Source organism: Chenopodium quinoa, unplaced genomic scaffold, assembly GCF_001683475.1.
Source record: "Chenopodium quinoa cultivar QQ74 unplaced genomic scaffold, ASM168347v1, whole genome shotgun sequence".
In the NCBI taxonomy this organism is placed as follows: Eukaryota; Viridiplantae; Streptophyta; class Magnoliopsida; order Caryophyllales; family Amaranthaceae; genus Chenopodium; species Chenopodium quinoa.
Genome location: NW_018742418.1, coordinates 9,154,751 through 9,226,839, shown reverse-complemented (window position 1 = coordinate 9,226,839; position 72,089 = coordinate 9,154,751). Strand labels below are relative to the sequence as shown.

General features: G+C 35.2%; 6 protein-coding genes and 1 pseudogene across 11 annotated transcripts; 3 read left to right on the top strand and 4 right to left on the bottom strand.

The window, feature by feature from the left end:
* Positions 1–702: 702 nt before the first annotated feature.
* On the bottom strand, positions 703–5,402 carry LOC110713218 (protein ENHANCED DISEASE RESISTANCE 2-like). 5 transcript variants are annotated; one of them, XM_021891683.1, is made up of 10 exons: positions 4,965–5,402; positions 4,071–4,174; positions 3,003–3,393; positions 2,659–2,742; positions 2,381–2,549; positions 1,921–2,083; positions 1,714–1,842; positions 1,428–1,607; positions 1,106–1,228; positions 703–898 (listed from the first exon to the last, which is right to left on the bottom strand). In XM_021891683.1, the coding sequence occupies exons 3-10, from the start codon at positions 3,277–3,279 to the stop codon at positions 785–787; spliced, it is 1,239 nt and encodes a 412-aa protein (XP_021747375.1). In that variant the 5' UTR covers positions 3,280–3,393; positions 4,071–4,174; positions 4,965–5,402; the 3' UTR covers positions 703–784. The 5 variants fall into 5 exon arrangements, with proteins under 5 accessions (XP_021747375.1, XP_021747369.1, XP_021747394.1 ...); XM_021891677.1 differs by lacking the exon at positions 4,965–5,402 and having other exon boundaries at positions 4,071–4,448; XM_021891702.1 differs by lacking the exon at positions 4,965–5,402 and having other exon boundaries at positions 2,381–2,513; positions 4,071–4,444.
* Positions 5,403–18,752: 13,350 nt separating this feature from the next.
* On the top strand, positions 18,753–24,777 carry LOC110713197 (probable protein S-acyltransferase 22). Its single transcript, XM_021891664.1, has 9 exons — positions 18,753–19,282; positions 19,377–19,490; positions 21,004–21,411; positions 21,667–21,735; positions 21,834–21,905; positions 22,537–22,665; positions 22,840–22,920; positions 23,031–23,213; positions 23,454–24,777. Exons 1-9 carry the CDS (start codon positions 19,241–19,243, stop codon positions 24,210–24,212), a joined length of 1,857 nt encoding a protein of 618 aa, XP_021747356.1. The 5' UTR covers positions 18,753–19,240; the 3' UTR covers positions 24,213–24,777.
* A 742-nt stretch (positions 24,778–25,519) lies between these two features.
* Positions 25,520–32,162, bottom strand: LOC110713188. 2 transcript variants are annotated; one of them, XR_002509800.1, is made up of 3 exons: positions 30,972–32,162; positions 26,825–26,904; positions 25,520–25,898 (listed from the first exon to the last, which is right to left on the bottom strand). XR_002509800.1 is itself a non-coding variant. In XM_021891653.1 (2 exons), exon 1 carries the CDS (start codon positions 32,008–32,010, stop codon positions 30,991–30,993), a length of 1,020 nt encoding a protein of 339 aa, XP_021747345.1. In that variant the 5' UTR covers positions 32,011–32,160; the 3' UTR covers positions 25,520–25,898; positions 30,972–30,990. The 2 variants fall into 2 exon arrangements, 1 of the variants encoding a protein (XP_021747345.1); XM_021891653.1 differs by lacking the exon at positions 26,825–26,904 and having other exon boundaries at positions 30,972–32,160.
* A 1,085-nt stretch (positions 32,163–33,247) lies between these two features.
* LOC110713181 lies at positions 33,248–39,194 on the bottom strand. Its single transcript, XM_021891646.1, has 2 exons — positions 34,044–39,194; positions 33,248–33,816 (listed from the first exon to the last, which is right to left on the bottom strand). The coding sequence occupies exon 1, from the start codon at positions 38,633–38,635 to the stop codon at positions 37,556–37,558; it is 1,080 nt and encodes a 359-aa protein (XP_021747338.1). The 5' UTR covers positions 38,636–39,194; the 3' UTR covers positions 33,248–33,816; positions 34,044–37,555.
* Positions 39,195–48,681: 9,487 nt separating this feature from the next.
* Positions 48,682–50,516, top strand: LOC110714578. Its single transcript, XM_021893120.1, has 5 exons — positions 48,682–49,279; positions 49,395–49,555; positions 49,645–49,790; positions 49,881–49,993; positions 50,080–50,516. The coding sequence occupies exons 1-5, from the start codon at positions 48,682–48,684 to the stop codon at positions 50,514–50,516; spliced, it is 1,455 nt and encodes a 484-aa protein (XP_021748812.1).
* A 1,051-nt stretch (positions 50,517–51,567) lies between these two features.
* Positions 51,568–55,155, top strand: LOC110707459 (annotated as a pseudogene).
* Positions 55,156–59,203: 4,048 nt separating this feature from the next.
* Positions 59,204–63,519, bottom strand: LOC110713177 (protein argonaute 7-like). The gene is given in 4 exon segments (XM_021891644.1): positions 59,204–60,882; positions 60,988–62,215; positions 62,583–62,808; positions 62,810–63,519. Coding segments are annotated over 4 exon segments (3,126 nt in total). The 5' UTR covers positions 63,026–63,519; the 3' UTR covers positions 59,204–59,426.
* Positions 63,520–72,089: the final 8,570 nt, after the last annotated feature.

Below are 72,089 nucleotides of genomic sequence, written 5' to 3'. Positions count from 1 at the left end.
TCTGCTTATGAGAACTATTGTTAGCTTTAACATGGTTTTAGAAGGGTCTACACATTTTGTGGTCGGAATTGACAGTAAATAAATATGTTTGTTATGATTGGTTGATTTACACATATATGATATAGTTATTAAATATCAATTACATTAATATGGCTTTCCCATAAAATGAATGCACGATCCGCCAATATATATAGGTAAGGTCTGTTTTAATCGAATCATGTAATTTCGGGTTAGTCCAGTCTTTCAGATGATTAAGACTGCACCACAGTGTGTTCAGCAGTAACCATTTTGTACTTATGAGGCTCGGAGGCTTCGAGCCCATGAACAAAAAGGGCAACAGCCGCAACACCAGCCATTGTCATTCACTGTCCTGCCAATTGCCTAATACAAGGCCCTTCCAAAAGGTAGTCTAAAAAGGTTTTCTTTTGTGAATGATCAGTATGCAATGATACTAAAATTACGCTGCAATTACAGTGTGCTTCTGCTGTACAAGATAGCAACAACTCTCAGAAGAATGATGGTGTGCCTAGACTTCAAGAGAAGTTAAACAAAGATTAAATGACAGGGAGTGAGGAGAGATGACTTCATAAAGGAAGGACTTCTAGAAAAGAATTAGATTCTCCTACCATTTTATTATATTTTACCCTTCTCCTTAACTCACTAAAAAATTACTGTGAACTGTGAAAGTATACAGATACAAACTATACAAAGAATGTGTAAACTGTCTTCATATTGTGATTTCTGAAAGGCTTCCCAGCAAACTAAACTTGTTTTCAATTTTAATTTAATCATCATTGAGGGTCATAAGTGTGGGTATTTGGCCGCTATTTACAAAATCGAGTTTATTCAGTCTCATGCAGCACAGCACCTTTTCTGGTAATTCCTCTGGTTTTTGAGCCTGAAAGTCAATTGATTAATCGAAGAATGCTGTCAGTTGCTATTGGTACATCATATAAGATATTTGTGTTAAAAGAATACGGCATAAGAAAGCAAATCAAGAATAAGATCACGACATTAGAAACAGAAAGACTAAGAAGATTCTGACATGACTAGTCAAGACGTCAGATGTGTTTTTTTCTTTACAGAAAACATAGCATCTTTGTACCTGAATAGTCAAACCAAGATCAAGAATTCCTTCTTTCAATCGTTCTCGTAATGATTCTAATGCTTTCCTGGACACATAGCTGAATCGGTGCACATCTATGTCGATCTCAAAATAGTCAGGTCCCTATATGAAAAAAGCAGAAGAGCAGTATTAGACGCAGATTGCAGAATAATCACAACCATTAGAAAACTGAAAAATAACACATTTGTCAAAATAATCAAAAAGTGTGCTCCTCAACTATAACAGATTAACAACTACGAGTTCTAATTATTGAAACCCTGCAAATAATGATCTATCAATAAAGGAGAGGATGATGTCGAACCTTGAAAAATTCATGCTGAGGGCGTGACAGAACTGGTTTGTCCTTATAAGCATTCAGAAGTCTCTTTTCAGTAGAACTTAACTGAAGATCCTCCGGATTTACTACCCCTGACAAGATTTTAAGTCTTTCTCGGTAAGGAACCACTGATTTAAGCTTCTCAGTATCATTATCCACCAATCTCTGCATTGTAAGAACATGTCCTCTCTTTAGAACTAATTGTCTAGGTAATTATAGTAAATGCTACATGAGTTTCCCTGTTAGTACTTTAGAGAGGCCAAACAAGTACCTTGATGCTGTCTACGAAATCTAATGGAACGTCTTGGTCAAAATTGTCAGACAGCCTGAAATACAGCACAAGGCTTATACCTTCACCATCGATGTCACCTAGGAACATTGAAGGAGTGTAAGTAGGCATCTGTGAAGAAAAACAGAAACATTAATATTAGAAAATGACCATTCCCAAAAAAAATGCAGAAAGAGGAAAGTGCCAAACCTGTATATTAACAATCAATAGTGGCGGCAATTTGCTGTTCCCTTGAACAGAGGGAAGCTCAAGGTGCTGAGCAATGTGGCTTATCTTCTCTGAGCAAGCGAACAAATCTACACCAATGGGAGTATAAGGACAATAACCTGGTGCTACATTTTTCATTTTGTCTCTGCATGTCAAAGATGTCATTTTGTGTCATTAGATATTCACATCAACTTAAAAGGTGCATTTAAACTTCTAATGTAATCTGTGCAGTGTACGCAGCAGACTTAAGTCACCCCGTATTTCATAAATGTCACAACTGGTCAGATCACATAAATATCAACTTCACACAAAGGAAATTACTTTTATGTGACTGAGTCGTTTTAAGTGACATTTTGAAATTCGTGGTGATTGTACTTGTTTACAAGACCTGCTGCAGAAGAGGACATACAAATGAAGGTGCATGTAAAAGAGATCAACTCACTTAAAGTAATTTTCGCCTCTAAGCCTGAAAACTGAGGGTGAAATCGCAGACCAAGAGCCTCCTGATAATGCCTTTTGATCACCATTTGCACATGGAATTGAAAGTCCTGCTTGGGGACGCAACATGTGTGCACCTGACCACAGGTTTGACATGTTGAGAATATTTCCATCTACCACCCCCCGTAAACAATAATCATGCAATAATCAGTAAAATAGATGCCATGCTAAATATGAAACTGTTGTTCAAACTAGTATATTGACATGAATGGTCCTGCTAACCTCCGAAAACACTGATAAAATCATCGTCAGATTCAGAATCTAGTATGCTCACTGAGTCATACCATGCTTCTTCTTGACAGATTCCTACATAACACAGAATACCATCATAAAATTATAAACAATGCTTGATCTAGATTAGGCTTCGTTCTTTTCACCTTAAAAAAATCTTATCTAAATTTCTCAGAACTTATGATAACCTTTTATTTTTGTGAATTCATTTAATCTCGTGTAGCTCTTATGAAAACTACTCTATAAAAATTCTTGCTAAACTACTCTATTTTTGTGAACTTTTGTTTTTTTTAGACTTAATTTTTACCTCAGATGACAGGGAAGTGAAAAAATACCATTTTCATCGACGTGGTTCCAATGCACTTGGGTTAGATGGAATGATTTATTAGAGACCTCAGATCTCCTGCAAGTAGTGGTGCCTCCCTTATCAATGTCAATTTGTACAAACTCGCTCACAGAGATGCGGCTTCCTGTATCACTAAATGATTTCCTTTTGATAGGAGTCTCCCCCATGTTAGAGCTCAACTTTCCACGACATTTTCTCAATCTTCTAGTATACTTCTTCCTATGAGGAGCAACTTTAGAGTGTGTTGTTGAAACACACCCACCCATCTTTTATGCTAGAAAAACCCAACAACAATGATAGCTTTCCTATTCTGAGACGCCGAAATAAGAAAACTTCTACCAAACACGATGACACGTTCTAATCTTGAGGGAATTGAGTACCTATGATCACACACACACACAAGATATAATACCAGTTAGAAGAACATTCATACACAAGAATTAACAAAACAGAAAAACAGTCATAATTTCTGATGCAGATTTTTTATGACAGAACATATAACAGCAAAAGAGGCATCAAATCTAGCCTAGCACAAAATATTGAGACAAATATTTCTCAAATTTGTTACTGAAAAAGCTTACACACCCATACCTAACATAAATTTTTACCAATTTTTCGAAAAAAAAAAAATACCAAGCACAACACATTACAAATTTGGAAATTCTATTCTTCCCTCTTTTCCTTGCTACATATATCAATATATGTCATGATCATCTCACTTTCAGCTAAAAAAATGCTCCACTGAAACATCATATTCATATATAAACCATAGTTTGTCTGCCTTTATGATCTCTAATAAACATTGCCAGCAAAATAATTCTATTAAATAATACAATAAAAAAAAAATGATAGTCCTCCAAAAATTCTTTTATTTTTGGTGGTCCTTTCATTTTCATTCCAAACATCATCATCGTCACCACTACAAAGTAACTTTGTACATACATCAAAATTTACCAACATTCTAATCAATAAAACCATAATAAGTGCCGTATGACTTTTTATTAATGATAATCTTTCGTTTCGTTTATGAATCAATAAAACTGCCAAAAAAAATTACCTTAAGAAACATCAAGGGGACTTAATAATCAAAGAAAACTCTGGCTTTTGAAGGTAGCCTTGTAATCTTACTTCAAATAATTAGTATCCGCTTTTCGACAATCCCTATCAAAATAAAAATTACTTAGTAAGAAAAAATAAATAATCTGAATTTTTTTGTTGGTCCTAAAATTAAAGGATCATCCTCATAATTAGAGCTTTTTTTTTTTTTTTGCTCTATATATAAGGAGAAAGAAATCTGGGAATTTAAGGGTGCTAATGATTAATGCATAGCAACAAATATATTCTGCTAAAAAGAAAGGTAACAGAAAAATAAGCTTAAGTTTTCAAATGTCCACATCAAAATAAGTTAAGAAAAAGACAAGAAAATGTGAAAAATATTGACAAAAATTAAAGAAGCCATTTTTACTCACCCATAAAGTTTCTTCTTTTGGATGACCAACCAATAAATATTGAAATTATCTTATAATAAAGTGGGTACAAGTTAATTATTATAATTATTATTTTAAAAGGTCATAAATTGCGCATAAATTATTTTTGAAAAGTCCTTTACCCTTTTTTTATTTGGTACCAATTTAACGAATGTATACTTTGTGAATTATTGTGTTGAAATTCAGTAAGCCAACCTATGGAATCGTTTAGTGGTCATTTTTGATTTAGCGAATTAATTTGGAATGCAACCTCATTGATTCTTTATTAAATTATCAAGATTTTGTGACATGCAAAACCATGAAGTGAAATTATGTAAAATTGTAACCCATCTAAAACATAATGTATGAAACATACCTTTCTAATAACATACGATTCTATATGTACGACTTTTCTTGATTTTAATGATACGTTAAAAAAAACACAATACAAATATAAAAGTAAAGTAAGAGAGAATAATGCAAACCTAAGGAGAGAAAGAAGCGAAGAATTCCGGTGACTCGACCTCACCGTTGGAATTCAACACCTCCAACTCTTCCCTAATTTAGTTGATTATTTTGAGTAGCACCCCAAATCCCTCCTCCTCCTATCCCACTAGTCAAAACAGAAAAGATAAAAATAAAAAGATAATTTAGAGAGGAAGAGAAAGATAAAGGATGAAGAAGGTTAAATTATAAAGAGATATTAAAAAAAAAAATAATAATAATAAAAAAAAGGTAGGAAAATAATCAAACTGTCAAAACTTCCAATCCATTATATTCGGAACCCCTCATTTCTTGCCCGCCTCCATTTTTAAATTCTTCCCCCCTATTTTCTCTCTTCCTTAATTTTTTTTTAACTAATTATATATATTTTTTTTAACTACTTATATTTAGTTACCCATTTTCCAAAATTCCAAATATTATACTTTGATTCAATTTTACAATGCATTGTCTCCTGGAAATACTTCGTAATATATACATAGAGAGAGCATTGTAGTATTAGTCAATACTTTACCATTGTTAATATTATACATTGACATTGTTTTGTGGTTTGTATGAAAGATGTTTCGTATTCAACTTATCCAAACGATCGACTACATATCTAACAAAATGGTTGCATATGATATGCACTTCTTTAACATTAATTAGAAATAAATAACATCAATCGATGCATGTTTTGTCCAAAGTTTTTAAATTATTTTGAATTACTATTTTAGAATAAAAAAATTTATTTGATAACCATAATCAACTTTTGGACGGTGAATATCAATATAAAAAAAAAAAAAACCTTTGAAAAAATTCAGCTTGAAACCCTTTAAGAAATCATTTTCCTTGTTTATTTACTAGACATGGGATTATTTGTAACTATTGCAATTGAGATTAAATCTCGTTGATCCCTCCAAAATCTATAATACCTAAGATTTAAGACCGAGAAAGCAAATATTAATTGAAATCAATAGCTACACATGGGCTAAGCTAGCACGAGAATCAGACAAGCATGGTATGCATTAATTGAAAATGGTCCAACTCAATCCAAGCTCGTCACAAATCTGACATGACATGAGAGGCACGCCAGTGGACCATAAATTAAAATCTCAATGATATCTACTTGTATGAATTGTATATCCTAAATCTCATCAATACACTTATTCATTCTAATAACATACCCTATAATTCATTGATTTGTAACACGTACTCTGAGATATCATACATTGACGACATCGTATAATACTAGGACGTGATAAAACTAATACCACGATCACTAATAATTGTAATTGAATTGAGGCGGAGAATTTTCCAAGATAATCCTGTCTCTTGGTGTTGTCCCCATCCAACGGACATAAACAACTGGTGGCAATTATTGTTGTATCAATTATAAATACGCTGTATTTTGTTAGATAGATTTTGTAGAACATAATCTCATTTTATGAATCATTGAATTGGACTTCATTTTAATTAGAACATAATCTCATTTTATGAATCATTGAATTGAACTTCATGTTAATAGACCCGACCAAGTGCTCGTGGAGAAAAATATATACTCTCTTTTAGTCAATTTAGCTAACTAAATAATAAGCAAACTTAGTTAAACTAATTTGACAGCTTTTGGTAATTTGGCGTGTCCTTTTAACTTGATCATCTCGATCAACCTTTAAAATGGAACATTGTTAGAAACATATACCCACTTCTTAAAAAAATGATTTTATTAAAATATGTGTAAATATTAGAATAATTGATAAGAGTGATTTAATTACTTCCTTCGTTCGTTAATACATAATGCTTTTACTTATATAAGATTTTATAAAAGATATATCTTGCTATGCACATTTTATTGATCTCTTCATCCTAAGCTAATTTCTCTATTGATAATACCTTGATATACTTTAAAATGTGCATGGTTCATTTGAAACATTTCTATGAGTACGTGTATACTCTTTTGGCTTAAGTAAGAACCAAAAAGTACTTCAATTGCTATGATATTGGACATTAGTAAAGAAAAAATTACTGTTTTGAATTACTTCGTACAAAGGAGGAGAGAATGATAGAGTTATGAAAAAGCGAATGTTGGAAAGTTTAATTATATTAATGAATTTACACGATTATATATAGTACAAGATTAGAACATTGAACATACCGAACTATGACTAGATACAATATATGACTAGGTACGTTAGCTAATTATAAGGGATATACTTAGACTATCAACATTAAGGAGTAAATCAAGGGATTTACATATTCTAAACAATAACTAATAATGATAATGATGATATAATCATCTTTATCCTTTATACGCCCCCGCAAGATGGACGTCCGGAACGAGAGACCGATCTTGGATATAACATCTCAAATCTTGTTCAATGTAGGAACAGAAGTGGTGGTAAGAAAGGTTGCATTGCATTGTGATTCTCCAATAAAAGGTTTGGAGGGAGCGGAGCATTAGAAGGTTTTTTTTTTTTTTTTTTTTTTTTTTTTTTTTGTTTTTTTTTAAAAAAGGAGATAAAGAGAAAGAAAGAAATGGTTTTTTTATTTTTTTGGGGTGGAGGAATTGCGTGAAGAGTAAAAAGATAGTATATAGAGAGAGAATAAGAAGTTGTTTATGAATGGGTGTTTTTCACGGTTTTTAAACACATGAACCATTGATTGTAAAAATAAATAAAAAATAAAAAAAAAAACGTATGCTTGCAACAAATGGGAAAAAAAAACATATAGAGGTTCCTTCACCACCATTGAAGGCGAGATAGAAAAATTATAATGGTGGTGCTGGTGGTTTAGAACGGAATGTTATGTTTCTCCATAATGGTTTTGAAGAGAGAATTTCATATATGGTAACACATGGTAGGTAAACTACGGGATACCGAAAAAGGATTGTTTCTCCGTGTAAGGGGTTTGGAGAAAAAGAAAAATTATAAATGGCATCTCTTGGTATATGAAATACGGGGTGTCAGAAGAGTTGAACGAAAAGTGTGATTTTGGTTTGAAGCTTTCCGAGAAGGAAGTTTGATATGGTCACCATCATTTGTCGGCGTCGGCAAAGGGTTTTGATAGTGTAACCATGGTAGTAGCGGAAGCAAGAAAATATGGATCAAAAGCTCTTGATACCATGATAGAGTTATGAAAAAGCGAATGTTGGAAAGCTTAATTATATTGATGAATATACACGATTATATATAGTACAAGATTAGAACATTGAACATACCGAACTATGACTAGATACAATATATGACTAGGTATGTTAGCTAATTATAAGGGATATACTTAGACTATCAACATTAAGGAGTAAATCAAGGGATCTACATATTCTAAACAATAACTGTTGGAACAACAAGTGTGTAGTGTGTGAATTTTGTGAAAAAACTCAAAGTCCCACATTGGTGGGAAATGAGAGTTTTACTCTCTTTATAATATAGAGAGTGGGCTAAAGGGGTGTGGCCCTTGGGCTACCCACATTTTGTGGAGAGGGAGGACCTATATGGTAAACCATATATCACACACACGCGCGCCGAACCGAGCCGGGCTGGGTCGGGTCGGGTTTGGGTTATTAAACAAACTTAATTTTTGTTACCGGTTTGATTAATATTCAGTTACAAAACGTTTTACTGTTTTGGTTTAAATTTTTCCGTTACATTGCTTGATTCTCGTTGCTGTTTTACTGTTACGTATCTTTACCTATAAAAGGACGGTTCCAGCTTTGTTTTTAAACACACGAAAAAATACAAAAAACCACTTTGCAAAATATATTTTCTCTTCCTCTCAAAACAGTCGAGCAGTTTCTTTCTTATTTTCTGGTGTTCCGTTGTCCGGTGGTTCGGTGCAAAACCGCCGGTATTTTATACTTCTGAAAGACTGTTTTATCCTGGGGGCATCCGGTTTTGGTACGAGCTGCTTGCACAAGTTTGAGGCAGTGCCGCGAATGTTCTAAAGAGAGCGACATAGTCCGCGACTCAGTCTTATTCTCGGTAACATTGTTCTTACTATTTTATTTGTGCAATTCCGTTTCTAACAATAACTAATAATGATAATGATGATATAATCATCTTTATCCTTTATAGAGAATATCTAGAAAAACTACTTCAAATTAATTTATCATTGTAATAAAATAGTGTAAATTATATAACGATGAATACATTGGGGCAATACTATTCAAATGAAAGGTAAGTAGATAAGGAAAATTGGTTTGTACTTCGTATTAAGTATTCCCCGATGTTGTAATGATTTTTTTTCCCCTTCTTTTCTTATCTATTAAAAAAGATATTACTATGGTACGTAGCTTGATTGCTTGTTAGAGGGGGTTATCTCTTCTTCTATTGTGGGATAGGTTTTCCTTAATCTGATCCTATATTGATATGAATGATAACACCAATCAACACGTGATTTTAATTTGTCATTAACTCTTAGACTTGTAGGAAATGCTTTCAATGTTTATACTCAAAAGGGTGTGTGAAGAAGAAGAAGAAGAAGAAGAAGAAGAAGAAGAAGAAGAAGAAGAAGAAGAAGAAAAGGGGAAATGGTTATATACAAGATATGGGCTTAGTTTCAGAAATAGATGAGATTTGGTCATAAAAGATATTGGGAATGCTAAGACAATAAAGCAATCCCATGTTAAACAATTGATGTTTCCAACTATATTAATTAGGTCCTTAATTAGTCCCCATTCTTCTAGGTCTTGAGGTATGGAAGTAACCCAGATTGCCATAAATACTCATTAACACTTGTTAATTTGACCCATTTCAAGCAATAAAAATCCACTCCAATTAATTCAAAGATCTAGCCTCGTTTTAATTCCATGATTTCAGAGTGGACCAATTAATTAGTGATACCTTTTGAACGTTGAGATATATATTTTTTTTTTAATCCGAACAAATTAAACTTGGGGGTGCTAACATTGCTGTGTTACAGTAGTACAAATGTACAATTATGCAAAGTGTGCTTTTGGAATTGGTGATGTATTGGTGGACATTGGTGTATGTTGTGCTACAAGCTAGGAAAAAGTTAAAGGTTTGTGGTAAAATAAAGACAGTTATATATATATGTATAAAATTTTAATTTGTCCGGAGACATTTATAATCTATTGATTTATTATGATACATATACGTTTTTCACTTTCTAAGACAAGTTAGGAGTTTGAGCTATTTTTACAGTTGAAGAAATTAAAGAAAGTCTTCCTATGAAACGGTGTGGTAGGATTAGTTTCAATTCAATTCAAAACCAACAATCAGAGATTGATAAAACTCCAAATTAATACGAAGTACTTTGTAATACACTACTCAACCTTCATTACGGCTATACCTTTTCGTATTAATGTAACCACATACTCTGTATTATACTATACTCCGTACTAGATCAGATATTATTAAATAGGGTTAAAATCGGTCATTCAAGCCAAGTTTGTGTCAAGAGCTCAAGACTCACGACAAGTTTGATTACTCCTCTCAACATATTCAATTCTTCATGTAGGGTTCATGCATGTTAAATTATTGGCTCATCATCAAATTATTAGGCTGATCGAGTTGAAGATATATCAATGTTAGTAGATAGATAGTACAATGAAAACAAATGCGGCTATATACAAATTAAATAATTGTATACTTGCTTGTAGCATTAATCTTACTAATTGTAGAATTGAATATTATCAACCTTTTTGAAACAGGAAATGAAGCATGTTATTCTCCAGCTGCCAAATTTGAGTGAATCAAGTATTTCAGCGCCTCAATGAAACAAAGGATCTTTGAGTATAGCACTCTGTTTGTTGTATACTTGTATGCGGACAAAAATTCAAAATTCAAGAAGGTGCATGCATAGTACTTAATACGTATACCAACTTGATGGGGACCTAATTAATCAAGCATGATTAAATTCCTTTTTTCGGCTGATAAGGAGAAGGTCCCTTAAGATCGAGTAGTGGCAAAAGGGCAAGGATATTCTCACCCTATGTACTATGTTGTTAGTGGGAATGATCCACCGAACTCCATGTTGTGAATTGTGATACAACGATTCTTAATACTAAACCAAGTATCTGTTGGTTATAGTGTTGAAAGAATGAACACACTTAATTAGTAAGGTTCCATTACAATACTAGCAAGCTGAAATCATGCCGCAATGAATCCATCATATTTATTTTGATTTGGAATTCAATAATAACATAGTCATGAATCCAACATACGAAGTAATTTTTATCATGTGAGACAATTATACATGAATTAATATAAGTCATTATTTTCACAAAAGGATATAAAGATGTATTTGGCTTTTAAACATTGCACATTATTAACACATTAATAATATCAATCAAAATCTAATTTTGACAAGAATATTCTTTTTATTATTATTGTTGTTGTTGTTTAGAGTTAAATAAAATTTGCACCCCTATTTTGACATTTCTAGTTCCGCCACTAGATATAATATAGGAGTAAAATATATATGTAAACAATAAAAAAAAAAATTAAAAAAACAACAACAACAACAACAAAGAATTTTTTATTTTTATTTTTTTTTTCTCTCGAACAACAACAAAGATTGAAATTTATAGAGGGATATAAATTTAGGCTATTAGTCAGAACTCACCAAATAAACCTAACATTGGAATTTAATATATACATGATAATCATTAATACCTTACTTCTACACACACCGTAAATAATTGGATTATAGGTACATATGCATTGTATATAATCTCTCTACAAATCCCATTAGCAATGAATTAATAAAAATAGTAGCATATTGTTTCTGTTGTTATCAAAGGATAAAGATCTAATTATAAAACAATACAGTCGATCATATTATACAAATAAATAGTAACGAAAAAAGCTACATTATATAAATTTTATAATTATAATGGATTTGCTTTACTACCCAACTTAAAAGATTCTTGCACTTACATATGAAAAATGAGTAGGAGCCGCTTTGAGTGGGACATTTAATCAACCAAATAGATAACTTGTCCATAATGACGAATTAGAAATTAATTAAATCAATAGTATTAATATTTAGTTAGTAGGTTTGAAATGGTCGAACCGTGTTTAAGTAATTAAGTTGTTGAATGAGCCTATAATTTTATGGTCGAGGTGCCAAATTAAAGGTTTCCATCTTTATCTTACCTAATCTAATGAGAACGATTGTTCTTCTTTAAGTTAAGGAATCACTAGTTCAACTTGTATAGATTTGAAATTATTATGTCATATATGGTACATTAGTCATGACTCATGAGACATTTGTTCCGACGATTACAACCAGTATCAGCTGTTCAATTTACCTGATTATTATCAAATTGAACTTCAGTTTAATTAAAATTAATACTAATCATTAAACTTTATTTTTATTATTTTACAAGTCTTGTTGATACGCTTATTAACACTCTTACGACATATTGGTATTAGTAAATATCATCCTCTTAGAGCTTTATCAATTTAAGAAGATGATTTTTACAATATGTTTGAATTGTATGGTTCTTGTATAATAAACAAAACAGTTCTTCTTAATTATGAAACTCTAGTAGTATGCCATCATTAATACTACGGGTTTAGTTAGAATGAAATTATATCTTTTATTTGATATCTGAAAGTTAAATAGAACCAAACTCATCTAGAGTTTATGAACTCTTCTTATCAAGAAAGTTTAAGATATGAGTTTAAATTTTGTAAGGAATAAATAATTTTTGAAACAAAAACACAGAATTTGAGTTTAATCTATTCTAAACTGGCTTATGAGTTATGACCAATCTTAATATCACCAAAACTTATACTCCTGCGTCCTGCCTCTCAGTCTCTATACATTTGTTACAAATTAAAGCCATAATTGATGTTTAAGACATGAGAAAATGTCACATTGAGTGTTGGGCCATAAAAGTTAATGTTGGGCCTACACGTTACTACATCAAGAGAAAAGGTGATAAGTTCAAGCAGTACATAAGTCGATTGACCTCTTTTCTTTTCTTTCCTTTATTTTCCACGACCACACACAAGTAAATTTACCAACAATTTCCCCTTTAAAAGCTTGGAAAAGTTTCTATATGTGTGTTTTCTTTTACCTTACTCTCAATTCGTTGTGTTTTGCATGACTTTTGGTGAGATAATATGAGTCATCATATGAAATTTCATCTTTGTCTATACATATTACCCATATTCACTTTTGACTTTTTCAGAATCTAATTTTCAAAGTGTTAATAATCAATACTATTCAAATTTATCCTCAGATGATAACTTCACAATATACAATATCTTCAATCCCATGATTTTGTAAAGAGCTTATATTCAAATAAAGAATTTAAAGAGATGGAAATTGGCATGGTTAGCTCGTCATCTATCTATCACTCGTGATATCGAGGTTCACTTGTAATTACGTTTCACAATCCCCTCCAACCCAAAGGTTCCAATAAATAAATATGGAAAAGTACAACAATGCACAAAAATAAGAGGTATATACATTAAAAAATTATCTTACTCGTATTATAATAAAATTAAAAATTAGTTGAAAATATTTTGTGATCCATAATTATACACATTAAGAAAAGACAAATATAGGTGACATGTTGAACAGACACCAAGAATGTGTAATGGAATGCAGCTAAGATGTAAACAGCAGCAATGCATGCGGATCTCATAAATCAGATAGGAAAGCAACAATGATACTACTATTACTAGCTTCTTGGGGGCCCATCCAATAGAATATTGCCACATCTTGCGCAACATTTGACGGGTTTTTATAGAAAAAAGCTTTAAAACTTTTCATTAATCATTTGATCTTGTGGAAACTTGTTTAATTTGTTGGAGGACTAATTAAGAGTTATTAACTTCTTAGTGTGTTTTTGCAGTAGTTGAAGAGTGGGAAAATATCGATATTTATGTTGAAATTTTTGGGTTTTGATTCTCCATTGTGTTGTTGAAATTTGAAAAGGAGCCACTATATTGACATTTGATAATATAAGGTGATTAAAATTAGTCAAATTTTGTAGCATAGAGTTTGAACTCTAAATAGAATTTAGAAGCAATGTATATATAAAAAAAATATATAGGTAATACTTCGTATTGAAGATGGTATTGGATCGAGCTAGCCCATAGCACGACACAAGTCACAGAACCTAACCCAACATGAAATAAACACGCCATCAACACAAGATAGGCACAATGCAATAGCTAATATGTGTGTCGAGCTAGAGTCGGGCATGGGCCACTTTTATTTGACTTAAGCACAACTCTTCAAAATAAGTCGTATTTGACTTAAGCACGTAAGCACAACTTGACTTTGACCACTTTTGTCTCATTAGAGTGGTCAAAGAAGAAAGATCAATACAAAATGGAGGAAGTATCATACTCTTGTGTCCGATGCATTAAGACTCCCCCTTGTGAAGAGCATCTTCTAATGGTTTATTTTTTTTCCCTACCACAAAGGCACAAATGACTTAACCTCGACCTACACAAGAGTTGTCTTAAGTGATAAGCAGCTTGATATTGTTTAAGGGAGGGCTCGAACTTTTGTTGGAAGACTCACCCATCATAAGCTAGGTGTGCAATCCGAATTGGATCCGGATGTTATCGAAGCTACACTCCGGTGAACTAGGTTGGCATACTCAAAAAAAAAAAAAAAAAAAAAAAAAAAACCTTAACCTCGTCCTTAAAATACAAGCTACATAAACTCCGCAAGTCCGTAGTATTATAGTCCATCAAGTCTTAAGATGAAGCCCAATACGAAGAACCCATCACGGAACAGCTCACTTCACAACATGCAGGCCCACTCCGCAGCACATCTTTAGCCCGAACGCTAAGCTTTTTTGTTCCGAATTTTGAGGCCCAACTATCATGTTGGATCTGTTTGACTTATACAAGAGTAACATGACTAACATCCCAAGAAAAATATTTCCTAACAGTTCAAAAATATTTCAACTTTATTCACGGCGTAAGTCTTTGGCATTGTTTACTGTTTAGTTTACGTGCGAAATAAGCTTCCATATTCTTGAAAAGTTTTTCAGTTATTCACTTTATGTGAAATTTTTCAGCTATTCACTTTATGTGAAATTCTCATAATATATTTGGTTGACAATAAGAAATTTACACTTCCCATGAATTAAGTTCCTTTGTTTTGTTTCAATGAATTTATCTACTTCTCATGCATGTAACTTCTCATGCATAACTAATTGATGTTGTAACATAATCTAATAATGTAAGGCAATAAAATAGGTACCACTAATAATACTTCTTTAATTATAGATGCATAGTTTGTAAACACATGAGAGTTCTAGGCAGTATTTAGAAATGAGAGAGATGGATAGAGGACTCATGCGATCTAAGAGAGATAAATTAATTACAAAAGAAAGTGATGCATCTAATTTGAAACCTCCTCGTTTAGAAAGTGATGCATCTAAATAGAAACTATAAATATAAAGCAATAGAATGATGTATACAAGTATAGTTGCTACTTTGAATAAAATATTATTTAAGAGTTATATAATGCTTACATAGAGAGGTATTTTTATTATTTTTGTAATATATTCTGCAAAAACAAATAATATTGAATTAAGTAGAGTCAAGATAGTTAGTGGTGTTCCTTACAAAAAAAAGACCATTGTTATATCCCATTAAAGGTCCATTAGCTACAATACTACTATAGTCTTTAAAAAAAAAAATGGCGGATCTTGAGCCAAAAAATTGGGGGACAAGGTTTGAACCTCTAACCTTTTGCTCAAAAATAACATTATTTAACCACTATGTCTTAGCTTCACATAGAAAGAACTATATGTGATAGAGGGAGTATTTATTTTTTAATTTTTTATATCTTCTTTTTGTTTGCCTTCCGATGATGGAGGTAGTGCTTGTGAGTTATTTCTTCATTCTCCTATGGTGGATTTTGTATAATTAATTCACTGATGAGATTTTTTTATCGAGGACTGTAATAGATGCCAGTTTTTCAAATGCACTAGGATGAATCAAATGAAGAACAACTTTAGAAGTCATCAAACTCATCACTATTAAAAGAAATCATCATGGTTCTATCTTCAAAGGTTGCATTATCCAACATTATGTAACATAGATGTTCTCCTTTTTTTGTAAGTACACATTTACAACATTGAACTCTTATTTGTATGTAATTTTTGTGAATGAAAAAAAAGTGGTTAAAGTATAAGAGGTGTATTAAAAAAATGAATGTTTGGATGGATATAAGAAAAGGATGGACAGGGTAAGAGAGAGAGAAGGAAAATGTGTAAATAAGTGTGGTTTAATGGAGTAAGAGAGAAATGATAAGGTGGATAGAATTTTCTCGCTCTTTTATTTACACATTTTACACATGTTTAAATTACAAAGGAAATTTTCAAATTTTTTGTGATTACAAATTAAAGATATTTAATGATAAGGCTAAGAAAAATAAAAATCTGATATGTTTGAATTTTTAATCTAGTCTAATTTGATTAATTTTGAAATAAGCAGATATCAACTTAAATAAGTTGAACAAAACATAGTTTTAACTAACCCTTCTATGTAAGGCTCCTAAAAGTTTGTATTGTCGTCCCGGTATAACACTTAAAATGAATAGAGAGATTACATGTTTTAGTTTAACCAATTTTAATAACTAAAACAATAAATTCTCTCCATTAACATCAAATTAAAACATGTTTTCGTTCTAACTCTCACCCAAGCTTAAGACAAGAAAAAATTGTCTCCAAAGTGGGATTACAATGGACATTTGACTAATGCAATTCAGTTAATCTTGTAAGCTTTATTACACCCTTAGATGAATATGGTCAATATGAAAAAGTTAGCCCAAATTCTTTCCAAGCACTTGTGGACAACTAACAAAACATTGGTATTCATTAACTAATGTACGTAATAACTAATAAGATAGGGATGTATAAACTAATTAATTAATACACAAAGAATCTCAAGTCAAGTCTATACATGTCAGCCCTTAGCTTGTGAGTAGATATCACGGTTATCGGAGGAGGCATAGAAGCTGAACAAAGATCTGAAGCACTACATCCAAAAGTCTTTTCTTGGAGGGTACAACTACGCATTATTTTAATGGAAGTAGTAAGTGTTGAAATTAGCAACACGTTTAAATGTTGTAATCCGTATGTCTTTTTTAGGTAATCCCTTCATCACTTTCCTCTAGGTTCTTGTTTCTTTTCCGGAGTATTTTTTTCTTAGAAATGTCATGCATGCCATGGTATCGTACATAGATGAGCCCATAGAAATTGACATGATACGACACAAATTAAACATGAAAAAATTGAGTTAGTGTTATGAGTTTATGAACTTCATTAAACAGGCTGGGTAGTGTTGAGAATCCCAACACGAAAGTAACGCGTTCAAATCTGGTTAAAAAAAAAAACCCAAAATTTATAAATAATTTGATAAACATTTTGAACAAGGCTATTGTTTTTTTTTTTTTTTTTTATTTTTTTTTATTTTTTTTATATAAAATAACATGAACTGGACACGAAAAAACCAATTGGAATCAAGGGTTTCCGACACGCTTAATTAAACGAGCCAACACGATATGATACGACACAACACAACACATTTAATTTGTTAGGAGGGTCGGGTTAGTGTTGAGGTTTTTCAACCCGTTTAATACGACACTACACGGCACGTTTGCTAGCTCTAACCATATCTTTTATTGATCATAATTTTAAAACTCAAATAAGTGTATATTAAGTATTTGTAGTGTGAAAAGAGATACATAGTACGGTGTATTAATTTTTTTTTAAGGAAAACAGTGTTTGTGAAACTTTCTTCGTCTTTTCTTTCCTAATGTCAGATATTTGATCAATAGTGTCTTTAATTATCAATAACTACTATAAATTTTTCAAAATAATTGACATAATCAAACTTGACGCATATGGTAATGTACTAGTTTGACCTTTTTTTTGTAACACAACACTAGTTTGACCTTAAGACAATGTTTAGTTCACCTTTTTTAGGACCTAAGCTTATTACTTATTTGTAAACTCTACTTTAAAACAATAGTATAGAAAATAACTTTAACTAGATACACCAATATAAGTGTGCTTATTATTACATATACACATTTTTTTAAATCTTTATCAAGGTTAACATGTGACTAACTCATATCAAATCATAACCCGACCTAATAATACATGAGTAAATGGCCCCTTAACATGAAAAGGGATTTTAAAATATACTCAAATTAAATCACATGTGACCACCAATAAAAAAAAATTAATAAATAAAATAATAATAATAAAAAAATAAATTCACCTAACTTAGTAAATGAACACTTAACATGAAAAACGATTTTAAAATGTAGTCAAATCACATGTGACACACATAAACGAAATCACTTAACTTTGAAACGATAATGAGGAAATTGCATTAAGCCTACACTCGATCAAAAAATTGAAATAAAAATAAATAATAATAATAAAAAAAAGGCTCAAAACTTGATTTGACACAATCCAATTTGTTATTTACCTTTACATGATTTAATACAACCTTAACTCAATATCGTTTTTTGTTAGGATTAAATTAATCTTTACCTTTAATTAGCACTCCCTTTGTCCCTTTATATTTGCATTATATGACTCATAAAACTCACATAAAGTGCGCCCATGATGCAAATAAAAGGAGACATGACGAGTATCTATTACTTCTACTTTTATACCCAGACTCAAATTTACTTGATCCAAATTTTCTAATAGAGACACCCACCTACACAATCCATCCAGTATAACTGACCCAAAACTGGCCCGTCCGATCCTGAACACGGGATCGATAGATCTACTTTCTCCGACTCTACAAGCTGTACACAAAAATTAGGACATGGGTAGAAAGGCAGATACCTAATGGGAAATTAAAACTAGGCAAAATCAGCCAAAAAGTGTAAAGGAAAAGAGCATTAGGCCCCTTTAGCTATCGAGTGACTATAATTGGTCTTACAAAAGAAATACAACCACCACTCCAACACTCCTCCTCCTCTCACTCCATACAACACAACACACTTTCTCTCTCCTCTTTCTTTCCTGCTGCTCCAGATCTCCATAACCCCATTTCTCTAAAAGCTCACTAAACACTAGATTGTTACACAAAACCCCATTTTACTCTTTCTCTCTCCTCTCTCTTCATTACCCACCTTTTAATTTCTCCCCCCAAAAAAATTAAAAATTAAAAAACAATGTGTTTCTTCTCAAACACCGATCCATACCATTCTTTCCCCGGGAATTTAGGGGAAGTTTAAGCACATTTTCTGCTTAATTTTTCTTTAATTTTTTTGGGAGTTCAGCATTTTTTAGTGGGTTAAATTTTAAATTTTTAAAATGAGAAAGCATGGATGGCAACTTCCTTATCACCCACTTCAGGTGCAATTTTTTGTCAATTTTTTGATATTTTTTGTTGAATAATTTCTAATTTTCTGTACTGAATTTTGGTTGAATTGCTGAATTTTGGGTGCAGGTGGTAGCAGTAGCAGTGTTTTTAGCACTGGGTTTTGCATTCTATGTATTTTTTGCTCCTTTTGTTGGGAAGGAGCTTTACCAGTATATCATAATGGGCCTCTACACTCCTCTTGTGAGTTTATGTTGTCTTGATGAAGTTGAGATCTGGGTTTTATCGGATTAATTTGACTGTGTAGCGGCCGTAAAAGGAAATGATGTAGACGGGATTCGATAACGGGTTTTGGATACCACTTTAATCAACTTATTATTTATGTGTTTTGTTTGTACATTTTGTTTTGGGTTCTAATTCTGAATTTAATTTTTTTAGGGGTTATGTTGAATTTGATCCAATTTCCTGGAAATGGGTTGCTTTTCCTTTTCTGGGTTTGATTTTGAAAATTTGAGTTTCCTTTTTGTCGCTACATAATCTAAGAGCACCAATGCCATTACTTTTTCTTGATAAGGGAAGATGAAATATTTGTCTTCTAGCAACTTTATTGATTTTTTCAAAATATTCTTTATTATGTCACTTGAATTATGCTATTTATCTCTTCAGAAATTGTGATTTAATTATCAGATTCCATTTATTATGTGGCAAATCCCAGATAAACAGATAATTGTTGTTTAACATGACGTTATATGATTATAATTCATTTAATTCAATGGGTTTTGTGTTTTTAATGTATATAAAATAAATTTGGCTTATCCTTTATACTTATTGCTGGCTATGTCTGATTCATAATTCAATGGGTTTTCTGGATTTTGGCGTTTATGCTGACTTATAGTATTTCGGACTTGATTCTTCCAAGCAATAATTTGACGAAATATACATTGTTAAATGTTTTATTTATTTGTGCTTTTTTGTCTTCTCATTTTCTAGTGCAACCCACTATTATTTGAAATGATGTGTTTATTGTAATATAATTCATTATCCCTTTGTAAATTTGGTGTGATTTCTAATAAAAGTATCAATCTATTACTAAGTTCATCGTTATATACTTATCCAAGGTTTGGTTCAGAACTTGCCACTACATAATTACATATGTCGAATGTCCGTTAATATTTTTATGTCACCAAGATATATATTTGTTGCTTGCATTTTGTATTAGTGTTGGTATATGACATAATAATTCCCCGAGAGAAATTTGGTATTGTTATCAGCTGATTCCATTCATATTATAACATGTTTCAGTTTATACTTTGTAATTTAACAGTATAATCCACTCATGATGATTTAAAATTTCTAATTTCATGGCCTTTGCTATGTGGATTCAACTCTTGTGCTTTGATTACTTCATTACAATGATAATGATCCTACACAAAACCTAGTAATCATATTTTTTTTGGCTGTCAGTGAAGTTTCTCATCTGATTTGTCTTTCCGTTATTCTAACATTTTGGCTTGTTTAGAAGTTTATATGCTTTCTTGGTTCTGATTATTTCCTGGAGATAGTTTTGAGTTATAATGCCTTCATAGTTCATACAAACATGTTGATTAACATAAGTTCAGTATCACAATAAGGCACGCATGTTTAGAGGATAAGCATCAACCTTATCTAGTTCATTCTAATTTTTTTTTTTCTTGATATTCAGTGTGAGTTGTCCTTGAGTAGGATAATCATTATGTTACATTGCCTTTTTTTTCAGATAGTAAGTGCGTTTGGACTATATATCTGGTGTGCAGCATCTGATCCAGCGGACCCAGGAGTTTTCAGGTCTAAGAAGTACCTTAAAACAGCATGCAAAGGTGATCATACTGAAGCAAAGGACTTAAAACTAGGAGGGGAATCTGCTTCATCTAAGCAATTTGTGATTTCTGGGGAGAATGGTGACAAACATCATGATGGAAATGTCAAGAGCACAGATGTTAATATGGAAGATTTTGATGCTGAACATGAACATAATGTTAGATCATCAAGTTGTTCATCTTGTGTTTTGGGAGTATTGCTCTATCCCTGTACTTTTCTATGCAACTGTATGAGCTCATCTGAAGAGTCTTCTGAGCGGCAAGCAAGTGAAGATGGAATGTTCTATTGCAGTTTATGTGAAGTCGAGGTATCTTCAACTACTTGAATTCAATTGTCATTTTCTCCTTACACTTGCTCTTTAACTTGAGCTAAAATGCTATTGAAAAGTTTAAAAATGTTCTCATGCTTTTTTACATTATAAAAGTACCGCTTTTCAATTGGATATGCACATTCTAGTGAACTGCAGGAAGTTTGTGTTTATAGTTATGAACTTATGAAATCCCCTTAATGGTCTTTACTTTTCAATTATCCTGCTATGATTTAAATGATGTCTATGATGTAGGTGTTCAAGTACAGCAAGCATTGTAGAGTTTGTGATAAATGTGTTGATCGTTTTGATCACCACTGCCGGGTATGTGAGAGGCTTGGAGCATTTATACCTTACAGTATTTGATTTCTTAATATTGCCTTGACAAGCTTTTCATTTCTGCATGTATTCTTGATATGCAGTGGCTCAATAACTGTATAGGTAAAAGGAACTACCGGAAATTTTTCACTCTCATGGTTGTGTCACTTCTATTGGTAAGTAGAAAGCATCCATCACTGGTGTATAGATATCTGACAAAGAATATATTGCTTGTTGGTATCATTGAGATTACATTTTTTCCATTTGACAATCAAAATAAACTTGTTTTTTACGTGGTTTCAAATTTTAGACTTACACTGTTATTGGGAGATCTTAATCAAGCAGCTCAATTATCTGAAACAAATTATCCAAAAATTCATGCAGAAACACTATTTTGAAACTGAAAACCCAAGCTATTTAAATTAGCCCTGATATATAACTGGGCATAAGTCAATTAAAATGGCAGCTTGTATCTTGAATAACTAATTTCTGAATAAATGATTTCTGAAACTACTGAACAGTATTTAACACTTCTGATTCTGGAGTTTCCTTAACTATTTTGGATTGAAATCAGGCAAGGAATTTATGAAACTATTGTAATTATGGATGAGAGGGGCAACTTTACCATTAACCTAGAGACAGCTTTTTCTTACAAGTTTCAATAATTAAAGACCTTAGGTCACCTGTGTTTACCAAACCAAATCCGTGTCAAAGAAAAAAAAAAAATAGCATTTATTTTCATGTCATTTTTATTTTAGATAAATATTGACAGGTGTGTGCATGGCATGTTGGGCTTTGAGATTGCAGCTAATTCTTCAATGGTCAACTGGGATCCTTGTCTTGATTTGCACTTTTCTTGAGAGGAAGAAATTCAGTACTGAGATTGTTGCAAAGCTGGGAAGCAGTTTCTCTATGGTGCCATTTATTATTGTAGTGGTTAGTACCTACTTTTTTCAACGTAATTTTTTCCTGTGCTGTTTGTCAGCTTACACTAGTGTACATACAATTATTACATTGCTGATATGGGGTTTACGGAAAGGATTTTTGTAGTTTGTAGTTCACTTGTGGTAGTGCTGACCATCTCTCTTGGATTATGCTATAATTTTGTAGGCCATGTGCACCATTTTGGCTATGATAGCAACCCTACCACTGGCTCAGCTTTTCTTCTTCCACATTCTCCTCATAAAGAAGGTAAAACTGACAGCTCTTGCTTTTCCTCTTGCTATATTATTGGAACCCGTATCATGATGAAGGAAAAAAAATTGTTTGAAGTATTAATCTTTCAAATACGTTGTGTCTAGGGGCTTAGCACATATGATTACATTGTAGCTCTGAGAGAGCAAGAACAACAAGAAGTTGGGGGTGGACAGAGTCCTCAGATGTCTCAAGTTAGCTCCCTTACTGGATTAAGCAGTGCTAGTTCGTTCAATACTTTCCGACGGGGTGCATGGTGTACACCTCCACGGTTGTTTCTTGAGGATCAGGTAATTTTTATGAGATGCTCCTTTTAAAATTGGCAGCTTGTGACCATGAACCTCACAAGTACAACTAGCTGACTATCGTAGACTTTCATTCCTCGAATCATCCTCCATCAAAAATAATTGAATAATTATATTGCTGCCATATCGTTGACATTCAGACTTTTGTATACTAAGCTCAGTGATAATATAATACTCAAGCTATTAATTTTATGTTAATGGTTGCATTGTCTGTGTTGTTATCAGTTTGATGTAGTTCCTCCAGACACTGGATCTGTGAGTTCCTATGGCAAAAAGACTGCTATAGAGGAACCGATCAAGAAAAAGAATCCTGCAGTAAAGATCAGTCCATGGACATTAGCACGCTTAAATCCTGAAGAGGTTTCAAAGGCTGCTGCAGAGGCAAGGAAGAAATCAAAGATTCTGCAGCCTGTGATAAGACGTGAGGGCCCAATCAACCTTGAACAGGACAACAGTTTTGGCAGTGGCCGCCGGATAATCTCCAGGCTTGACCACAGCAGAAGGCGAAATAGCAAACGGGTTCGACTGCCATCTGATCTTCCCATCGAGCAGCTTGTGAATGTATCCGCAAAAACAGCGAAAGCATCATCCAGCAGCTTGGCTCCTCTCCAGCTAGAAGCAAGGAGTGCCTTCCGAACTAGCCTGGCCATGTCGAGTGGAGCTAACATGGCTGGCTCCTCTCCTGAGAGCAGCTCGCCTGATGTGCATCCATTCCGTCACTCCTCTTCTGGAGCAGAAGAATCTAGAAGGCTTACTGGTTTGTCAGTGGCTGGTGGAGCTGTACTGCCTGGGATGCCACTGTCAAGGTCGACCAGTGATGGGTATGAACCTTCTGGTGGAGAAGATAGTGACCAGGTTCCTTCAAGGCCAGTTGAAAGAACAGTGAATTGGAGTAGTTTACTTTTCAAGTCAAACCAAGATGGAGGAATGCTTAGTCTTAAGGGACCTTCAGCTTTTAGCCAGGGCAACCTTAGAAAGTTCTGAAGGGATGGAATTTAGTGAATATGATGATTTGTTTTTTAGGGTTTTGGAGGGTGAATATCTTTCATTTGTGAGTTTGATAGCTCGCTTATGTCCTGAGAGTTGGTTGGTCAATGGAGGTAAGCAGACACGAAGATGCATGAAATGCAAGATGGATGGAACACAAGTTGCTGGACTTAGAAGGCATTGTGCAGGATCTAACTTCGAGTGGTCATGCTATTTTAGCGAAGTTTTTGGAAAAAAAAGCCAGGTTAATGTTGCAGAGCATATTGTATTTACCTGCATGTGTTTAATTTTGCTAGAAATGTCTTGGCAATTTTTCTGGCTGTCTTCGTTGTTTGCAAGTGAAACTTTTCAGATCTGTGTAGCACCATGAAAAACGTCAAGATAACTTGAATTCTTTGATTACATTATTCCTCCGTGACTTGCTGTTTCTATTAACATCAAGGCAATTTCACCTCTGTTTAAACAAAATATTTTGTCAAATTTTAGTTACACCCTAGCAGGATGTTACTTGAGGAATATGTTCACAGAAATAAACAGTAATCTGCAGAAAGTAAATCCGTAATATTAAACTGAATGATTGATTTTTATATAATTTTTAGTATGTATTTAATGCTTATATGTAGCTTTAAGGGTTGTGTATAGTATTTTCTTAAAAAAAATATCTGAACATGCTCACTAAAGCCACTTAAAAAAAAATCTGAATATGCTCACTATAGCCACTTAATACTACTCGTATAAATTACACCCTTTAAATGCATTCTCACTAAAAATACTCTGCGCTGTAGAGACAAGAATCGAGCTGTAGTAGAAAATCTTAATCAAGTCATCAATGAAACTACTAATTAATTGTGCCACTCTTTTATGAAAGGAGTCCATGCATAGCCCAACCCAGGTGACAGGGCTAGTAAGCCATTCATATATTTCTTAGATTTTATTTTAAATAAAATAATCATGTGGCCTGTGTCCATGAACAACCCCATGGCCTATCGGCGTGCCTCTCATGCAGTGTCAAGCTTATGATGAGTTCACATCACGGTAACCAAGCCCATACTCTTCTAATCAACTTGCTCATCCAAATCGTCCAAGACTCCAAGTGATCAAATTTAACTATGAAATACGTGGTAGATTATAAGTAAATGGATTTAACAAGTCCTGCTCAATTAAAATTGACTATTTTAAAACGTAATAAATGAATTAGATTACTTGTTAAACAAATTATTAAAGTTCTAGCTAAAAATCTTCCCAGCCAGTTCTAGCTAAAAATGTTCAATTAAAGTTGCACATTTATGTATGGAACATTGGAATTACTTATTCAACAAGTTATTATGTACATCCATTGATCTTATAACATAAACTTCATACAAAGTAATTCTTACATTGTCTCGATTTTTTTTTTTTACAGAAGTTACAATCAAGTCTATTACTTTCACACCTGACTATGGATATAGCATCAGTGATACAATGAGATAATGGAGAACTGCTAACAAAAGATATAAAGATTTAAGGGGAATAAAAAAAAAGAGCTAAACTATAGTCGATTAGACAGCATATGAACAATGAACGCTACTGCAGAAATGAGCTAATTTTGGCAGAGCAATACTTTAAAGGAGACTTGAATTTGGTAACACCAAACTATCATCAGCAATTAGAAACATGCCACCCCTCGCAAGTCGCAGATCAGTCCTGGAGAAGTGCACATTTGGTTAGATATAAAAGCTGAGATGATATGGAAACGCAAAAACTAGTGAAATCGATAACACGTTCAGTCTGCTCAATTGCTACAAAAAAGAGAACCTTGTTTCTTACACTTGATGGAATGAATTTTTGAAAGCTTGGTGCTCCTACAGTACACCCCAGCAAATATTCTAATACCCCCTGTCCCTATAAAATGCTCTATAAACCACATTTAATTTGGATCATCTTTAACGAATTTAACTAAAATTTCATTACATTCATAACTATCCTTCATAATTTAAGCTTTTACAGTTATGAGTGTAATCTTTCTTTGAAATTCTTATAAGGCTATCGGCTATCATAATGGGTATTATGGGAAAGGTCAAACTTTAACATACTAAATTAAGACAGGCCTGATTTTTTAGGACAGACGGGCTAAAATAGAAATGTAGCCTAGTATTTTGGATGGAGAAATAGGTGCACAAGGATATACAGCCGTAGGCAAGGCTGCAAAGATAAATTAAGACATAGATAGTGGCTGTTCTCCCAAATAGGGTTCAAATAGCAAACCATCATAAATAATCTCTGCAGTAAAATGCATTTACAAAGAGTCAATGCATACAGGTTTCTGGCACAAGAATTAAATTGGCAGAGCTCCAACTAGTTCTCAAAAATTGGCTAAAATGGGCATGAAACTTTATAGAGTAGACCCTACAATATGAATTATGGCTTTTCAAAAAGTATTACAAGGGTTATGGCTTTTGTGGTCCATATACTCTGCTCTGGAGCCCTCAGCTCCCAAAATTAGTGTTATTCCAGCTTGTGTAGTTTAAGACAATTTCCAACTCAAAATTTTTCAAAAAGATACCAAAAAGTTTGAATCAGTGATAGATAAACTGCATAGAAGGGGAAAGTTGGTTGAAGGACATCATCACCTTGCCAATTTGTCAGCCTTCAGAAATTAGCAGCTGAAGCATAACACCCAGAATACACCAAGAAAGTTGGAAGCTAGTTCCTGCAAAGCTTTAGATTTTTGACCCATAATAAAGTTGAAAGAAACCATCTAACAAAAATAAGTTTCACACGATGACGATCATACCATTTGTTTCTAGTATTGTACATCCAGCATTTTATACTAGACTGCTAGAACATATAACGTTTAGGCCATAAGTTCCCTGAGAGATTTTTACATGTACTTGTATGCACATTGAGGAAGGTGGAACCCAAAAATACTTATAACTCATTTGATTTTATTTTTATTTTTTTCATTTGAGAAAAAAAAAGGAAAAAAAAAGTTAAAGAAAAGGAAAATTCTCAATGGTAGCTCTAAAGTCTTAAACAATTGCTACACTGAAATGGTAACCCTCGCTTAAATTCTACATGGTGGCCTCCAAGATTGGAAAATTCTATTGGGTGAATTTTTTTTTGGCCATCGTTTCTAGTGACCCTCTATATTTGATTAACTCTATATAGTGTCAAATTCTCACTAAAATGGCTAACCCATTAGTTTATGGATAGATTTTTAACCTAAATAAATTATACTCCCTCCATCCCACATTATAGTTCCTATTTTTCTATTTTGGAAACCCCAATTGTTGTTCCTATTTCTATTTTTGGATAATATGTAAAGACCATTATACCCTCATTTATTTTAACTTTATTCATTGAACTTTCTAAATTAACTTTGAATTTTCCACTTGCCTTGTACTTTTTTCCACTTTCTCTCTGACTTTTGTCTATAATTGTACTATTCACTTTTTTAAATGTACTTCATCCACTTTTTCCTCTCATTTCTTAAATACCGTGAAAAAACACAAACATGAACAATAAATTGGGATGGAGGGAGTATTACTAACCTACCCCTTAGTTAACACAATACCACCACCACCGATGACCCCACAATCATCCAGCCACTAAGCCGCCACCAACATTGACCCCACAACCATTCAGCTACCACCACCACCCCGAAAACCCAGCCAATTCCACCACCCAAATCCACCCCTTCACCCGTAACCAACCCCACTACCCAAAAACCACCTACTCGGCCACGAATCCACCCCTTCATCCGCTTCGTTTTACAGCCATCTCCCTGCCATCAAAATCGATTTCGGGCTTTTGGGGTGAAAGTTCCGATTGTTGCAGTGTGTTTGGGCGTTTGCCGGCTTAGATGGGTGGTTGTGGGACTGTTGCGGTTGTGTATGGTGATGCTGGTGCAGTGGGAGGAGGGTGATGCTTCGGTGGTGTTGAGCAGTGAGGGCAGCAGCAGGTGCTGCGTGAGAAAGAGAGCTAGAAATTTATTTGGGGGTAGGTTAGTAATTTAGGAGAATTAGGGTTTAAAATGAGCCAAAAATCAGAAATAGCTAGCTATTTAATGAAATAAGATCACTAAATAGATTCATACCATATTAGGAGTCACTAGAAACTATGGCCAAAATTTTTTTCCACCAGATAGAATTTTCAAATCTTGGAGGCCACCACATAGTATTTCCCTTTATTTATTTTACAAAATGTCCCTAATTATAATTTTTCTCACCTATGACATTAATAAGGGTTTTATTTAAATTTTGTGATAAAAGAACAAACTATGGTTAGGATTAAAAAAAAAAAAAAAAAAACACTCCTTCCTCCCTCAACCTCCCTGGCAAAGATTCTAAAGATCACCAAACAAACCACTGCTGACAACCCCTTTTATCCAACAAACTCTCCCTTCTTCCCCTTCCTCTGTTTTTTCTCTCCCCTGTTCAGCAATGGAGATTTCAACTTTCCTACAAGAAAAGAAATACCCCTTCATCTTCATCCTTTCTCTCCTCTTCCTCTCCTTCACTTTCCCCCTCATCTCTAATTCTCATTCCTCCTAAAATAAGGCGGTATAATGCGAAAGAAATCTGCCAAAAACACTACCCACCATCAAGATGTTAAGAATCCAATGAGGAAATGCAGCCGACCACAGAAGTCGGGTGCCTGTGAGGAGATGTGGTCGGTTACTGAAGCCAAAACAAGAAAGGGTAAAGGTGGGAGCAAGAGACGGTGGTCCAAGTGGTGAGTTCGTCCAGGGTGAGGCCCATTGTGGTGGATGTGGGGGTTGGGGTTTTGGGCCGGGTAAGGGTAAGGGTAAGCATGGGGGTTGGGGTTTCGGGTCAGCTATGGTTGATCCATGGAGGAGAGAGGGAGGGAGGAAGAAGGTGGAGAGTGAGAGTGATTGTGGTGGTGGTGGCAACGGAGGAGGATGTAAAGAGGTTGTGTGAAGTAGAGAGGTGATGATGGCAAGGGCATTTAACTAATTTACTTGTTTATTTTAATCACAGTTAACATTTGCATGAAATCTAATTCAATGAGGTCTCACTAATGTCATAGGTGAGAAAAAATTGTAATTAGGGTCTTCTTCTTCTTTTGCTTAAACACCTTAATCCCATTAGTGGGATCGGCTACATGAACCAACATGAGAACTTCACAGAAGGTCACCCATCCTAACACTACTCTCAATCATTGTGGCTCATGTCAAGCGATATGACAAAGTTTTACACTGGCTGACCTATCGTAACCCTCCTCCTTTATCCAGGTTTGTAATATTATTTAGGGTAATTTTGAGAAATAAAAAAATACAAGGATTACCATTTCAGTGTAGCAATAGTGTAGGGTTACCATTAAAAATTCCAAAAAAAAAAAAAAAAAAAAAAAAAACCCTTGGGTGCACCTAACTCTAGGTACACTCGAGTGCATATATAGAATTGCGTCCTAAAATCATGTAATATCTTTAACTACAGATTTGAGACAATGTAAAAACTAATATTGAGCAGGGGTAGTATAAAGTGTTGAATCTTACACAACAGCGTTCATCCATGTGGAAAAAGATAGTCCACTTCACAAATCTATCCCAGATGAAGAATGGAGCTAAGATAAGAAATCTAGGATTTGGCATTAACCCAAAGGTTATAGAAAGACAAGAAAGCAGCCATGCATGACGAGGTGGAGTAGACACAGAGTGATGCCTTGTGTACTCATGTAAAACGTAATATGACTAGTATATATTGCCCTGTGCTGCTGAAAGAGAAGCCAAACAATTGATCTACTAGCAAACTAGTAACTGTCGCTCTCTCTTTCACTCACCAAGAAACCTAATAGACCAAGTAGAAATTAAAATCATGAAGTTCTTAAGTGAACTATCTCAGCCAGTATTCCAAACAAATGCAGATACATGACCTACTCCCTCAATTCCATCAATTTCTACCCACTTTCCATTTAGGGTCATTCTATGAAGCTATTCATTTTTGCTGAGGAAATACTTGTAATATCATTTTACCCCAACTTGGCCCACTTTTTGGGACCACTTTTCTTATCACAAATTATCTCTCTAAAGAGTAATTACATATACCAATTTACTGTATTAATTATCCTTAGTATGTGTATCTACAATAAAAGGGAAGAACTTCGTGGAACAAAGGGAGTATTATACATCCATTAGCATGAGCAAATATGTTCGTAGTTGTACAAAAAATAGCATCAGCTAGTTCACTGAATTATGCCCTAAACAGTCTTAACTTCTAATGGCACTCCAAGCTGATGATTTCTCTAGTCAAAGGATGCAGATTGCAAAGGCATTTGATCTATCAAAAACTAAAGGATGCTATAAATCAAGATAATAAACTCATTTATGACAAACTGGTTGAACTCCAAGACATGTTGAACATCTTACTTTAGCATACAAAGAGAAATCTGTCTATCATTGTTAGCCTCCGCTGATGGGGATGTTCATTAACAGCAATTTAACTTGTGCTAAGGATAATCACCAAAGCAAAAGCAGCAGCAACGTGTAATGCAAATGTGGACTACAAACGAAATTTGGAATATTTTCTTTTTCATACGGATTATTTCGGAATGATGGCTAAGCAACATCAGTTTTGCTACGTAATCTAATTAGTTGAGACTACATTCATACATTAAAGGGGTCAACATATTCAGGCATCCATAAAAATCTAAATATCCTTCCTTTTCCAACAATTCCTGAATGAAGCAATATAACAAAGATTAAAGAAATTCTAACCAAAAATTACTGGATTAGCATAAGACTGAATTCAAACTAACCTGAAAGGAAGAAACTAGCTTAATGCACATAACAAACAATGTGAGGGACCTTCTGATCATCAAAGGGCAAGCTAACATAATCAGCAGCAAACTCATGAGCAATCTCCCTGGCTAACTCGCCGTGCAAAGCCTTACAATAGATATACAAAACCGTAGCGGCAGCAATTCCATGAAGCAAAAGCACCGTTAAAACAGCAGTAGTTGCCATAATTCTAACAGCAAAGGCCCATGTATTCCACCCATCCTCCACTGCAATGGAGTCGCCCCCGGAAACCAAACTGATCCACAACAACACGAGCTCGAAAAAGCCGAAGAATACAATCAAAGACAGTGCCACCCATCTCATCCCTCTCACCAAATCCTTGCTTCTAGCCATGGGTTGAAACCCCCATTTTGATTCAACCACAACAACCACATTAACCAAAATCCAATTCACCCCAACATAAACCAAAACTAACCCTAATAAAACCGCCCCAATTAAAGAAATCCCATAAAAGTAAGGAGAATTATACGAAAATTCACCTTCAATTACCTCAATTCCCTTGACACCCAAATAGCCAAAAACCCCAAACAACGCAAAAATCAGAAAAATCACAATCTGGGCAGCAATAAAAGTAACCAAAAGAGGGAAAAACGAGCGAAGAAGAGAGGCTATCGCAGAAACAAGCTTAACGGGTCTGCCATAGAAGCCATGAAGAACAGAGAATGTAATCGACCCAAAAGCGAGGAGGGAGAAAAGGAGAATAAAGGCAGAAAAGAGGAGAGAGAAAACGAGGGTTTTATGGTGGGGTTGATGAAAAGTGGGGTGGAGAAGAATCGGAGGTGCGGCGGAGTTATGGCGGAGGAGGGAGACGATGCGATTGGGTTGAGGGGAAGTGAAGGTGTGAAGAAGAGTAGGGAAGACGGAAAGAGAGAAGGAGAGAGGAAGAAGGAAGAGAACTGAATGGGCTAAGAAATGGCGGGAGTGAGCATTGATTATGCGTTTTGATTCGGTGATTACTCCCCCGAAATCTACCAGAGATTGGGATGAATTCTCCATTGTTGTTTGCTTGAGAGAGGAGAGAGAAAATGAAGGAAGGAAGGAAGGAAGAAAGAAAGAAAGAAAGAGAGAGATATTGAAGGTGTTGGGAAGAAGAGTTTTGATGAAAATTGAATTGGCGAAGAATGATTAACAAATCTCAGAGTGAGATGATGGATATGGCGGGGGTGGCGGTGCGGGGTCCACCTGTATCTGATTCGGTATACTCGAATGATCGGATTGGGTTTGGTGATATCAGGTTAATTTTAAAGTTGAGTATTTGAGTCCTACTCCGTACTAAATGATTGTGTTCATGCGAATTGAAATTTGAATCAAATTATTATTGGGTCGGGTATGGTATTATACCTTTCTATGCAATTGAGATGTTTCTTTTATCATGCTTGTCAATATACTCCATATAATTTTAAGTTTTATCGTAAAAATAAAGCATAAAAGAAAGTGTGTCAAAGTATTTCAACTAATTGAAAAGGCAATTTATCAATTATTTTAGATTAAAAATTTTTGATTACCCCAACAAAAATAAAAGATGAGATTTGAATTACAAGTATTAGTTATGATTTATATTATTTTTTTAAAAAAAAATTCAATCTCAGGTTGTGAGTCGTGAGATAACAACCATCCTAAAATTGCAAATTAGCAATTGATCAAATGCATAAGGGCATCCAATAAATTGCTTCTATATTAGATTTATTTGTCATATTTTAAATTGGTTTTCACTAGTCTAAAACTTATCTAATATGTACTTATTACTCGTATAAGTTATTTTAGTGGTAATTTCAAAATTGAATAAACCCTTTAAAGCTTTTTATTCTAAACTTACTTTATCATACTTATCTTTTTTGATATAATTAAAAATACGGTGAACACAACTGAACAGTCAAACACAAGGTTTAATATAACGGAGTATTTTACTTTGTATATTGCTTAGTTTTCAAAGCACGAATGTAAATATGTAATGTCAACAACTGTTACACATCTCGGGTTCATAAAGCATACCAAGTACTTTCCTTGATGACTAATGAGTGTCAACAACTGTTACACATCTCGGGTTCATAAAGCATACCAAGTACTTTCCTTGATGACTAATGAGATCACTCAAACTACTAAAAGCTAAAGATTTAACAAGGAGAACAATTAAAATTGCTGAAAAGGGTTTAAGTACGCATTTTCATTAGAATTGTCGTGTACATAACTAAATTGTCATCGCAATAAAAGAAAATAATAATGGCAAAAACTATAGTAAAAATTCCACAATAAATTGATGAAAAGAGCAAGATCCAAAACAAAAATCACTAGCAAATGATCACAGAAGAATAAGGCTTTCCTCGTATGTAATTAATTGATTAAGAATACCGGTTTTTGTAGGGAGTGGCTTAAGTTGTTGATTATGAGGATCAGACGTCCATACTAAATCTTTAGCTAACAACGATGAATCCTCATTGTCATCGTCTTCATCGTAGTATGCTCCATAGAGGAGTTGGCGGAACAACCAACCCTTCTGTGTCTGCACTTCAAACAAAAAAGTCCAAGAACTGGTGTTCCTGTATGCCATCTTACACCACAATCTTATGCTTAGGAATAAGTAGGATCATTTAGAATCACATACCCCATTATGTCACAAATCGCGAGCATGTTCTTGTAAACAAGGGGTTGGTAACGCCGACCTTGACCTTTGTATGGTTGCATCTGCGTTGGTATTAGGTCGAAGTAGTACAACTCCTGCCTGTCGACATGGAAGCACACCATTATACGATAATTATCCGACCAATGTATTACTGCCTTGCTTTTCTCACTGGTATAAGCCACCTGTAAGTTGGACAATTAGTACCATTCAATGTGAAAAAAATCGTAATGTAAAACTTTATAAATATAGAGATTTTATTTGGTATCTAAAGATTTGGTATGAGCCACTTTCTATAGATTTTCAAACATCATACCTTGCAGATTGAATTTTGAAATAGTCGATTTATTTTTTTTGTATTGAAGATTAATGTTCCAAAATAAATACGGAGTAATTAACAACAAAATCTTACCTGGTGAAAAGCTCCATTGAAATAAGTCCCGGAGTCATCTTCTGTTACAAGGCATCCCCAATATTTAAGTTTTGCTCTGAGTCTGATTTCAGTCCAAGAACTCTTCCTTAGAGAGTAAAGGAAAACACGATCCTTGTTGTATTCATCTGTGGTGATTACGATAATCTTGTGATCACGATCATTGGAGGCATATCCAAATCCCATCAACATACTCATCGTTTTGTATCTATCCCTTGAAGGGACCTGTAATGGATGGTCCACCCTCTTATATTTCCTAATAGAAGGGTTCCACAAAAACATGAAGTATTTCTCTTGCATCCATCTGCTTTCTGGCACATAATATTCTCCGTTGGGATGAAAAAGACACCCCATGGGATGATCCAATTATTTTCGTTTTCCAGAAGTTTCCAGGTTCTCGATCTTCCAGAGGAAGATGGCATGGTAAAGGCTCTTTAGAAGTGAGGAATTCATCAAAAACCCAGAAACAATCTGTGGTATTTAGTGGAAATATATTTCAAGGTATAAAACAAATCAAACGACGAGGATGAGTGTTATTTGAATTCAGGTGACAAAGCTGAAATTCATGGCTGTGGGTAATGGGAGTGTACCAAGACTTGCAAACGCTTCGGAATCTCAGCAAGGATTTCGAGGGGAGATTTGGTAGAATCTGGAGAATTATGTCTTCTGGTATATGAATATGATAAGCAGTAATTGTAGTTTCCATGATGATTTCAGATAAATGGGAACCTGTTAAACGGCTCATTTACCATAAACCACCAATATATATAACTTATCAAAAATTCCTAACAAAGGATATACACAAATATATGCACAATTATATATCTTATTTACACAAATATATCATAACAAAGCGTATTGTAATCCCAAAAACCAATCTTAAACGCGTACGAATAATACGTTCAACATGTCATTTAAATCTTGTAAATGGACTTCAAATCATCACAAACTCACTGCAATAAAAATTTGTAAGCACATAATACCAACTTGTATAATTAAAGCCTAAAGAATCCTAATAACAATATTATTCAATTTCAAGTATATTAATTTTATATCTTCTATCAAGTTAGCACCTACTGCCAAAGATAAGCCTAAAACATCCCCTTCCCAATCTAAGCACAAAATCTAAGTTTTATGGATAAAAACAGATAGAGTCCTTAGTTTAGCTGAAACTTATCATATCAAAATTGGCCTGGCTTGAAATCATCCAGGTTTGGACAGAATTCTTGGGCCTGATTCTACGTGCCAGATCAGTACAATAGCATGCTCTGGATCATCCCGATTTAAGCGGGTTTTGCATGCGTTTTTCGGCCTAAAAGTGGTTTGCCCCAGCCCCTAGGCTTGAAGCGGACCTTTTTTGTTAACAGTATTCCTATACTTATAACTTTTACAGGTACATCATAAATTGTTCGAGCATTAGCTTCGACTTTTGACTTCATCTCTGTAAGCAAAACTGTCAACATTATTAACAAAGTTTACTACGTATCAATTTTCATCTCCTCCTTCCCCTTCAATAAAAATAAAGGATGCCCCTCTTCCCCTTCCCTTTGACGTTAAACCTTTCTATTCGCAGATATGAATCATTATAGCAGAACATTGGACTAATTCTAGACACAATGAACAGTCGTTGCCAATAAAGATGGCAAGATTATGTTTAGACCAAGAATTTGGATATAGAACAAATTCAATCTTCTTTTTTCCCTTCTCCGTTTTACACCACTAAGACTATAAGTCTATAACCTCAACAGGATTACCATTATTTTAAATTACCCTTTAAACCCTTTTTAACACCACAACATCTTCAAAGCAACCCAAAACCAACAGCATTTATTCATGAAATTACAGCAACAACCAAACCATATTAGCCATAATTTCCCATTATTAACCTTTGTCCTTTTTTTATTTCTCTCTCACTAGTATGAGCATGCATCATTTTCAAGTTGATGTGGGATGATATCCCACTTTACTTGGAACTACGTAAGCAACTTCCTCTAAGTAAGATTTCCCAAAAAGTTACACTTCCTGTGGTTCCCATTTTATCAACCAAACTCAAAGATTTCCTACTTCCCAATGGATGGTTTACATATATGGTAAACTGTACTACTTAGCCAACCTAACAACCCCCATATATATAATATAAATATAATGCTCCAGTCAATAATTAGAAAAAAGATGCAGACAACAAAGAACTTGAACAAGTACTAACCGCATCTGTGACATAGGGGCAAGGAACAAAGGTAAAATAAAATATCTTACTCGTACTTTGTCTGCTTAAGGCAAAACTCTGCAAGGATTGAACATAATTTTCCACTGGCATGCAGAAGCCGATGTAGATGATAATGGATATTGCGTAAAGTAACTTTTCAAACAAGAAGTTAACTTCCTCTCGGAAAAATTACCTGTCTTCTGCAGGAGGCAGAGACCAAAGCAATATTGTACCTATCACTGCAAGTTAGTACTACAGGCCTGTCGACCAGAAAGCATTGGAGACTACTATCAATATAAGTCTATCAACATAAGTCTATCAGCATAAAAATATTACTAGTTAGAATTGTAAGCCTATCACCCGATAAATTATTGAGACTTCTATCAAGATAAGTCTTAGGAGACTAATACCTTAAGAGAACATTTCGAATCAATAGGAGTATAAGATCATTTTTGTCAAAGCTGGCTTTGTAGTTGTTTGTGCAATGTGCATAGTCAATCCATAGTGCATAACATTATCAATTCATCATAAGAAGACGCCTAAATTCTGTAATAAGTTTACCATGTAAAATTGCAAAATTTTAGGAAGCAGCGAGAGTATGAAGAAAAACACTGTGGTTCATTAATGGTTTACGTTCACAGGATCAAGCACAGAACAATCAGATGCTAAGGTAACAAGTATAATAAGAGAAACCATCATAAATCCTGGATCAAGGAGGTATATCTGCTTATGATAAAGAGATCAGCAACCCTCATATTCACTTAATGTTAGATTGGAGTCAACTTTAAACAAAACTAGGAAGCATGCTACAAGAAAATTGAGCATAGATAAAACTATGAATGTAGCACATCGAATAACATTATTTCAGGGATAACTAGGATTTTATTGCATTATCAATGGAGACAAATAAAACATACATGTATACCAAATCGATCTTGGGGGAAAGCTACATTCTAGTTACCAAATACCCAGAATGTAAAATAATAAGATGTATAACTTAAACCTAGAAAAACATTAGTTACCGATTTTCAGCAGAAATCATTCCTCATGCACATCATCCTTTATGTTCATTGTTCACAGGTCACATAGTGCCGAGGCAGAAAGCCAGGCTTACAAAATTTGTATACTCAACAATCGAAACCATCGCTGGCATTCTACTACACGAGTCACAGCATCCTTTCCCCAAGATGTACTATCAGAAGTTCAATTCACTTCACCTTCTTTTTCGTTAGGTCACGAGATAGGTTACATTTGGATCTCAAAAGAGGCTTATGTCAAAACAAACCATTCAATTAGCTTGATTCTCATTATCAACAGGGTTTGCTTTCGGGGTTGCAGTAGCCATTTCTAAAAGTGACTGAGCTTCTTCATTAGCAGCCTCCAAACTATATGACCGACAGCTAAAGTAGAAAACTGCAGTCATCATGTAGTCAATAAGCACTACAAAGGAATACATGATCACCAAAAGTGGCCCTTCCCATATTCTAGATGACCCATCTCCATAGCTCAAAGTCTTCACCCTGTGCTCAAACAATCCTTGTACAAATGCCATCCCTATTGTCGACACCAAATACATAAGAAGCCCCACTTGAGTCTGACCTCTAATCAGAACAAAAGACCTCAATAATGCCTGAGGTCCAGAAGCATCCTCCAAGACCGAGATCACAACCGCAACATTGCAAAGAATTATAACATTTGCAAATACCACAGAGAAAACAAGCCCAAAAACCATGCCTGGGTAGACAACTAAATCCGGTACAAACCCAGATATCAAGAACACATTACAAACAGCAACAAGAATAACAATGAACAGAGTAACAACTCCAACAATCATCATACAAGCCCATACATAAGTCACAACAACCCGCCTCCATAACTTCCTAACAATCACACAGAACTTCGAGGCATCAAATTGTTTCTTCGAGTAAGTACAATCAACCGAATACACAACAGCCGCTTTCGATACAAGTGACAATGTGACATACAAAAAGAAGCACACAGCAGTAGAAACAGCTAAGTCAGCAAACTTTTGACATGATTGCTTAACAACAGGACTAAGAGGTAAACCACTAGCTCTAGCAATCAATGACAACCTAATACTCAATCTTCTCACAATAGTATGATCAACTAACAAATTTGACAACTGAACAGCAGATACAGGACAAATTAACAATGCTGCAATCCCCATAAATCCACCACAGTTATACCTCAGAATTCTCACTGTTTCTCTCAAAATCTGCAAAACACTCATTGAACGAAACTGATAATTCAATTGGGTACCCAAGTCAATTGGATTTTCCATCTGGGTATCTCTAGATCCTTCGATTGATAATCTCTCTAACCTGACTTTACCATCACAATCTTCCATTTCTCCCCTTTTAAAATAATTACAGAAACTAACAACTATAAAACGAAATCAAACCCAGATACAGTAATAAGTTAAAATAATCGGATCTTAAAATAGAAAGGAATTGCTTGCAGAATTAAGACAATTATAGATCTGGGAAACGAGACAAAACCCTAGAATTCATGGGAAAGTGAGAGTACGAAGAATATGGAGAACGTGAAGATTGAGCTGATGGGGAGGAAGAAGGGTGGAATTTGTGCAAAACGTGAGTTGGGGTTTGGAATTGAATGAAGAAAAAGGAGTTTTTTGTTATTGTAATGCTGTAATAGTTCCGAAAAAACAGAGAAGAACAGAGCACGTGTTTTTGTAAGTGTTGCGATTTCCAGTGAGGGGGTAAGCAAAGTGTCGGAAGGAATTGCCATTTGCGAATTTGTTTATGCATGACCCTTGAGTCCTTGACCAGGGTCTGTGGATGTAGTCTAGATCCTCTGTAGGAAAGGAATCGGATGGTTCGTAGCTCGGAAAATTATGGTACGGTTCAGGACTATTGGCTCGACGGCTAGCTATGAAGATTGGATATTCTATTTATTGTATTGTTTGATTGAAAATGTTTAATTTGGTTAAAGGTCATTTATCAAGAGTTAGTTTGAGAAGCATAATAAATAGAATTATCAATAATAAACGTTTACAATAACATAACTAATCTTGATTATTGATTGTTTAATTGAGTGGCATATTGACATGGTTTAGGTGGATCTTGTTAAAAATAGTCTTAAAAAATTATTTATGTTGATTAACATTTAGGGGGTGTTTGGTATGTGGGGTTATGAGGTGGAAATATGATTATTAATTATTAATCCCAAGTCTCCATAAACCCATGTTTGTTTGATGGTAATTAGATAAGGGAGTGAAAATAAGTTTGGGGTAATTTACCCTCTATTCCCACCATTTTATTATCTAGGGGGAGTAAATAATAAAATAGTGGGAATTCTCTAGCTAAGTAAAAGACATAATTGTCCTTAATTTTATAATGCATATCAAATTTTGAGATTTAAAACAAGGATATAATAGAAAATTGGGCATTTAATCCTAATTTTATTCCCACTTATATGCCAAACAAGAGATTGAGAATATTTGATAAATTTCCACTTACCAATTCCCATTCTCACTTCCACTATATATTCATCAAATTCTCATTTCCACGTGTCAAACACCCCGTTAAGGCCTTAATACTACCTACGGAGTATGGACTACTAAAGTAAAGATATAACTCAATAACATGCTTTCCTTTTGATATTAATACAATTTATCTGCGCTAATGCACGAGATACATTCCATATGAAAAGTATACTAAGATATTTTGGCTCCTTAATCTCTGATATATGACGATACTTCAAATACGAGCGAATTGGAGTGTATGCCCATGCATATTCTTCGCAGTAAATGACAGGCCTTCTAATAAGTTACTTCAAAATTCTAAAGTTTAACCCATCCTTTGTGGAAATCGTCTGGATTACGAGGCTTGCTTAACATATAGGCCGTTTTGACCGAGTATTGTCCATCCATGAGCGCTAGAGGTATTGAAAGGACACGTTTCATATCATACTCATTAACAGTGTCTGTAAATGAGCTCCATATCCTACTCCATCTTTTCCTAAACATTAAGATCCCTCACCACATTCAAATTTCCCTTCTTCCAAGAGGTAACATACTCTCAGGATGTAGGTGAAAATAACCTGAATAACTAACTCGAGAAGAATCTCTTTCCTTGTTGGGGTCAAAAATTTATACTCTCTCTTTTAGTTTTTTCTGAATTCTATATTTTAGAGCCATGAAAACTTTCCCTTTTAACCTTTCAACGATGGTTGGTAAGCCCAAATATTTCCCGTGATTATCATCTAGTCACATTGTTAATAATTCTAACATTTCCTGTTTTTTTTTTTTTATTATTATTTTTATTACACACACCCTTTTGCTAGCTAAAAGAGACTTCTGGCGATTTTCAAAAAAAAAAAAAAAAAAAAAAAAAAAAAAAAGCTAAAAGAGACTTCTGGCTTTTTATGCTGAGAATTTCAACTATCTTGGAGCATTCCTTTTTGGCTTTTGCAACGAGTAATCGGTCATCTGCAAAGAAGGAGATGGTGAGAAATATATAACATGACCATTTTTGCTAGCTTTGGTCCTGTGTATGTCCATCTCTCGAACCTTCATGCAATAAACTTGAAAAAGCATCTACAACCAGAATATATAAGTACAAGGAGAGAGGATCTCCCTGCCGAAGCCATCGGGTAGGAGTAACCAAGCCACAGGTACCACCATTTATATAATAAAAGAGTATCAAACACCTCCCAATTTTCATCGAAACAAATTTTTAGGAGCAATCTCCCACAAAAAAAAAAAAAGGAAAAAAAATTGTGTCTATCTTCCAATCATACCATTCCTCCCTCGTATTCGTATGAAACAATTCAAGAGCTATCAAATTTAACTTCTATGTTACATGGACTCGGATATCCATGTCCGACACAAGTATGTGTCCAAATGTTTGACTCGGCTATTTTGTGAAAAGATTACATGATTTTGAACTAAATAGGAAGTGTCTAAATATCATATTTATATCTAAGTGTCGAGGGTATAACATGAATACTAAAGCTTTGTTTGGTTCAATATTAGTAAAGGAAAGAAAGGGAAAGGAAAGGAAGGGAAAAGAAAGGAAGAGAAGGGAAAGGAAAGAAAATAAACTATATCATCCAATGTTTGGTTTGATATTAGTAAAAGAAGGGAATTGAGAGGAATCTATTGTTTGGTATGACATTAGTAAAGGAAAGAAAGGGAAGGGAAAACTAATTTTAAGTTTAATAGATTTAATTTCTTTCTTTCCTCCCAAATTCCTCCAATTTTAGGAGGAATGGAAAGGGAAGATTTTGTAAAGGGAGCTTTCCTTCCATTTCCTTGGAATCTATATTTTTCCTTTCCTTTCTTTTCCTCCCAATTCCTCCCAACCAAAAAGGTCTAAGGTGAAATAAAAATTTAACTTTCGGCTATTTCAACAAATGTTACTGAGCAATTACAAAATTCACCAAATGCCATCAACCTTTTCAAAATTCGATCACCAAATGCCACTGACAAATAGCACATTGACACCCCGTGCCATTAATGAGGTCTGGAAATTAGTTGGTCGTTACTGCGAAAATATCATTTTGCCCTTTAATGTGTTTAATGGCGCCATAAAGCACACTGACTCTCTGGTTCCTCAATTTTCAAGTATTAATGTTCTTCATCAACCTTGTTCTTCCTTAACCTCTCCCCTGTTCTTCGAGGTTTCAACATCATTCAAACCTTCAAATCTATGAACAAGGAAGAAGCGTACTGTAACCACTGAACGTCCCTCGCAACAAGATTGAAGCTTTAGCTGTTGTTGATTCTGGGCGAACCAAAAAGCGGTCACAAGTAGTGGAAGAAGTAGAAGGAAATCGCGAGTGCTGAAATTTTTTTTGAGGCCTTGGAGATAGCACGCAAGGTAATAATCTCTCTATCGATCTTCATTTCGCGTATTGGTTCTGGTTTTTTTTGCAAAAATTGAGTTAGGGTTAGGGTTTTCTCAAATGATCAGTGTAATGTGTTTATTTGAATTGACCTTTGTGAACTATTGTTAAAAATCATGTTCAAAACCTCATTTGTGGGTATGCATCTGGCAATGTGTGTATTGGTGTGTTAGGGTTTGTGTTTTTCACAGTATTTGAGTCCTAGAAATGAAATTTTGCGAGTTGATCAGGATATTTGTCTTGGTATGTGTTTGTTGATATGACTGATGTCTGTTGATGTTCAGTAAAGTATTATGTCATTTTGTTGTTCATTGGATGAGTACAGTGTGGCTTAATGTCCATTACAAAGATCAAGGCTTTGATGTGATGATTGAGGATACTGACAGAACTAATCTAATGGACTTGTATGAGTTCATGTCAAGAAAAATATGATCCTCCCTAAATACTTTAGTTTATCTGTACTGCCACCTAGAACTAATAGAAAGTTTGAGTTATGTGGGGATAGTCAAATGCTGAAAATGTGGGATTGGTATGAGGGTAGGGAAACAATAGAAGTGTTCTTAGAGGAAAGGGATAGTCCTAGTTTGGTGTTTAAGGATGTTGCAGCAAGTTGGGAAAAAAAGGTTAAGGCAATGGCTGAGAAGGAGAGAATGGATCAGGAAAAGGCCCAGAGGATGGCTGAAGAAGAGGATGCTGAGAGGGAGCTTATGGAACAGCGACGTTTTAAAGTTGCAGTTGAGGTTCCTATTGTTAACGATGATGACTCAAATATTGAGTATGTAATCGTGTTTGACACTCCAGTAGCTGATGAGGTTTTCCCTGGGGCATCTCAGCCTGAGGCTGAACAAAGTACTCAGGCCTCAACTCCACCTAAACACTCTCAACCAACTTCTCCTATGAACCAGCCCAAAACCATATGTTCTAGGAAGAAAATGACTCCTAGGAAAAGGAAAAGCACACCAAAAAAAAGGTCAACTCAAAGATCCCAACCTTCTCCTCAACCACAAACATCCTAACCTTCCCCTCAACCACAAACATTCCAACCTTCTCCCTGTCCACAAACATCCCAACCCTCCCCTTAATCACAAACATCCCAACCTTTTGCTGAACTAACACCAGTCTCACCACCAGTTTCTCCTGAACCACAGACAACACCAGTTTTATCTCAACCCCAACCTCCACCATCTACAGCAGCAACAAAAGGGAGGTAGATCAAGACTTAAGGGATGTAGGTCAAAAAAGAATGCTTCAAAAAAGGGTAATGCTGAGGGGGAAAGTATTACTTTAAGGAGATAAAAAAGGAACATAGCAACAACTGTTCATGTAAGTGAGGAGAGGTCTGATGAGTCTGGTAGTGATGGTGATAGTGAAGATGATGATTACATACAATCTAGCAGTGAAGAAGATGATGATGAGGCAGATATTGGTGACTTCATAGAGGATGAGACAGAAATAATACTATAAGAAAACAACTTAATTTCGACGGAAAAAATTCGTCGTAATCATTGAAAATTCCGTCGGAAGGTTCTGTCGCGAAACATTTTGTAGGAATTTCGCTTTTTCCGAGGGATTTCCCGTCGGAAAAGGATGTTCCGACGGACTTTCAGACAAATTTACTTCTGTTGGAGCTATGTTTGACTTGATTTGAGAGTCCGTCGCAAATTTTCGACGAAATATATTCTGTCGGAATATATCTCTTCCGACGGAAAATTCCGTCGGTAGGGGAGAGGTTTACGATGGAATATTTCGTCAGAAGATGGTAGGTTCCAACGGAAATTCCATTGGAAGAGATATAGCCTACGACGGAATATTCCGTTGGAATACGAGGAGTTTTCGACGAAATTTTTCCGTCGCCAATTTTCGACGGAATTTTTTTCTATCGCTACCTACCTTTTCCGACGGAAATTATCATCACAAATTCCGTCAAAAATTGTCCTGCTAATTTACCTAATTTATCAATTTTATTTGGGTTTACCACCATTCAAAACCTATACCTCTTGCACCTAATTCAAGATAAATTTGAATTCATGATTTAATTACAAAAATATTTACATATATATATATAAAATATTTTATACATTGTGTACAACCATACAAATAATCCAAATCAAAGTACATGTACTTTATACATATACAAATGCTAAGCTACAGCCGGAGTACCCTGCCCTGCACCGCCACTACTCGGGTCGTCATCCCTGGGGTCTCGAGGATGAGGTTGAATGGTAGAACATGTGTCGTTGCCGGGGAATTGACGCATCATCTCATCTCACCTCTCCTGGTTTGTCCTCTCTATTGCGGCCATTCAGGCTTCAAATCGAGCTTCCATCTCGTCTTCTGGTTGACTCCGGATTTCCAGCACCCTCTGCTCCACCTGCTCCTGCATCTGGGAAATAATGGAAGGCGTGTACTGCTATGAAGACGAGGAAACTCGACCCAACCTGTTGCCATAGTACAGCTCTGTACTTTGGCCAAGTCCCTTCACACGACCCTTCTTGTTGCGGCCACCCACAGTTTCCCAGTACAACTCATTCGGACTCTTCCGAATCCCTCGAGAGCTTGCTTCTTCAACTTTCTTCTGGTATTCGTCCTACATGATATACATATGAAAAAGAACACACAGATCTAAGTTAAAATAAGGTTTATGAACAAAATAGAACGAAGTAAGGCATAAATGACTTCTACTTTGCCCATTATCTTCATTTCTTAGCAAATGAACTCTTTCTTTCTCAAAACATGTCAATTATAGGTAGTTTTTGGTTTCTATGACTTGAAATTACAAACAAAAACCAAGTAACTAAGTTCTAGGAACTATTTTCATCAAAATTAAACCAAATATGGCTTAGGTGACTTCTACTTTGCCCATTTTCTTCATTTCTTAGCAAATGAACTCTTTCTTTCTCAAAACATGTCAATTATATGTAGTTATAGGTATCCATGACTTCACAACACAAAAAAAAAAAAAACCAAGTAACTAAGTTCTAGGAACCATTTTCAACCAAATTCATCCATATACGGATTTTCATCAAAATTAAACCAAATATGGCTTAGGTGACTTCTACTTTGCCCATTTTCTTCATTTCTTAGCAAATGAACTCTTTCTTTCTCAAAACATGTCAATTATATGTAGTTATAGGTATCCATGACTTCACAACACAAAAAAAAAAAAAAAACCAAGTAACTAAGTTCTAGGAACCATTTTCAACCAAATTCATCCATATACGGCCTAGATGACTTCTACTTTGCCCATTTTCTTCATTTTTTAGCAAATGAAATCTTTCTTTCTCAAAACATGTCAATTATATGTGGTTGTAGGTATCTATGACTTTAAATCACAAAAAAAAAACCAAGTAACTAAGTTCTAGGAGCCATTTTCAACAAAATTCATCCATATACGGCCTAGATGACTTCTACTTTGCCCATTTTCTTCATTTCTTAGCAAATGAACTCTTTATTTCTCAAAACATGTCAATTATAGGTAGTTTTAGGTATCTATGACTTGAAATCACCAAAAAAAAACCAAGTAACTAAGTTCTAGGAACCATTTTCAACGAAATTCATCCATATACGGCCTAGATGACTTCTACTTTGCCCATTTTCTTCATTTCTTAGCAAATAAACTCTTTCTTTCTCCAAACATGTCAATTATAGGTAGTTTTAGGTATCTATGACTTGAAATCACAAAAAAAAACCAAGTAACTAAGTTCTAGGAACCATTTGCAACGAAATTCATCCATATACGCCCTAGATGGCTTCTACTTTGCCCATTTTCTTCATTTCTTAGCAAATGAACTCTTTCGTTCTCAAAACATGTAATTATAGGTAGTTTTATGGTATCTATGACTTGAAATCACAAAAAAAAAAAAAAAAAAAAAAAAAAAAAAAAACCAAGTAACTAAGTTCTAGGAACCATTTTCAACCAAATTCATCTATATATGACCTAAATGACTTCTACTTTGCCCATTTTTTTCATTTCTTAGCAAATGAACTCTTTCTTTCTCAAAACATGTCATAATAGGTGGTTTTAGGCCTCCATGGCTTGAAATCACCAAAAAAACCAACTCCCTAAGTTTTAGGAATCGTTTTCAACCAAATTCATCTATATATGACCTAAATGAGTTCTACTTTGCCCATTTTCTTCATTTCTTAGCAAATGAAATCTTAGAATGTGTCGGCCATATGGTTGTTGTTAGGAACCGCTTCACTGAGCAAAGAAGCAAACCCATCAACACATCTGTGGGGCAAATTATACTCGCACTTTAGACTAGTAATTCTAGCAGCCATCTCTAACACAGACATTGAACTCCCTTCGTATAATGGTCTTTCAGAAGCCTTCAAAAAATCCAAAAAATGCTTAGCTTATGCATTAGGCTCCTCCTCTGATGAAACACTAGCCTGCTCGGAATGCCCTTGATCTTCAGTATGACCAAAAGCATCGAGAACCATTTCACGATAGTCATTGGAGCGCTGTTCAGGAACTCCTGGAAACCCTTCCCCATGACACATCCACTCATAGTAATTGGATAAAAAACCCTTGCGATACAGGTGAATTTTAACCGTTTCCGCATCCCAAAGCTGTTTGTTCTTACATTTAAAACATGGACACCTAACTTTATTCGGGTAATTACTCTCGGGATGATCTTTGACGTACTCAATGAATTCATCAACCCCTTTCACGAACTCTGGATTAATACTTTGCCCAACCTTCTTTTCATACATACAACTACGTTCTGTTCGTTTCATGATCACAACTTCTACACAACTCACGCATATGTATAATCACATTAGTCACAAAGCGTATTTCCTATTGATTATCCATCACAGTGTTATGGAAATGCAAATGAGATTTGAAATGCTTCCAAAGGGTCCTTATCACTCCAACCTAACCCATCCTTGTACGTTTAATCTCACTAGTGAATGTAAGCCAGGTTTTCAATTCTATGGAAAATCCGCCAGCATTTCCTTACAGTTCTCTAAGTACACGATGTAGGCGAATAAACACACCTAAACATGTACCCAGAGAACATTGTAGAGAAATGAGAAGGCAGGATATTCCCTAGAATCAATAACAAGGCATACATTCACCACCTAAGTGAGAATAAGCGTACAAGGACAGTCCCAACCGGGGACTATTCAAGACATACTCCTAATGTGTATGCCTTGAACGGGTATCTAGGCATATGATTATGCAAATGATTCATTTACAAAATATATAAAGTAAAGGACACATGCATTATACTAAACAAATATATCATAATTAAACTAAACTAAACAAATATATTATACAATTAGTAAATATTATATTAAACATTATATCAAACAAAAATATTAAACTAAATAAAATAACATACACTATATTAAACTAAACTAAACTAACATACATTATTATATTAAACTAAACCAAATTAAACTAACATATCATAATATAACAATTAAAAACTAAACTAAATTAAACTAACATATCATAATACAACACATTCATTTCAAATATTTCAACATATTTAAACATAAATACAACAACTTGAATACACTACACTAAAAACAATAACAAACTAACATATATCTAAATATAATTAGTCACTAACATGCCAAGTATAAACTAAACTAATAATTTTAGGGGTTATATTGGGCTAACCTGTAGATATGTACTTGTTATTTACAATCAAACCAAGTAAACATGCAAATCCTACAAATAATTAAGATTAAAAACTTAATTAGGGTTTATGCTGTCAGTTTTTATTTTAAAAATAAAAAAAAGGGAAAAGACTTACCATGGCTATAGAACGGCGGGAGGCTGGTAGTGATTTCGGTCGCAGAACGGCTGGTGGTGGTTCTGGTCGCATGCTTGAGGTCGGTTTTTAACCAAAAAAAGGGCAAAGCTATTTACCGAGCGGCGGCCTTGGAGTCACAAGGGGACGGTGGTCAACGGCCGGTGGTTGTGGTGAAAGACCGGTGATGGCTGTTGACATGGTGGTGATAGTTAGGGTTTCCCAAAAAAATTAAATTAAAAAAAAAAATTAACTACACTTACCAATCGGCTTTTCACGGCGGCGTAGTTGCAGCGGATCGATGGTGGTCGCCGCTTCCTCTTTCTCTTTCTGTTTCTCCCTTTCTCGTTGTTCCTCTTTTTCTCTCTTCCTCTTTCACTCTCTTCCTCTTTCTCTTTCTGTTTCTGATTTTTTTCACGAAAGAGAATCAGAAAGTAAAACTGGGGTTTTGTTGTTTATTGTTTCCGACGAAATTAATTTCTGTCAGAAATTAATTCCTGTTTTTATTTTATTATTTCCGACAGAATATTCCGTCGGAAGGATTTTTTTTCCGAGGAAAATTAATTCCGTCGGATCAGTTGGTTTACGACGGAATATTCCGACGAATTTTAATTCCTCGGAAAATTCAAAATTTCCGACGGAAAAGTATGTCCGTCGGAATGTTTTCGTCGAAAATCAGCCTATTTCTAGTAGTGTAGATTGCCTTCATGATGACATTCCTGACAAGCAATTTCATGATTACCTTGATGGCAGTTCAACCATGGATAAAACCTATAAGAATGGTAAAATTTGGAGCTATCAAGAGTTTGGATCCATCACATTAGAGCCATGGTTGATATTTGGAGACAGACAATCATTTCTTGATGTGTTCAAGGACTATTGTGTACAAGAAGGGTTTGGTGTTTATGTTGAAAAGAGTGACAAAACAAGATTGATAGCAAGGTGTGCTATAGAGAATTGCAACTGGAGGATTCATGCCTCTACAATGACAGACAAGGTTAGATGGGCAATCAAGACTTTGACAGGGGAGCATAGAAGTTGTGGGAGGTTGGAAAGAAACCCAATAGTAAGTTCTGAGTGGCTGTGTAGACATCTGCAGTCAGACATTGAAGCCAATCCTGACATTGCAGTTGAGTCTTTACAAAGAATCTGTATGGAAAGGTTTAGGCTTCAAGTCAAGAAAAGGTTGTTGTACAAGGTCAGGGCAATGTCCAAGGAGATCATCCATGGACATTTTGGAGAGGCATACTCACTATTGCCTAGGTATGCTGAAATGGTGAAAGAGACTAACCCAGGTAGTTATGCTCTTGTGACATGGAGTGAACCTACTGCAACTGAGCCTCCAAGATTCAAGGCTTGTTTTTTTTTCTTTTGCTGCCCAAGTTAGGGGATTCTTGAGAGGGTGTAGAACTTTCATTGGCATTGATAGAGCCCACCTAAGTGGACATTTCAAGGGAATATTGTTAACTGCAGTTGGGATTGATGGGAACAATGAGATTTTTCTCATTGCCTATGGAGTGGTTGGTTCTGAGAGTATTGACAGCTTGGGCTATTTTCTGAGGAATTTGAAATACCTTTTTGAGAAGGAAGGGTGCATGAAAGATGATTGGACCTTCATCTTTGACAGAATGAAGGTAAGCATCCTGGAAACTAGTTTATTACATGTGATTTACTGTTTTTTTCTTATGTTCAACTCTCAACCATTAAACTATATTCTTTGCAGGGTGTTGATACAACAATTTATGAAGCATTCCCCAGAGCAACTAGAAGAGTGTGTTGCCAACACCTGTACATGAACTGCAAGGCTAATGGATTCAGTGGTTCAGCTTTTCATAAGCTTTTCTGGATAGCAACTAATGCATACAATGAGTATGTATTCAATAAAGCAATGTAAAAGATTCAAGAGTACAATCCTAAGGCTGTTGAATACTTAGAGAGCTGCACTGAGATCTGGTCAAGACATAAGTTCGATCCTGCACTCTGTTGTGACCATAACACAACAAATTTTGTGGAGTCTTTCAACTCATGCACCAAGCCCAACAGAGATCTACCTGGTGTGAAAATACTTGAAGGTATTCACTTCCACTCAATAACAACTTGCATTAAGATAAGTCCCCTATTTCTTGTTTTCATAATGTTTTTGCATACTGTTTTGAAGCTATAAGGCAATGGGGCATGAAGAGGATTGGCTCAAGGTTTGACAAAGCCGTAAGCATGGGGGATATGGAGCTGACTGAATATGCAGCCAAGATTCTGCAAACAAGATCAGATGAGTCTAGGTTTTGCTATGCAATTTTATGTGGTGGTGATGAGTTTGAGGTGAGAGACCAACATGTGCATTTTCCCATCAAGCTGAACACTGGCATTTGTGGTTGTGGGAAGTGGCAACATTCAGGACTCCCATGCAAACATGTACTAAGGGTGATTTACCACCAGAGGCTGCAACCTGCAGACTTTGTAGCCCCTTGTTTCAAAGGGAAGGCATACAAGCTAACTTATGCAGAACATATGCACCTAATGCCTGACCCAACTCAATGGCCATCACTGAACCTACCTAACATACTACCACCATTGGTTAAAAGAGCTACAGGGTGACCAAAAAAGCAAAGAAGAAGAGGGCCAAATGAAGCAAGGAAAGGGAAGAGGCATTCAACAATTAAGTGCAGCTTATGCAATGAGTTGGGGCACAACATGTTGACTTGTGCATCAAGGAAAAAAAGCGCTGCAACTGAAGCAAGCACATCAACCACCTTCTCTCAACCCAAGAAGAAAACAAAGAGAACAGTATGAATGCACAGCCACTCATGTTTTTAATGCACAGCCAGTTTATCCATGTAATTTTTGAACATTAATAGTGTAGTGTGTGTTGTGTTGTCTAGTTTCTTTTAACATAGCCTTGTAATTTAAATAGGAAGCAATCTTTTGGGCACATGATTTGAACAGGAAGCAATATTTTGGGAACATGATGTAATTTCCCTCCTTATTAAATTTCATTGCAATTACAATAGTTCACTTCATCATTACAATCACCACTATTACACACATCAATACCCCTAATTTCATAATAAAATCTAGCACTTTTTGTTGTTGCTTGATTTTCTTCTTCAACTGATTCAATTCTTCATGCACATTGCTTTGTCCTGAGCCATCCCTTGCATAACAGCTTCCCCTGCTCCGACCTTCTTCATGCATCTGAACCTTACACCATTTGAAGCTATCACATGAATCACACTTATAACACAGCCTTTGTGGATTAGATGTTGACTTCGAGCTTCTAATTGCATATTTTCTACCACAATTGCAAAATTTATTTGGAACCTTGACATATGCATACTCATGTGTTTGAGGAGGATGTGTTTGATATGAAGCTCATGATTATGCAAAAAGATCTGCTATGTGTGTTTTAGTGTACTGCTTAGCCGTTACACTGAGTATGTTTACAGGTATTTTGTGTAAAAATTTACAAAAGTAATGACATTTGGTGAAATATATAAACTCCTTAATGGCATTTCATGAAATAAGATTTGTAGTAACGGCCAACTAACGTCCAGACCTCATTAATGGCATGGGGTGTCAATGTGATATTTGTCAGTCGCATTTGGTGAATTTTAAAGGGTTGATGATATTAGGTGAATTTTACAGTTGCTTAGTGACATTTGGTAAAATAGCCGTTTAACTTTACTTCAATACTTTGTGAACTCAATTTTAAATTTCAGATTTTGGCACTCAATATGGACTAGGGACTACTCACAAATTCAAATCTACACCACCTTTCCCTCCTCCCTCATTTTCTTCTTTCAATAGTCTTCCATTCACTGGATTTCCCCCTCTTCTCCATATCAAAAATCAATGGCTCCCCAAAACCCTAAACCTCTGCAACAATCCCCACAACACCCCCTTAAACACCCACAAATTCAACATCCAAAAATCAGCAGCAACCACAAAACCCTAAAATCAACCGAAATTGGTCAATTGCAAATTTCGAAATCGGAAAACCCTTAGGGAAGGGCAAATATGGCAGAGTCTACCTCGCTCGCGAAACCAAGGTTTTCCTCTAATTTCTCGAGTTGTAATTGATTTCTTCACTGTCAATTTTATTGCAAATTTTAATTTTTGATTTTGGTTTTCAAAATTTTGGAGGTGCAGAGTAAATATAGAGTGGCATTGAAGGTGATTTTCAAGGAGCAAATAGAGAAATATAGGTTGCAGCATCAATTGAGGAGAGAGATGGAGATTCAGATGAGTTTACTATTCCCGAATGTGTTGAGGCTTTATGGGTGGTTTCATGATGATCAAAGGATTTTCTTGATACTTGAGTATACTTTTAGGGGTGAGCTTTATAATGAGCTCCGTCGAGTAGGACAATTTTCCGAGAAGCAGGCTGCTACGGTATAGTTTTGAAGTTTAATTTTGATTTCACTAAATTTATGAGAATTTTTGTATGTGTTATCTGTTAAATTTATGCGGGGTTTATGTTTTTCACTATCAATATTGTGGTTTAGTTGTTTAATTGGACTTCTTATATCTCGAAAATGGCTCGTGTATATTGATCGCAATGATGGGATTAGGAATCACTGTTTTTGAATTTTGATTTTGGGTTATTAGGAAGTGATTAAGTTTTATATATTTGATGATGTATGTTTTCTGTTAATTCAAATGGTGCTCTTTATGATCATTGGGCTAGGAAGAAAGTAGTACAATGCTGGTTTGGTGCCCTTTGGAGGGTGGTCAGGATTAAGATTGAATCCTATGAAAATTGTCATTTTTTTATGTTCTATTTTCTGTTAATTCTAGTGGCTTTCTTGTATTTTCTGTCCTAATTGACTTTTGAACTTCAGTTTTGCTGATCTTAGATAACTTTTCTAATTTCAGTACATTGCAAGTTTGACAGAGGCATTGTCATATTGTCATGACAAGAATGTCATCCATAGGGACATCAAACCGGAGAATTTGTTGCTTGATCATGAGGTATTATATTGAGTAACTTGCTGTTTTTTTGTTCAAACGGTGGACTACATTATACCAATCTGCGCACCTCATAGTATACTGTTTCATATACAATGTATTCAATGTTCATTCTTCTTTAGTGAATAAAACCTTGAGCATTAGTTATTATTGAGTTGGTAGGCTGTGTGTCAAAACATTTACAGTGTCAATTAAACAGTTTCCTGCTTAGAGATTGTCACACTAAGTCACTTACACTGTGATTCCTTAATTTATCATTCATCGCACTTGGGATGTGTGAGTCAATGATCTGTATGCATGAGATATATGGAATTATTTGAAGGTCCCAGTCTGTTACAAGTTACAAACACTAGTAGGATAAATAAATACTTTATTAGCTAAGGAATTAGTCTTATAGCAGTAGGTAAATAAACTAAGTGTGCTATATTTTTGCACGTCAGGGTCGTCTGAAGATTGCAGATTTCCGGTGGTCTGTACAGTCAAGAAACAAGAGACACACTATGTGCGGAACTCTTGACTATTTGGCTCCTGAAATGGTTGAAAACAAAGCCCATGATTATGCAGTTGACAATTGGTCTTTGGGTGTCCTTTGTTACGAAGTATGAGTTATTGTATGGAGTACCTCCATTCGAGGCTGAGAGCCAATGTGATACTTTCAGAAGGTAAAATGAATGGCATAAATGAAATAAGTAAACAATTATGTAGGTTTATAGCCTACTTAGCTTAGTTGTTTCCTTATGTAGGATTATGAAGGTTGATTTGAAATTCCCAGATGCACCCCAAGTTTCTTCTGAGGCCAAGGATCTAATTACTCGAGTAAGTTCTTTCTTCATAGTAGAACAGAACTTTTACTTGGAACCAATGCACTTCTAAAAGATTTTTGGTATTACTGCCTTCTGATCATGAAACTTGGATATCTATCTTGCAGCTTCTAGTGAAAGACTCTTCAAAGAGACTCTCTCTTCAGAATATATTGGAGCACCCCTGGTACCAAAGAACGCAGAACCTACAGGAATTTGCCTTAAATTGATTAGAGATTTCTCAAAGCTAGTCAATGAGGTTCTACTCAATGCTGTATCCAGAATGTATTTATATATTCCAGGTTTTTGTTTCAAAAGTCATCCGTGGCTCCTGTGGACAGTAAGTTTTTGTTTTGGAAGTCATCACTGAAGGTGTTTTGGAAGTCATCAACGAAGGTCGTGGCTCCTGTGGACGGTAAGTGTTCAATCTGTTGACCCTCCTAATTTTTCTGTGCAGTTGTCATCGAGGCAATGTTTTATTTTGCCAGGTTTCTGCCAAAAATGAAGAAGTATATTTTGCTGACTAAACAAGTATAATTTTGTAAAAAGGTTTAATGAAGAAATGTAATTAGTTAAAATGGAAACCTTGCATGGATTGTGCTGGCATGAGACCCATATGTTCCTCCACCAAGTACATATGGTATCTTATTCGATAAAATTTTGTCCAAGGTGACTGAGTATCATCACAAGATATACCATAAGCTGATTGATGATGTGAAGAAAAAACGGAGCAGCCAGCAATTTAATTCCGCTAATTGGTAAATGTGTTCAGATATGTCAAATTTCCTTCTTGATTTTCTATTGCTGTCACTAAGTCATTAGGTAAGGACTAAGGTGATGGCCCTTTTATTCATAGGTAAGGCGATGGTTACAAATCTTACAATTAGGAGAGTATCAGTACAGTATACTTGATGTTACTTGAATTGATGTCCAATTTCAACCCATACTAAATCCAGTTAGCAAATCAACATTTACACTTTGATAGATCAATGGATTCATTGTTTCAGAAATCTTCAAAAGTGGCACTAATTCAGCCTCTATATGGAGTAATACTTCAACTTACAAATCCCTCGCCCTTGAATTGTACTGTACCAACTATATACGATATCTTGCATTCTTTGAAGAACATTTAAAAAAAAAAAAAATGGTTTATACCTTTATTGACAAGGGGGTACACAAGGAGGTCGAGGACTAGCATAAAGGTATACAAATTATACAAGTAGTTCTGTTTGGTATCGAGCTGAGAGTTGGCAACGACCCTGGTGAAGTTGGTCTTTGGCTAGTCTGGTTAAGAGGCGTATGGTGTGGGGGTTGTCTCTTCATTTTTGCATCTAGCCCATTAGCTTCGCTGGCTTTTGAGACATTATTCCATTACTGATTATTGTTAATTTTCTAAAGATCAGTTTGAGACATTACTTCTTTTGAGTAAATGTTGATCTTATAATGTACGCTAAAGCAAAAAAATAAATTAAAGGTCTTATTAGATTGGTATTGCACAAATTCTTATACGTGGCTGATCACACCATGTGGTCAGCCATTATATGGGTTACTTCGTTAGTGTAATAGGGGTTACTTGGTCAATATTAAAGGGATTATTTTGTCAGTGTTATAGATGTCAGTATTATTAGGATTACTCGATCGATATTATAGGGGTTATTTTGTTCTTTTATAAGTGACCACAAGGTGTGGTCAGCCATACACAAAACGAGCTATTTGTATTTTATAATTTTTTTTCACTAAAAAATTAAAAAAAAATTTAGTCATTGAGTACTTGTTAGAATCAATTATTCAAAAAAAAAAAATACTTATTAGAATCATCGTAATATATAATTTTTAAATATCAACTTTTAAATTATATATTTTGATTATTAAAAATATTATTAATTAAAATTTTGCATCATCTAATATGTAGTCAAAGTAAAGTATTCACATACGAGTAGTATTTTTTAATATAGAGAGGGAGTAAGAGTAAGAGACAAGAAAAACATGTCTTTTCGACGCCTTAATATTTGGTCCAATTTTGTTTTAAAAATCGTCCATGAAATAGTTGAAGCAGGCGTAAAACTAGCAGTTGAATAGTAACAAAAACAGAGCAAAAGAATTGAAAATGTTGGGACACTACAATACGTCTATACAAGACCTAAAAGAAGTACGCAGTGCCATTTCATTTTCAGCCTGCAGAAAAGTTATTTGATCTTATTTGCAGATTTGCTGCATGCAAATTAAACTACTCCACTCCATTTATTTGGGGAAGACAAACTAAGGGTGTAAATACAGATAGATTTTTACGCAAACTGAAAGTTCACAGAGTTTCTTTTTTTTTTTTTTTTTTGGTTAAAACAGAGTTTAATTAATACAGCTTCTGTTTTTATTTAGTGGACACCTTTCTTTTATCACGCTTGTCAATGCACCATTTTAACGATTAATATCTCTAATTTTCGACATAGTAAAATTATAAAAAGTGGATATTAATAAATATACACGATTCAAACAAGATTTCACTTGACTAGGTTTTATATTAGTTATAAATCACAAAAATTAGTCAAAGTGTTGTTTATGAATAGTGTAAAAGTCAAATGGTGTCAATTAAAAAAAATGGAGGAGATACATTTCTTTCCATTTCCTTCTCCCTTCCCCAATTTTACTGTCTACCTAGTCTGTCCGTGCTGCTTGCATTTCTATGGTAAAGTTGGTAATCGGTATGGGTATTATAGGTTAATTTCCTACCAATAATCACGACATTCTTTCTATATTATACAAACTCGGAGGTTTTTCATTCCAACTATGCGTAATTTTTTTCAAAAAGATATAAAATGTTGAAATTTCTTATATCGTGTTGAAAAGACTTAGATGGAATTTCTCGTACCGTGTTAAAAAGATAGAGCATCTAATTTCTTGTATCGTGTTGAAAAGATAGAGTACTTAGAATTTATATATGTGTTCCTTAAAGTACCCCTTATAAATATTTCAACCTGGAATTTCTAGTATTGAAACTTGAAAACATCCAATTTTCTTTCTCACTCCCTCTTTCTTTAGAGATAGAAAAAATATGGCAAATTGTTGGGGTTCTCCAAGAAAGAGCCAATCTTCAATACTAATTACTAAGTGGTGATGATGTGTATTCAAATGGGCAAGTTCTGCCTATTTCAAGATGTAACAGTATTTAGTTTTTAAGAACTTAAATCTGCTACAGGAAACTTCAAAGGCAATAATTTATTGGGTGTAGGAGGTTTTGATAGAGTAGGCAGTTGGGCACACAAATTGTAATTACCTTCATTTTATATTATTTACAATGATTTGACATAAAGTGTGAGTAAAAAATGTCTAATAGTTGCAAATAATATGAAACGGAGGTAGTAAAAACTTATGGTAAAGTCGATAATTGTTATAGCTATTATAGGCGAACACCAAAAAAGAGGGAGAAGTGAAAAATCATCAACCTCAAGTAATGCAACGGGGAAGATTCGACCTTATAAGGTGAGTTTCTCACCAACTATACCAAACTTTTACTTTTAATTGACACCAAAATACATGAATTGACTCTATATGGAGTAATTTTTTTACCAAATACATCGAAAGCAAATTAGTGACAATGAAAAAAACAAACTATTAAACTCTTTTAAAAGAGATGAAGGATGGAGTTTCTTTATTTTTAGAGCATCCACAATTAGGGTTGTTCATCGGTCCAAGATCAGATCGGACCGGACCAAAAAATTGAATTTGAAGAATTGAAGACTGGACTGATTAAGCTAGGACCGAACTCGGACTGGACTGAAAAAATCGGTCTAAAACTCGGACTGGACTGGTTTGGATCGATTTTAGAATTTTTATAAACCTAAATTTTAAATAATTTATGGAAATTTCGAAAAAAATAAAGGAAAACAATATTTTAATTTTTTCTTCTTTTTTTTTAAAAAAAATGTTTAGTGCAAAAAGGCTCAGACGACTAAATTTTCCAAGCTTGTTAAGGATAATCTTAATCATTATTAATGGTTTTATGTATAATTTTAAGCAAAAAATCGGTCTGGTCCAAGATCGGTTTTTATAGGGTTTTGGACCGAACAGGACCGAAGACCAGGGAAATAAATTTCTTGACCCGAAGACCGGACCGATTAATTTGGTCCGATCCGGTCCATTTTTCCGGTCTGGACCAATTTTTGAACACCCTTATCCACAATCATTGTGCAATTTCTAAATACTTGGAGCTACAACTAAAATTACAAAAGGAAGTGGTATTACCATTGTGGAGGTTGTAACTTAAATGATGTAGTTTGGGAAACCATGATGTGGCAACCCAAAACTACGAAGACATGTAGCTAGAGCCTAGGATTAGAGTTATTTTCTCTAAAAAAAAAAACGCTAAAAAAGGTTAGGTTTGTTTTTCCTTCCCACATGACTAAAGTGAGATATTGGATTGTCGATTTAAAAAGATAATTAACTTGCACCTATAACATGAGTGTGGATTATTTTGTACTCTCTGCTCTAATTAATTACACCACGCTTCTTTGATCATCTTTTGTGATTAAAATAGTCATATGAGAAAGAATTAGACTTATTTGGAAACATACTTTTATAATATTAATTTTTTAATAATTTTTATCAAAAGTATAACTTAAGATATTTAAATTGTTAAAGTACAACTATCAACTTTTTACTGGGTATAATTTTTTTTTTCTTTTTTTTTTTACAGTATAATTTTATTAAATTAAAGTACAAAAAAACAGAGAATACAAGGGGAAAACAAAATTGGAATAGGGACAGTAGGCATACAAATTACAGGATGAATTTGGCAGTGTCTTTTCTCATTCATCCTGCACATAATTTTGTTGTTACTTGCAGATTTTAGAACTACAGCATTTATGTGGGGAAGCCAAAGGGTTTTACCAAGTACTGCACATTTTACATTTTACGCAATTTGACAACTCATTACAATCACAGATATTTACACAATTTAATTACCTGTAGTAGATTAGTACTCCGTAGCTTTTTACTGCCTTATTAATTCCTAGTTTCTTTTTTTTTTTAAAAGAAAAATTCCTAGTTTATAGTATAGTCTTTACGCCTCTTCCATACAATTTTTAGCCTTTTTTTTTTTGCTTAACGTCGTAACTTGTAACCCCATGATTCCATGAATAACTCCATTCTACAAATACTTCCTCTAAAAAGCCACGATAAACTCTACATGTACATTATCGTTCTCTCTAGTTTTGCACCGTTTTCTTTTGTGGATTGTCTCAGTAACTTTCTCATACCTTTTGTGTAGGATAGCAAGAGGTAAAACCAGTAACATAACAAATACAAGACCTTACATTCTTTCCTTAAACCAACACTTAAAATGGTGAAAGAGCGCATTTGAGACAATCCTAGTGGGACAAACTCACAAACGAAGCACATGAATCCATATTTCCTTGCTAATATCTTAGTTGATGAAGTATTAGTAGTATTCAAGATCTAGGATACCAGTTTATCATACAATTCTTAAGCATTACGGAATATTACATACAAAAAAAAGGTAAATTCCTTGAAATGATGTTTTTTTTTGTCTATATACAATGTCCCTTACAACTTACAAGCATACCCATCAGCAAGTCATGATTACAATATGTTTACATTGATTGATACAAATGAATTTCACTAATCAACACGGCACACACTAATCTATTTGGCTGTTATCCATAATCTACAAGCTTAACTAGCTCATGTTACTTTCATCAGATAAAAACATCAAGAACTAAGTCAGTCAGCAATAAAACATAGACCTCTTTACATTTTCGCTAATCTTAGGTAGAGGAGTTGCCTTTGGAAGACCAACCCGAGTCATCGTACAAGCTACACCCTTAATAGAACCCATAGATTCCGACCTTTCAAGGTACAATCTGCCCCTGTATGCAGCAAGATGAGCGTAATAAGCCGGGGGTACAATAGATATTGGTTTTGTACACCTTACGAATGTGAAGCATAAGCTATAAACCAACTTCTGAAACTCATCAGAAGTGAACTTGCTTTCATCCCACAGAACATGGTAGTGTGCTGGCCGGCTTGTTCCCTTCGCTCCCCAATGACTGCATAGATAGAAGTCGAATTCCCTTGGGTGAGTGATCACCGAGTCTACGACAGTTCCAGGAGGGACATTTTCATCACAGAATTGTAAACAATTCGGATCACTTTCATCAGGGAACAGTCTTGTATGGTGCCGCTTCTGTACCACTACGAACGTGATTAATGGTTTGTAATCAGGGAATTTATCACATCCCGCTCTAATTGATTGCAATTCCTCTTTTAGGACTTTATAGAACTGAGTCTCACTAACTCCATCTCGAAAGAATATTATTCGTCTAGGGAGACTCTTCACCTCTTGATGAAATTCAACAAGTATTTCACTCACCATTTCTCCAAGATCTTGTATGATCTCTTGGCGGTGTGTTTGTGACCTCATTCTTGACACATACCTGTTTGCTGAAGGCCAGTTTGTGCTGCCAACAACAGCCACAACACTAGGACTACAGTCATCAAGAGGGTGAGGATGAGTGACATCGGCTCCCATAAAGATTATTGGCTCGTCTTGTGTAAGAAGCCGAGGGATTTGAGAGGGCAATGAGTTGAATAGTGCAACTGTGGATCCACCAACTTTGGCATTTATCTTAAGAGCCATGTTCGTCAAGAATTGGGAATTCAATTTACCAAGGTTTGAGTATAAGCAACATTGGCTTACAACTCCAACTCGGGTTTCAGCAATCCTTTTTAAATCTGCATACCCTTTATGTTTCTTCTCCATTAAGCACAGAAGGAGCTGGAGATTGTTTGATGTTGCCCTTTGGATTTTGCTTAGTTTGCTTTCCAAGAGAGTGACATTGTTTAGGACATGGATGGGCTCGAATTGTGGGGTGATGGCAGTGGATCTGTTAAGGAGAATGCCCATTTGCTCACACTTCAAGCATAACTGGCTTATAAATTTAGGGACATAAGATTTCTGATCAGGAGTTCCGCCAAAGCTCATCAATGCCCACCTATCAATTCGGGTCCCTTCAACTACATGCCCGCCCAAAAGGCTCCATTGACGATCAATGCAAGAAGGAAGTACATCACTTACTAATCCTCCATTTCCAAGCTTCAACTTTGGAGGCCTAAGAACTCTACCATTCAATCTTGTCATTTCTTTTGAGATTTGTAGATTAAATTCTTCTGCTTTGCCACCACTACAAGGGACAACAAAAAACACAATGTCATCATACATAGCTTCTGAAAGGAAATTGGAGATTAGCTACAACACCTTCAACTGATAACGACTTAATAAGTATTACCTTCTTGGTCCAACCGGTCCATTGACCACTCCATTGATAATAGCTCTTCGTTCTCTTGGTTTTTGACTTCCCATCTTCATTATTTTAACAGTTTGATCATCTGAGAGCTTACCGAGAAACTTTTGCCCCTCACAAATCATGCAAAGCTCCATCGGAAGGTAGCATGGCTTCCTCCTACTGATCTGTAAACAAGGGAGATTCCTGTATTGAATATCATATTCATAATGATCCTTAAAGTAATCCACAAGCTTCAATCTACTTCCATCCCGGTCTTCAAACCAGAGCTTTTCAGTAACTTCCTCAGTCAAGCTATGAAACCGATATTTCTGAACAGCATCTCTATGAGAAACGAAGACTCTCAAGTTCTTCAACTCCTTCTCAACTTCCTTCCTCTCCTTTGTTGTCAAACTCCTCTCCTTCCTCTCAGGTAAGTCGTGCAAAAACTTAAGCCGTGTTTGCAAAAACTCTAAGACTCCAATACTCTCATGAAACGCGGTCACCGAAAGATCTACATTCAAAGCAAGTCCTTGTTGGGTTGGCCTAAGACTTTGGAAAAACCCTCTTAATCCAACAGCTCCTCCTCCAATGTCCCTACTCCCTCCCATTGAAACCGAATACATTGATTTTCCTAAAGCGATACATTTCTCATTCGGACATTCCCTCAATACAACATCCAAAGCATGAAGATACTCCTGAGGAAGTGGCACCCAATTATCTCCCTCATTGCTCAAGTATTTCTTCAAGTCATTTCCATCTAATTTTGATACAAGATTAATGTTGACTCTAAACAACTTAACATTTTGCTCAACTCCTTCCTTAGCATTGCCTTCTAAACACGACTTACTATTAACAACAACCGGTAGATTAACAAAGAACTCGAGCCTATTGCTTCGAAACTCAACAGGACTATACAAATTCTTTCTACCATCAAAAGCAGGAGACGCCTCACAAAGCACACCCGAATTATCTTCAACAAGTTTCTTCTTAATAGCGCGAGCTACATCCTTAGGAGGATTAGGAGATATTTCAACATTGTAATGGAAAATCTGCTGGCACGGGTCGAATTTAACACGAAAATGGTTAGCAAGAAGAGATATAACTTGTCCTTCCACTCCACCATTGTCTGGTCTCGTTGCAGCTACTAATGCTTGTGTTGTAGTATCAATAATAACATTACACTTCTTCTTTATGTTAAGTGAATTAAGTTGCTGCCCAAGTTGTTCATCAGCTGTTTTGTTAACCCATTTACATTATCAGTTTTAGCTAAAATAAACACATAGTACTTAATAATTACTAAAGAAAAAATAAAGCAATTAAATATGACAATATGATTTATCAAACAAGACTGAAAAAAATAAGACAAGACTAATCTGTTCAAAGGCACTCCCTTTGTCTAAAATTAGTTTGTCGCACAAATTACACTATCAACCCACAAAAGAAAATGAGGAAAGAGTGTCATTTCCGCCATATCCATATACAATCATTTAAAAGATCTTCATAAAGTAATGCATCTTTTTTCCATTGCATAAAATATTAGTATTAATAATAACAATAACCAAAAAAAAAAAAAAATCAAAGCAAAAAATTTTGTTTACCTTGTGAAACAGGAGGAGGTGGGATTAATGTATGATTATGAGAGGAAGTAGCAGATTTCTGGGGTTTAACAGAAGGTTTAGGAAAATGGGTTTTAGGCCTAAATTTGTGATTTTGTTGAAATGGTAATATTGGGGGTAAAGGAAGGAGACCTTTGTAATTCTGCTGCTGCTGCTGTTGCTGAAGTTGATGTTGCTGCTGTTGTTGCTGTTGCTGAAAGTTCTGATCAAAAAAACCCAATTAATCTGTTATAAGTGTTAAAATGGTGCAAATGTAATAGATTATTATTAACATTATTATAATAATTATAGTTATTATTATAATAAGGATTAACAATGGTATGATGATTATGATATTGATGATTATTTTGATGATGATGGGTGTTTCTTCTTCTGTTTTGAGGAGCTAAACTTGTTGTTTGGTTGGAATTTTTTGTTTCTTCCATAACCAATTTGAGAGAAAAAATATTGGGTTTTAAGATTTTATTGAGGAAAACAAAAGATGGATTTTTTATATGAGAAAAAGTAATAAAAAGGGTGTTTTTAAGAACTGTGAAACTGAAGTTATTGAAGAGAGAGAGGGAGAAAGTGACTGGTCTTGGGAGTTTTAAGGGAGGTGAAGTTCTTTGTGTCTAATGTTGAAAGTGAATATGATGAGAGTGTGGGGGAAAGAAGAAAAGGAAAGAGGGGGAATATGAGGTAAACCTTGAAAAGGAGAGAAAATAGGTCAATGTGCCCTTATTTGTGGAGGTATGCTATTTGGTTTGTATGGGAATGTGCTGAATTATTCTGTAGCACTGTTCCTGTTGCTCTTCTTGCATTTTCCTCTTTGCCGTTCTAAGTTTTACTCTCTCTATTCCTAAATAATTGATCCATTTAACTTTTTTTTTCTCAACTTTAACCATTTTTTTAATGCACAATTTCTAGACCTATAGGGAAATCGTTCTATTATTTATATAATAAAAAGTCAAATGTACTGTATCAATTATTAATAAAAGGATATAATATATAAACAGTGCAAAAAAATTGCATAAAACACTTTATTCATTAATCATAACACAAAGTAGACAATATTTGAAAGGACAACTAGAAAGAAAAACAGTATAACAATATTTAAAAGATAGAGGAATTAAATTTTTTTACCTCTTCAAAAAACACAAATCAATAGCATACCAATATACACCCTCCGTTTCGTAATAATAGCAATACTTATATCCGTTTTATAATAATTGCAACACTTCATTATTTGGAAAGGACTCAACTATATTTTATTATTTCTCCCTCGTATCAATTACCAACCTCACTTAGACTACTTTTTTATTATTTCTCTCTTATATCAACAATTATATAAACCCTTACCAACTTAGTTTATATTATTATTATTATTATTATTATTATTATTATTATTATTATTATTTAATTCTCTTTTTGACCTCGTTTTATATTATTAAATTCTCTTTTTGGCCTCATTCTATAATTTTTCTAACACTATGTGCAACACCTACGATGATGATTATTATAAAACAGATGGAGTTATGTCTAGCATAATGTAATACGAAATATAACTAAAATTAGGCAAACATTGAATGGAGTAACAATGGTGCACGTACTTTTAATTTCCCAAGAATAAAAACAAAAGAAATTCAGTGACCTTGGTGAATGTTGAAGGGACTTTGTTTACAGTAGGAACATCATTGTTTTGTTACTATTTGTATTGGACACCCAATGACCCGGACTTTTCTCTAAAATAAGCCTTTTTGGCAAAATATTTACCAAATTGGTTGCGTGGCAAAACTATTTACCAAACTAAGCTTTCACAATAAAACGCTGCATGAGGTAGCGTTTTTTTTTTTTAATGAAACGCTGTCCAAGACAGCATTTCTTGGGTAAGTATTTCAGGGGCCAGTTTTTCGTGTTTCAGTATCACTCCCTCAAACTCAAACTCAAATTATCGCTCCCTCTCACACTAACGGAAAAGGACGCACTGAACCACCGCCACCGCCACTACCCACGCTGCTGCCGCCACTGTTGCTGCCTCCATTCGGTGTTGTTGTTGCCCCTCTTTCTATCACTCACTCACTCAATTTCGTGGTAAACCCTAAATTCAATTTAGTGTAATTGCTCCTAATTGTGGTTAATTCATGCAAGTAAATTGTATCAAATTGTTGCTAATTATTAATGAAAATGTGGTACATTGTTGATAATTATTGATGGTGATGTGGTACATTGTTGATGAAATTGTTCATGAAATTGGTGAAGTTGTTGATGGTAATGTGGTACATATATGTGAAATTGTTGAAATTATTAATGGTAATATGTGAAATATAATTGTTGATTAGTATAGATTATTGGTGAGAAGACTCTTATTTCATTATTGATAATTTATCTATCAATTCATATTAGTGTAATGTTTATAATATTAGTTTGTTAGCAATCGTTTTGCATTTCAACCTAAACTAAGAGTTTATATATGGAGTTAATGCTTAGTTTGTGGGCAACCTTTTTTTACCTCGCTCTAGATTTCAATAATCCTAATATGTGTTTTGGTTATGTAGAATATGGCTGCACAAAATGTAGTTTTGTTATGCCGGTGGGGAGGTGAAATTCTGTTTGATGGACCCCGTGTCGAGTATAGTGGGGGAAATATAGAACCACTAACACTTGAACCGAACATGACTTTCAATGATTTGATAAACGAGGTTCATAGTAGTATTGGTTCAAACCCGAGGAATGTTGAACTAAACATTAAAATGAGGTTTGAGACCGGCAATGGGGTTCAAGTGTTACCTGTTTCTACGAATAAGCATTTGAAAGCTTTAAGGAGCGTTGTTGCAATGAAGGGTGTTCCCACTGAGATATATGTAGAAATGGTGCCTATATGTACCCAACAAAGTACTCGGCCAGAACAACAATCTACATATATTTCCGGTTACATCACAGAGCCCTTCCAAGTGCCCTCACACGACATTCCATCAACTGAATATGGGATGGGATCTTTCAGTCGAATGTTGCACGACAATCAATTTCACATGCCGTTTAGTTCTCATATAGCTTCACCTGTACATGGGGGAGCATATGTAGCAATGACCGGGCAACCTGGGCCTTCGACATCAAACACCGTCACACCTTCACCGATGCAATTGCATAGTTATTCGCCTATGCAAGATGATGTTCAAGCATCGCCGTCTCAACTTGTGCCAGTTCATCTTGAAACTATTGTGAATAACGAATTGTCTGTGTATGATGTGTATACAAATGATGAGGCCGAGAGCGGAGAGGAGGAAGATGGACTTCAGAACATGGATGTTGAACTTGCACACATGGAAGTTGGCGAGCCCCTGGTTAGAACTCCCGTTCCTTGGTTCAGTCAGGTAAACGAGAACTACGAAGTTGATCACTTGAGAACGTGTACATGCAACAAACCAAAGATATTCCACCTCCCATGTTCTCATGTTCTAGCAGTCTGTGCGACGTATTCACTATCAGAGCGGCCGTGGGTGGACCCGGTGCTGCAATCGGAGGCCTACACGAACACATACGCACCACAATTCTGGCCTATCCCCTGCGAGACAACATAGACGCAGTACGTCGGCCCCAAACTCATTCCTGACGGCAGCATGGTGCGTGGAAAAGGGCGGCCAAGGTCAAAGCGCATACGCAATGAAATGGATGAGACTAACCAGCCTCCAAGCAAATGCAGCCGCTGTAACCAGCAAGGTCACAACCAGACAACGTGTCCATCTGGACCAGCATAGGACCTAAGTCTCTATTTAATATTTGTTGTAGTAGTAGAAAGACGAATTATTTTGTATCAGAATTTGACGAGTTTATAACATTTGTAACATTTGGATCGTTTCTATTTTCTACTTTGGATGTCGTTTGAAATTTTCTGTCTTTGCCTCTAACTCGTCCAGCTTATGTTTGGTGTGTAACGTTTTCAATGAACATATATCATGGACGGAGAAGATCGGACGCCCGGACCCGTTGACCCTTCTGTGCTGACACTACAGGACACACATCGGAGCGTTGCCATATGGGACCAGACGATAATATTTCATCTGTCCGTTCATGTACTTATGCATGTTAAGTTCATATACTTTGTGATATTAATTTCGTTCGAACGATTTTTTATCAGGTTGATCCAACGAAGCAGCTGGTTTGCAGGCACTATACTACCAGGTTTATGGTGGGATGGGCTATCGATCCACGCGTTATGGCGTACGTCGAGTTTGTTGGCTTCGGTGGCTTTCGGACTGCGGTGACAGGACATGCGTTAGTCGATCCCGTTGGTTTGGTAGCTCAGGTTCTCGGGGTTCAGCCAGGTCCCGACGATATCAGGGGGTCCAGGTTGAGGACCGGCTGGATACGCGAGACTTTCCGTGAGTTGCCTCCGGGCGCTGATGACGCCACGGTTCAAAGATACGCTCGGGCGTACTTATTCTTTCTCATCTCGGGCGTTTTGTTCGGGAACAAGAGCGGGAGCCATCTGCAGCTCATTTACCTACAGCTGTTAGACCACAACTGGGATCATATCCGTGGCTATAGCTGGGGTAGTGCCTTTTTGGCGACATTGTATCGCCAGCTGTGTAGAGCATCCTACCTTGGTTCTAGTGAGATCGGAGGTCCCTTGATTGTGTTTCAGGTAACTCACCTAATTAATTACCAACAACCTATTTTGAAAGCCACTTATCTAGTTTATACTAAACCTAGTTTTGTATTTTTGTGTGCCAATTCTAGGCTTGGGAGTATATCCATGTAGGCAGACCAGGTAGGCCTGCTAGACATCGTCGGGGGGAGCAAGACCGGGATGACCAGTACCAGGCGTACAATGCTCCACCGCTCCCTACACCTGATGAGGCGTACGGTTGCAGGTTCGATACAGTTGTCATTACTTTAGACTTCATTTATTGTACTAGTTGATAAAGTGAAACATTTTTCGGTATTAGGTGGGTGGTCCCCAGACTGACACAAGCGCATGCGGCGAGGGGTCTTCCGTACTACCGCGACGCCCTATACCGACTCACCGAGGATCAGGTGATAACTTAAAAGATACTTGTAAACATTTTTGTACTGTGAATACTGTCTGCAGACTAACCTATTCATGATATTACTGTTGCTGTGTTATCGCAGATGACATGGGATCCATATGTACCTGACTTGGTAGATGCCATGCCTGCACATCTGCTGGACCATCAGGCGGAGTGGCGTGTCGGGTCCCCCTGATCTGTTTCGAGGTTGTGGAGAGTCACTTACCCGACCGAGTCATGAGGCAGTTTGGACTACGCCAGCCTATCCCCCAGCAGTGTGACACTAGTGTACGCCTTCACAGCATTGACCGTCGGGGAAAGGGGGAGACAAGCTGGTCACTAGAGCATTGGCGTTTCCTTGAGCTGTGGCAGCAACGGCTGGAGTTCGTCGTTGGAGGTGATCCGATGCAGGGCGTTATGGATTCCCACGATCCGTACATGGTGTGGTACAGGCGTATTACACGGCGTTTCATCAACCCCAGTTACACACCACCATCCACACATTTCCATCCAGCATATGACATCATTAGCGGATATGTGAGTTTCTTTTATTCTACTTATTTTCATCAATTTTTTAATTTCTATATCATACAACTGACTGATCGATGATTACTACAGGGTGCGGATATGGTGGCGATGGTTGATGCACTGTCAATCGCCCTTGCAGACGGACCCACCAGACCCCAGGTCGAGCGGGTACGAGATATGGGCGTGGCTACCTTACAGAGATATGGTCATGGCTATCTCGTCCATCAGCAGGACGACCATGATGGCCACTCCGTCCATTCACAGTTCAAGCTCGGCCAGAGTAGCTGTGGAGGTGATCCTACGTCACCCAGAGACGCAGAGGATTACATCATCCACAGTTCTGCGCCCACCCCTACCCAGGAGGGCCCATCGTCCAGCCAGTAGACTCCCCCACCGCCCCGAGACCCATTCACCACCATTACACATTACAAGTGGCGTCGTGTCAGACGGAGGGATGACAGACAGGATACAGAACCTTTACCCCGAATAAATGAGTCGGGATAGTATTAGCTGATTTATTTCCTGTAACCCGATTTTGTAGAATGATATATATACACTTACATTATTAATATAATAAATGTTTTTTGAATGAATCTGTGTGTGGTTTGAAGTTTAATTTCCTTATTTGTCCAAATCGGACTTATGTCAGTCAAAGTAGATCCTTCCAGGGCGATATGTATCAAACACAAGACATTTGGGCTCCATAATGGGAAACGGGGTAGAAGCGATTGCCCGTCGTGTTTAATGTGGTGGTTCATGGTGGTTGTAGTGTTGTTGGGGGTGTTTGGAGTGTTCTGAAGTGCTTAAGGGTGGACGGAACTCCCAGGAGGTGGTGGTTGGTGATGGTCGATGGTGGTGGTAAGGTTGGGATTGATGATAGGGGTGGTTGTAGTGTTGCGGGGGGTGGTTGGAGTGTTTGAAGTGCATAAGGGTGGTCGAAAGTGGCGGGAGGTGGTGGTCGACGGTGGTGGGACGGTAGGGGTTGGTGGTGGTGGTGGCTGATTGAAGGTTGGGGGTGGCATGTTGAGGGCAGAATTTGGAGGCTGGGCTACAGGTTGCTGGTTTTTACTCTAGCAGAAAAACGCTGTCTGAGACAGCACTTTATGTTCTACGTAAGACGCGGTCTCAGACAGTGTTTTATGTACAAAAAAAATAGTACATAAAACGCTGTCTCGGACAGCGTCTTACGTGTATTTCAATTTTTTTTTATTTTTTTTTTATTTTTAATATTTAGAAATTAAGATTTTTTTTTAAAAAAAAAGACAAAAGGTAAAATGTTGTCCCAGACAGCGTTTTACAAATTGAATTTTTTTTAAAAAAATCCAGGACATAAAACGCTGTCCGAGACAGCGTTTTACCCTGAAAGCTTAATTTGGTAAATAATTTTGCCACGCAACCAATTTGGTAAATATTTTGCCAAATCAGCCTACTGTGGAGAAAAGACCCAATACAACAGAGAAATTTGTGCATCTCTTGAAATTGTCTAGGATAACCATGATTAACAGATTCATGGTCGGATTTTGAAACATCCACTTAGGTTGTGACTAAATTTTTTATTGAAGTATCTAAAATCGTTCAACTTGAACTACTTTCAATTTTATGTTAATAGTAAAATAATTATTAATATTACTTCGAGTAGTAAATAATTTAACCGTGTGAGATTTGATAGATTTTGTTCATTGAACTTCATTTTCGGAATTCAATGCGGTTTATTTCAGTTTCACTTTAGATCATTAATTCAATTTAATCTAACTTAACTATGTAATATAGTATTTTTTTTATTATTTATTAATAATAGTAGTAGACTAGTAGTAATGTACTCCGTTCATCCCAATTTATAGTTTTTGTTTGTGTTTTTCGCGGTATTTAAGAAATGGAAGGAGAAAATGGATGAAGTATATCAAAAAAAGTGACAAGAATAATTATATACAACAGCTAGAGAGAGAAAGTTGAAAAAAGTAAAAGGCAAGTGGGAAATTCAAGGGTAATTTAGGAAATTCAATGAGTAAAGTTAAAAAAATGAGGGTATAATGGTCTTTACATACTATCCAAAAATGGAAATAGAACAACATTTTGAGTCTCCAAAATAGGAAAATAAAAACTATAATGGGGGACAGATGGAGTATTAGTGAATGTTTGAGCCTAGTCCATGTCCTAAGCCCACTATAGCTGAAATAATGAAAATACCCTCCATAATCCAGCTCATCATCCTTAATCATCCATTAATCATACATCATAAAGTACATATTTACCCCTAATCTGTCCAACAAATTACAACTTTGTCACCTGAAAGTAAATCTATAAATAGCAAGCCAATGATTAATGATGGTAACTTTTTCTAATCTCTCATTCTCTCTCTACTTTCCCTATCTACTTTCTTTCTCTAGAAAGTACATTCACTGACTTGAGTGTCGGAGGGGCGTTCCCGGGTCAGCCCCCCGGGACAACTTACCTTCTCTTTCTTGCAGGCGGAGCTCTCAGATAACTTACAAGGCGAAACTCAAGTGCATTTGGACATTGGACATCTTGCTACCTAATTTACCCTTACACACCAAGGAGAATCCTGTTTCCAGAAACAGTAATATAGTCTGATGATGATGATAATATTAATTAATTAATATAGTAAAAATAGTAGCAGCTATTCAACTTAGTTCAGTGCAGTTGAGTTCAGATTAATTCAATCTAAAAGAATGGGGCCTAAGAAGTGTCTTCAATACATTAAACATATCTATGGGTTGTGATAATGACCGACTACCCGTGTTAGAATACACGACATAACAAAGATATATATACATAAAATAGTACACCCTTTTTCTTCCCTTTTTTTTTTTTTTTTTTAAAAAGTGTCTCAATTAAGTTGACTCTTATATTATTCACACACACCACTTTGATCAATGTTTGCGCTTTATATATAAAAATAAATATACTCTTCCGTTCCTTTTTGTTGGTTACGTTTTGACTTTGCATGTTTGTCAATGTACTTATTTGACCATTAATATCTTTAATTTTATACTTGTAAAAATTATTAACGATTGAATATTAATTAAGTACGTACTCGTCGAGATGAATCAAACAAGACCCCACACGACTATATTATGATTTGTATTTTGGACATGAATTAGAAGATTCTCTCATATTATGAATAGTTTCAAAAATTAAAATGTAACCAATAAAAAAAAAACGAAGGGAATAGTTATGTAAATTCTTGTTAGAATCGCCTCTAACGTATTATTTTTAAATATCAACGTTTTATAATTTATATTCATTGATAATCAAATATATCATCGCTCGAAATTCCGGATTAGCAAATGTATTTGTCAAATAGTGACACTTGAAATAAACAAAGATATACTCCATAGTTTAGATATTCTAACTAGCTAAACATATTAGGAAATAAAAGGGATGAATAAAACTAGAAATTATCAAAATTTCATATTCAAAGCTAGGTCTAATCAAGAATGAGAACGTTCTATTCTTATAAAATATGAGGTCATAGTTTGGATAACATGACATTTTCTACTATATATACCATTCATCAATAACTAGATATACTGAGACAAGAATATGGTTGTAATAATTATTAAATGGATTATTCACTTTATACACCATTTTCTTTTATTTGAAAAAAAAAATAAAAATAAAAGTACCAACGATTCCATAAAGTGTTAATTTAATAATTATTTAGTGCAGAAAGTGTTGATTAATACAAAATATAATAATTAGCTAGCATAAATTTCCCAAAGATGACCATATTATGTGTATCTTATAATTCTTTACACCTTTATTTTCAGCCCCAAATTTGCATCATCTTTTATAAACATCCATATTTGAGGGGGCCATTTATCCACTTGATCAAAGGTTGGTAGGTCAAAAGAGGTTGTTTCTTTTTCAAACAAAAATCTTAGCTATTAATTTTTTAAGAAAAAAAAAAAAAAAAAAAAACTATATTAAGAGA

Coding starts and splice junctions, on each gene's coding strand:
- LOC110713218 (XM_021891683.1), bottom strand. CDS start 3,279: ATGGGTGGGTGTGTTTCAACAACACACTCTAAAGTTGCTCCTCATAGG. Junction 1,608..1,713: donor ATTTCGTAGACAGCATCAAG/GTACTTGTTTGG, acceptor CTTACAATGCAG/AGATTGGTGGATAATGATAC. Junction 1,229..1,427: donor CTCAGCATGAATTTTTCAAG/GTTCGACATCAT, acceptor TTTTTCATATAG/GGACCTGACTATTTTGAGAT.
- LOC110713197 (XM_021891664.1), top strand. CDS start 19,241: ATGAGAAAGCATGGATGGCAACTTCCTTATCACCCACTTCAG. Junction 19,491..21,003: donor TGGGCCTCTACACTCCTCTT/GTGAGTTTATGT, acceptor CTTTTTTTTCAG/ATAGTAAGTGCGTTTGGACT. Junction 23,214..23,453: donor GGTTGTTTCTTGAGGATCAG/GTAATTTTTATG, acceptor TGTTGTTATCAG/TTTGATGTAGTTCCTCCAGA.
- LOC110713188 (XM_021891653.1), bottom strand. CDS start 32,010: ATGGAGAATTCATCCCAATCTCTGGTAGATTTCGGGGGAGTAATCACC.
- LOC110713181 (XM_021891646.1), bottom strand. CDS start 38,635: ATGGAAGATTGTGATGGTAAAGTCAGGTTAGAGAGATTATCAATCGAA.
- LOC110714578 (XM_021893120.1), top strand. CDS start 48,682: ATGGATAAAACCTATAAGAATGGTAAAATTTGGAGCTATCAAGAGTTT. Junction 49,280..49,394: donor GCCTCCAAGATTCAAGGCTT/GTTTTTTTTTCT, acceptor TGTTAACTGCAG/TTGGGATTGATGGGAACAAT. Junction 49,791..49,880: donor GCAACTAATGCATACAATGA/GTATGTATTCAA, acceptor GATCTGGTCAAG/ACATAAGTTCGATCCTGCAC.